The 72,089-nt window shown below is 34.0% G+C and overlaps 4 protein-coding genes, 1 long non-coding RNA gene and 1 pseudogene across 7 annotated transcripts in view; all 6 read left to right on the top strand.

Moving 5' to 3' along the window:
* Window positions 1-1,380, top strand: part of LOC132296183 (probable leucine-rich repeat receptor-like protein kinase At1g35710) — a 4,647-nt gene extending 3,267 nt beyond the window's left edge. Inside the window, exon 4 of the mRNA XM_059794403.1 lies at window positions 486-1,380. Coding sequence (XP_059650386.1) covers window positions 486-1,380 — 895 coding nt within the window. The remainder of the gene's footprint in view (window positions 1-485) is intronic.
* Window positions 1,381-13,910: 12,530 nt separating this feature from the next.
* Window positions 13,911-15,563, top strand: LOC132296184 (receptor kinase-like protein Xa21). Its single transcript, XM_059794404.1, has one exon. The coding sequence runs from the start codon at window positions 13,911-13,913 to the stop codon at window positions 15,561-15,563; it is 1,653 nt and encodes a 550-aa protein (XP_059650387.1).
* A 7,479-nt stretch (window positions 15,564-23,042) lies between these two features.
* On the top strand, window positions 23,043-24,643 carry LOC132296185 (receptor-like protein 11). The gene is made up of 2 exons (XM_059794405.1): window positions 23,043-23,667; window positions 24,340-24,643. Exons 1-2 carry the CDS (start codon window positions 23,072-23,074, stop codon window positions 24,641-24,643), a joined length of 900 nt encoding a protein of 299 aa, XP_059650388.1. The 5' UTR covers window positions 23,043-23,071.
* Window positions 24,644-41,352: 16,709 nt separating this feature from the next.
* LOC132294876 (receptor-like protein 7) lies at window positions 41,353-44,973 on the top strand (annotated as a pseudogene).
* A 5,147-nt stretch (window positions 44,974-50,120) lies between these two features.
* On the top strand, window positions 50,121-51,230 carry LOC132296186 (receptor like protein 27-like). The gene has a single exon (XM_059794407.1). It carries the CDS (start codon window positions 50,121-50,123, stop codon window positions 51,228-51,230), a length of 1,110 nt encoding a protein of 369 aa, XP_059650390.1.
* An 11,209-nt stretch (window positions 51,231-62,439) lies between these two features.
* Window positions 62,440-70,310, top strand: LOC132294877 (uncharacterized). Of its 3 annotated transcripts, none has more exons than XR_009478227.1 (4): window positions 62,440-62,929; window positions 63,074-63,227; window positions 65,152-65,214; window positions 70,063-70,310. It is a non-coding gene; the product is annotated as an uncharacterized LOC132294877 (long non-coding RNA). The 3 variants fall into 3 exon arrangements; XR_009478225.1 differs by having other exon boundaries at window positions 62,441-62,929; window positions 63,069-63,227; XR_009478226.1 differs by lacking the exon at window positions 63,074-63,227 and having other exon boundaries at window positions 62,452-62,929.
* Window positions 70,311-72,089: the final 1,779 nt, after the last annotated feature.

Consider the following 72,089-nt stretch of genomic DNA (forward strand, 5'->3'; position numbering starts at 1 on the left):
GAGACATCCAAGAGTAAGACAATATTCGGATCAAGAGAGTATATTGGTTTTGTGTGTGTGTGAGAAAATCCTTTTGTGTGTACAATCTTCAAGAGAGAGTTGAAGTTTGTATTTGGATGGGTTTTTCTCTTTGTGTAAACCATATACTATTTGGGGTATTTCTTGAGTGTTGAGTGAGTCTTCTTTGTTGATTGAGTGAGTGGTGTGAGAAGAGAGATTATTGTGAGGAAGAACCAAAACGTTCTTCAATTTGTAATCTTTTTCTTTATAGTGATACTAATCATCATCGTCCGTGGACGTAACCCTATTTGTGAGGGTGAACCACATATAAATCCTTGTCTCGTTTGTATGTGCCTATTTATTTTCTTGTCATTATTTTTTCACTTATTCTCATAAACTCCTATTCGATCCTTGTTTCATAGCATAAACCTTGGTAAGAATATGATAACTGATAGGTTTCCGTGCTTTTTGGAAAACATATCTAGGCTACATGTTTTAGTTTTGCGTTCTAATAGGATTCATGGAGACATTAATTGCCAAGGGAAAATTAATGTAAGCTGGTGGAATCTTCATATCATTGACCTAGCTTTCAACAACTTTGGCGGCAATCTACCATCAAGTTATTTCTCAAATTTGAAGGCAATGATGATTGATAACGATAATGCACAACCAAAGTTAATTAATTTGGGTTATCTGTTAAAAGATTCTTTTGGAGATGTTTTTAGGTATTATTCAAATCAAGTGAAGGTCACCTACAAAGGAAAAGAGGTAGAGTGGGTGAAAGTTTTAACTATCTTTACATACATTGATTTTTCAAGCAATGTATTTGAAAGGGAAATACCTGATACTACTAGAAATCTCACATCACTAGTTCCTTTTAACTTATCACACAGCGATCTCAAAGGCTCAATTCTAACATCGTTAGGAAACTTGAAGAAGCTCGAGTCATTAGACCTTTCACAGAACATGCTGACAGGGATGATCCCGACACAACTTACAAGTCTTACATTTCTCTCACTCTTGAATGTGTCATACAATCTTTTGGTTGGAAGAATTTTGACAGGTTCCCAGTTTCAAACATTCTCAAAAACATCATTTCTAGGGAATCCAGGACTATGCGACTTCCCTTTGAACACGAGTTGCAATAATATTGCTGAAGATTCACCACCAATATTCGGAGATGGGCATTCAATCTTGGAGACAGAGGTCTACCTAAGTGCAGCATTGGGATTTATCGTGGGGTTAGGAATCATCATCTGGCCACTTGTGTTCTGTAGAAGATGGAGACAATGGTACTACAAACATGTGGATCAAGTTTTTCTGAGAAGAATAATAGAGAGACGAGCTTACAGAAATCCAATTCGAATGCTTGGTGGGTGAAGAGAAGTGGATAAACTTGAATTCTTAGCTTGAGTCATTCCAATTGAGAGTAAAATCAATGATCAAAGCATATGGTAAGCTTGCAATTAATTGTGTAATAATAGTAAGCTATTTAGTTGAAGTTGTTTTAATATATTTTATTTTGACATTTGTTTTAGTTTGTTTGATATAATCCCTGAATCGTACTGTTGCTTTAAAGGGTTTTGAACTACATGCAGGGCTGTTCAGTTTATTAGGGGTAGTAAATAGAAATATGAAAATGAAATGCTGTTGATTTAAAAATTATTTTCTGTGCATATGTGGTAAGAATTTTTTATTTTTCGTCTACACCGGGTTTGAGCCCCTCCCCTCTTCTTTGAGAATAGATAGGTTATACCATTGGGCTAGATACCCGTTAGTGAGGTAAAAACTTATTCTCCTAAATTGTGATCATAAATTTTCTTCTTGTTATATTGGTTAAACCATAATTTCCTTTCAAATTGAAGCCATTGAGAATATATATATATATATATATATATATATATATATATATATGTATGGGCTAACTATGGACAAAATATTGTGAGCTTGGACTTGATTGTCCAGTAGGGTCGGGGTTAGTGCCTTAGGTAGAGTTTGGAATGCCAGGCTTATACTCTTTGCACCTATTAATCTTAATTCTAACCCTTCTTACATTGGTAATGGAACTCTCATTTTCAATTTCATTGTCATTTTTAAATGTAAGGGTAAATTACATTGACACCCTAGCCATAATGATAGTTTTATACAAGTTAGGTCTATTTTTGAAGAGTAACAGTCTCTCAGGTTTGGTAAACTTAACTATGACCAACTCTATAACCTGACCATAATACCCTTTAACTTATGATTTGACCTATTTAAATCATAAAATTATAATTTGGACTTCCATCTCTACAAATGCACCTCACCCAATTTCACTCTCTATGGATAACTATATATATATATATATAAACATTGATTATAAATATGAACAATCCTAAATTAATATGATTTGGCTCCAAACGAATCGACAGTGCTTCAACTCCGAGAAAGAATAAGAAAGAAAGGGACCTATAACATTAAAAAAAAAAAAAAAAAAAAAAAAAAAAATGGATATCCTGAAACAAGAATTGCAAAAAAAGCGACAGAGATTAGCCCAAGACGTCTACAGAAAAATTTCTTCAAGCGCTCCAAGATTGAACAAAAGCAACCCCAAAGGCTTCATGAAGAAGAGAAGCCCGAATCAGAGGTAAAATTCCACCAAAACCAAAACTCATTTCTCAATTCCTCATTAAACTCTAGCTCCAACAACGAAACCTCCAAATCCAAGAACAAATTGGTCAATGCTTCATTTTTCAAAGCCCTAACCGATGAACAGAAGATGACAAACTCAACCTCCTAAAACACCATCACCAGATGTATATTTCGAATCTCCACTATTCGATGTTCTTCTACCAATTTTTCAGACCAGTTGGTCTCCAATTTGGTTAGCGTCGATGTGTCTGGGTTTCAATCGCTTGTGGAGTCCTTGTTCTTCCTCTCTTGCCTCGATATCTCCAGCAAGACCCTCCATTCCTTACCGCATCATACCACCTTGTCCGCCATCACTGCCACCATCATTGGACCACATTGTCCACCATCACCACAACGCCAAATGGGGGGTCTGATTAGGTGGTGTTAGTTTGATTTTAGGGTTTTGAGTTAGAAATTAGTCATTGTTGATGGTGGTAAGAGGTTGAAAGGTGGTAGCAATTGGGTGAGGTGGGGGGAGGTTGGGTTGAGATAACATACCATCGCGATCTATTAGGGTTTTGGGTTAGAAATTAGTTGTTGTTGTTGTTGATGGTGGTAAGAACTTGAAAGGTGGCAGCAATGGGGTGGGGTGGGATAACATACCATCGCGATATTTATATATATAACCCGTGGTCTATCTTCTTCTCCAGTGGTCTATCTTCTTCTCCAATACTCTCTCATAACCCTTAATCCATCTCTCTCTCTCTCTCTCTATATATATATATATATATATATATATATATATGAGTTTTGGGGAAGAAGATGGATTAAGAGTTTTATATATTACCCTTAGTCCATCCTCTTCCCCAATACTCTTTCATAACTTAATCCATCTATACATATAGGAGTTTTGGGGAAGAAGTTGGGCAAAAATCCTCTCCATGGCACCTCTCATCGGAGAGAGTCCATTGAGGATTCAATGGCTATGATCTAACCCCTTGTTCAAATTGTGCCACATCATCACTTACTTATCGTCAACTCAACACAGAAATAAAAATATTTATTGAGCTACATTAATTTTTACCACAAGCACAAATACCATATACAAATATACTTATACAATACAATTTACAATACAAAAAAATTATACAATACATCTGCCTCCCATCTCTCTCTTCCTTTGTTGCTCTTCTAAACTTCACTTTTCAAAATTAAAGACAAAAAACGAGATCTCAAACCTCTCACACACAGAGGGCCAACCATAACGGATGTAGAGATAGAGTTCATCGTGGATTCAAAGGAGCACAACCTCCTACGATTCGGTGGTGCGTGAGTTTCGCGGCACCAAGGCCAAGACCAATATCGATCTCAACCTTCCTCCTCTCCTGGAATTCACTTGATCTCGCCGGAAACATCGTCGGTGTCGGAAACATCGATCTTGCATCATCTGTTTCCAATTTTGGGATTTCATTCATCTTCTTTTTTTCTTTTTCAAATAAAAAAATTATGAAATAGATAATATATATAATTAGGGAGAAAATCTAGAGAGAGAAAACTATATTTATAGAAATATATATTTATGTAAATAGATAAACAATTTCTCTTTTTTGCAATTGAGAAATAAATGATTTCAGCTATTGGTTATTATTGGTCATCAATGTTGATTTCTGTTAACAAAATTAGTGGGTTTTTTTTTTTTTTTTGGTATCGATAAATATATTTATACATATAGTCATATATATTACGTTTCTAATGGTAATAAATTTGATTTAAGGAACAAATTTGATAACTTATTTCATTAAAGCAAAAACCAAACAAAATTAAATTTCATATATTTTAGAAACATATTTGACTAGTATGTCTTACAACATATTTGTATATAATATATGATTTTATGTTAACATACATTACAGCTTTTATTTAAGATGTTCAATGCAAGTAAACACTTGATAGAACCACTAATGGAACACATCTTTTACAGTAATACATTCAATTCTTTGTACAACATTTGTCTTAATTTAATTCTTAAATTAAAGTGCACATCCACATACATGTTTTAGAAAAAATGAGTTTATATAAGCGTAGTTGAAAAAATGAGTTGTTAAATATATCTATTAGTGGAGTGGAACCTTCATGAAGTAACCAATTCAAAACACCCCATGTACACTTGATTGAGTAAATACATGTATTACGACCAATTTAAATCAAAGGAAGTTGAAGGGACCGTAAAAGGAATCATTAAATACGTATCACAATGTTTGACTAATATGTGTAACAAGATAATTGTATATAATATAAGACTTCTTTCTTAACATACATCACAACTTTTATTTATGAAGTTAAAGGGAAGTGGACGAAATCATTAAATACCCATGATAATATTTGACTAATATGTGTTACAACATAATTGTATATAATATATGAATTATTTGTTAACAAGCATCACAACTTTTATTTATGAAGTTGAAGGGAAGTAGATGAAATCATTAAATACCCATCAGAATGTTTTACTAATATGTGTTACAATATAATTGTATATAAAATATGAATTCTTTGTTAACATGTATCACATCTTTTTTTTACAAAGTTGAAAGTAAGTGTTAAATGCCCATCAGAATTTTTTACTAACATGTGTTACAATATAATTGTATATAATATATGAATTGTTTCTTAACATGCATCACAATTTTTTTTTTTTACAAATTTGAAGGGAAATGGACAAAATTATTAAATACACATCAGAATATTTTACTAATATGTGTTACAATATAATTTTATATAAAATATGAATTATTTCTTAACATGCATCACATCTTTTTTTTTTTTTTAACGAAGTTGAAGGTAAGTGTTAAATACCCATCAGAATGTTTAACTAATATATATTACAACATAATTGTATATAAAATATGAATTCTTTCTTAACATGCATCACATATTTTTTTTACGAAATTAAAAGTAAGTGTTAAATACCCATCAGAATGTTTTACTAATATGTGCTACAATATAATTGTATATAAAATATGGATTCTTTGTTAACATGCATCACATATATATTTTTTTTTTTTACAAAGTTGAAGGTAAGTGTTAAATACCCATCAGATGTTTTACTGATATGTGTTGTAACATAATTGTATATAATATATGAATTGTTTCTTAACATACACCACAACTTTTTTTTTACAAAATTGAAGGGAAGTGGACGAAATCATTAAATACCCATCAAAATATTTTACTAATATGTGTTACAACATAATTGTATATAAAATATAAATATTTTCTTAACATGCATCACATCTTTTTTTTTTTTATGAAGTTGAAGGTAAGTGTTAAATACCCATCAGAATGTTTGACTAATATGTGTTACAACATAACCGTATATATATGAATTCTTTGTTAACATATATCACAATATTTCATTTACACAACAATATCTGAATGAGTAAAATTATTGCCAAGCCAAATAAAATCAGGCTTGCAGGAAAGAAAAAAAAAAAAAAAAAAAAACTTTTACGATCGACAAATGTACAGATATCTCAACTAGAAAACATATTATCTCTCAATTCAATTAACTGATTTTTTAGACAACACTCACTATTTTGTTGGGTCTTAATTTATTGAATAATAATTAATTAAGGGGTTCTTTCACATACAAAATATAAAACAAAATTATTAATATATCACAAATTGAATTACTAAAATCAGATGTAAAAATGAATTATAAATTACTGCAGCAGATTAGTCATTAACTATAATACTCTAAAAATGTCATGTCAAATTTATTTAACATAAAACAATTATTATGACACTTACAACATATAAATAAAAACCACCATGTGGCGCGATGATGAACAATTATAACAGATAAACAATATTATAAAATAGTTATTATAAAGACTTATAACAGATAAATAAAATGACAGACTCTACAAATTTAACAAACCGAAATTATGAAAATGCTGAATAACTAACAAAATTACAAATATTTCTAAATAAAAAATGAACAAATAAATAAAACCATAAACTTTGCAAATTTAACATACCCAAATTATGAAAATGCAAAAAAAACTAACAAAATTACAAATATTTCTAAATCAGAAATAAACACTTATAACTGATAAATAAAATTATAAACTCTGCAAATTTAACATACCAAAATTATAAAAATGCAGAAAAACAAACAAAATTACAAATATTGTATGGTGGACTACTTCTACGGAATGTATGGTAGCCTTCTGCTTCTCACCAGAATGTATGTATATTTTTTTCTTCTTACTGGAATGTATGGTTCTAAACGTCGTATCCAGTTATGCATCCCAATGCATATACGCTCTCTAACCTTCGATCCTGAAACTCAAGCTCATATCGAGGTACCATAACAATATATTTAAAATCCATCCTGAATCCTAGTAGTGCCGCTCAACCAGTCGTTGCCATGACACTACAACCAATAGGACTTAACTTTTAGTTAATCCAATTCTTAATTCAGAGTAGGTAGGTTTTGGTATTTTGAAACCAAACCATTCCTAGTATACCACCGTCCCATACCGGTGTATACTATCCAAATATCTAGCAGTTGATAATATCAACAATTACAGTAAACATCAACCAAATCCATATCTCCATCACTGATACTAACAAGCATATTGTAGGCATCAATAAACAGAATCAGCTATATACATAAACATGTTCAGTTGTATATCCAACACTGATACTAACAGTCATAATGTGAGCATCAAGAAATACAGTCTCCATATATATATACAAACCTACTCAGTTTAGGTTGTTTCATTAAATATGATATACTGATAGAATTATTTCAAATTATCATTCAACACTTAACAGTTGATATTACATACATTTAGAGTAAACATCAACAAAGTCCATTCCCCCAACAGTTAATACTAACAATATTAATGGAAGCATCAAGACAGAATCACAGTATGTATATATACATACTTAGTTTAGATTGTTTTACCAAAATCTCATTAGTGTTAAATTTAACACTTAAGTCCATTCAACACTAACACATCCCACCCATGTATAATTCAAATACATGATCATGGTACACAGTTAAACATGCTACAATTATATTATCCGTCTCAAAAGATTACTAATGCAGAGAGTTAAACTTTACTAGTTTTCCAAATCTAAACACAGTGTAATTATCTGATTAATTCCTCTACTGTCCAAGCAATTCCAGGTAATTAGATTTATTAACACTACATCTGGAACCTTAATTCAACCATATGCTTCAACTAGACCTCCCACATCCAGTCCTAAACACATCTGAAAACTCCAGAAAACATCAATGCATGCAAAAACTAGCAGAAAACGAAAAAAAGAAAAAGAAAACTGGAGCAAGAGCCTGCCCCAAACAAGTGTGGAGCCGGCTCTTTTGCCCTTGGAGCCAGCTGCCACACCCTTGGGAGCCGCCTCCCATCAAAGGGAGCCGGCTCTCTATAAGGGAGAGCCGACTTTCCCCTTTTCTGCCTCGTCTCTTCGCCTTCTGTCTCCGTTTTACACCTCTGCCACCTCACGCCATGACTTCCAGAGGCTGCAACCCAATCCCAGTACACTCCCAATCCATGCTTAAGTCCAGTTAATTACATACATAGCTTTAAACAGGGATTTATGCAAGCAAACATTATGTTTTTAACAGTTTTACAAAGCATAAAACATACTGACAAGTTTCAGTTTAAGCACGAACAGAGAATGTTTTTAATTGATTCAATTGATCCTAAAACTGTTTAAGAATGCAAAGAACACGAAGCCTCAGGGAGAGAGTAAGGATAGAACTTGCCTTTGAGACTTTTGTTCAAAATCTCTAAGCCGTCTTCGAAGGTTCCTGGCAATTCCTACTGAAAAATTCCTCTGTTCCTCCTCTGCCTCCACAGACGTATACAGGTTTATTTTTCTTTTCCTAAAACCCTAAATAGAGGTAACCTATATATTTATAGAGTTGTACCAAACCCTAAATTAATTCCAAGCCCCAAGCTGAATCCTAATCGGCCCAAAGATACTTAATTAAAAACCTACGTCGGCTACAAACGTGGCTTCTAAAAATAAAACTAATTAAATAAAATTAAATTAAGACAATTAACAATTAAATAAAAATAATTAAACTATTATATTCAATTAAATAAATTCAAATAACACAACTAAATTAAGCTGTTTAAACAAAAATAAAGAATTAACTACAACAATTAAATAAAACATGTCATAATTCAAGTAATAAAATTTAAACACGTCACACAATTTAAACAAGTAATAAATATGTCAAACAAACAATTAAATAATTGAAAATTCAATTAAAAGAATAAATTAAATTACAGGACCATCCTTTTGAAATTAGGGGTATTACAAGCACCTAAACAATGGTATGAAAATTTTGACAAAGTGTTGTTGTCAAATGGTTTTAAAATTAATGAGTGTGATAAATGTGTTTATGTAAAAAACACTCAAAATGGATATGTCATTGTGTGCGTAAATGTGGATGATATGCTAATAATGGGTAGTAATGATGTTATAATCAAAACTACTAAAAAGATGTTGACCAAAAATTTCGATATGAAAGATTTAGGCATAGCTGATGTCATACTAGGAATCAAGATTTCTAGAACATCAGATGGTCTAGTGTTATCTCAATCTCACTATATTGAGAAAATATTAGAAATGTTTAATAAGGAAGATAATAGTCTTGTAAAGATTCCTATTGATGTAAATCTTCATTTAGTGAAAAATACTGGTCCAAGCATATCACAACTTGAGTATTCTCGCATTATAGGAAGCTTAATGTATTTGATGAATTGCACACGACTAGACATAACATACTCAGTTAATAAATTGAGTAGGCATACAAGTAATCCAGGAAAGAACCATTGGACTGCAATAATCAGGGTTCTAAGGTATTTAAGATATATCATAAGTTATGGATTACATTATTCTAGATATTCAGTAGTACTTGAATGATACAGTGATGCTAATTGGATATCAAATACGAAGGATTCTAAATCCACAAGTGGCTATGTCTTTATTATTGGAGGAGGTGCCATATCTTGGAAATCTTCAAAACAAACTTGTATTGCCAGATCCATTATGGAATCTGAATTTATTGCTTTGGATAAAGCTGGTGAAGAAGCTAAGGGCTTCGTAATTTCTTAGAAGATATTCCAAATAGGTCTAAACCTGTGCTCGTTATATGTATACATTGCGATAGTCAATCAGCAATTGGAAGGACACAAAGTAATATGTATAACGCTAAGTCTCGACATATACGTCAACGACATAATACCGTTAGACAATTGCTCTCAAGTGGGATATTCTCAATAGATTATATCAGGTTAAAAGATAATTTAGCGGATCCGTTTACAAAATATTTAACAAGAGAGCAAGTGTATAGTTCATCGAGAGGAATGGGACTAAACCCGAAAGCTAACGAGTCATCTTAATGGAAACCCAACCTAGTTAACTGGAGATCCCAAGATCTAGGTTCAAAGGGACAACAGAAATTCTGAATGGCTCACCAGAAGCACTGAGAAGATTTAATTTTTTACCCATTTCTATGATGAGACAGTGCTACCTACAGCAATGAGTAGGATAAGCTATGCTTTTAATGACTCTTATACCTTGAAAATTCAAGTGGGGTATAATAGGATACTTTTAATAAGAAGTTACCTATATGAATGTGAAGTGGGGCCGCTTTTATAAAAGCTTATAAGGCTAAGTTTTCTAAAGCGCTCATGAAATACCAGGAGTTGTTCAGGGCCATATGAATACAACTGTGAGAACCGACTTTGTGCAGGATGGAACTGTGTGTTTGCTATTGTCTTGGTTTACATCAATGGTTGAATAGTTCAAGACATCATGTTCATTGATTAGCTAGTAAATCCGATAGTAATACACTAGGGAAGGTTCAAGGCCAAAAGCTACCTATCCCGATATAGTAACTTTCCAATAATACTCTCTCTAGTGTCTATATCTTTTTCATTTGTATTTTACGCAAATTTCCATTTATGTGGGGGATTGTTGGAAACGGGGCATTAAAAACATAAACTTTGGATGAGATTTGGAATAGATTCCGCTAAGAATTTTTTGCGGATCTCTAGAACGAGCGCGTTTCTCTCCGCAAGGAGATGAATGTGGTATATTTACTTTCTCAAATCCGTTTATGGGTGAATGAGAAATTAGCTCAAAAGTGTGGTGTTTTGATAAGCCTAAATGGGTATGCAAAATGTGGGAAGTGTTTGTCCCACATGGAAAATATGTTGAAACCAATTGAAATTTAAATAAGCCAAATTTGGGATTTGGGCTTGGGCTTGGGCTTGGGCCTGGGCCTAATTGTAAAGTCCGATTATTCTTTTTACTAAATGAAATTTTGGATTGGCCTTTCTTTTTGGGTTGAGCTTATTTAAATAGGTGATTGATTTTTGAATTTAAATTAAAAGTTAGTTTTTTTTTTTTTAAAGGGTTGAATATAGTTTTTTTTTTTAAAAGGGTTGCATCTATTTCCAAAGAGTTACATCTATTTTCCAAAGAGTTGCATCTGTTTCTAAAGGGATGCAACTTGTGATGAACCAACATGACCCATGGTGGCACCCATACCCAAAAAGGCACATTGTTTCCTATAAATACCCCCTTTAGGGTTATTTGCAAACACACCAAAATTCAGAGAATTCTTTTCTTCTTCTGAATTTTCTTCTTCCTCATTCTCTCTTTAGTCTGTTGGTTCGAGCCTTAGTCAGTCACTCCGAGTCCGAGTCCGAGTTCGAGTCAGAAAGTACTACATCGAGCCGGTTTGCCTATTCCTTTGGTCTGTAGTACTACTACCAAAGGTAGACAAGTCGTTATATCTTGGGAGATAAACGCCACTGAGTCCGTTAGCACCATAGCTGGACAAATCTATCTTAAGGATATAGAATAAAATTCTAGCCTCGACTTTTAATCAGGTTCCTTTATTTATAATTTTTATTTTATTTTATTAAACTATATATTATAAGTAATTACTCACCGGATTTGGTGTTTCCGGTGATCTCCAGCCCTTTGATGGAGTCTCACAGCGCCGGACTCCGCCGTGTTCTGGTGCTTGCCTTCTGCATCACCGGCATTTGGTCAACTTATATATACCAAGGAGTTCTTCAAGAGACCGTGTAATTTTCCTTTTCATTAGTTTCAATTATTCAAACCGACACGTCTTCTTCTTTCATATATAAATATTATATTTTTACATAATATTTAAATAAATAGTACTATATATATGGTATACTTGGACCATATTTTGGAAAACAAACCCTTCCTTAGTGAGTAAACATGTTTATGCATTTAATGTTAAAAGTTAGGTCACTACGTAGGCGCTCTCTCTCTCTCAAGCTCTTAATTGAATTGCACAGGGTATTGGTTCCTTTTATACCCCTAATTATACCTCAATATACAGAAAAATCTTATGAACTTTCAGTTTTGCGTTAAACCCCCTTGTATTTTTCTATATTTTACAAATTACCCCTTCTGTTAGATTGTCATTTTAACCTTCTGACCTTTTGCAAAAAACCAACCCATTGAACAGCTTTTGAGTAAAAAACCCTTGTCACCTTTCATAATTGTGCAAAATGCCCCTAAAGTCAGATGGCCTTTTAAGTCTTCATTAATTTATAATATAAATTTACCAGTAAGTCCTACTTTTTTCTATTTTATATGTAGATATACATATTTCTCTATGTGTTGAATTTCATGATCAACCTTTCAATATCTAGAGTGATAAAAAGATGAATAAGAAAAAACAATGCTAACATCCTGAGCCGCTAAATTAAAAAAGATTATTATTATTATTATTATTTTGTCACGTTAGTTATATTGTGATATTATATTTTTGTGACTAAGACAACAACATATAATTTTGTTTTAGTATTTTTTTTCTTTTTGTATTTTTCTTTCTTGTCAACATTTTGAATTCATGAATTAGCAAGGGATGCTCATTCAGTCATCACAAATGCTACATGACAAGTTAGAAAACTCTACCAGCAAACAGACGAACAATGGATTTAGAAGACTCTTCCAATGGTTTGTAGTAATTAAAATAGTAAGAGGCAATACTCAATTTTTAAAGAACAATTTACGTAACTGTAGTTTGATTTCCCAAGAATAAAATAATCTACGCTCTCAAACAATTTACCAAGCAAGCCGAAAATTCCTTGCTTTGATCATGGATATATGAGGGTTATAGAGGATGAAACCAAAAGTACAAACATCAACAAATAAATCATTTTGAAGACAAAACAAGAAGATTCCTCGTTATTCGTCTTATCTTAGATACATTTAAAGAATGTGGAAGTCCATCTTTATGGGAGAAAAATTCCTTGGACCAGTTGTACAGTGCAACGAGCACATCGGACCGTTTATTACTATGCGTGCAATACACGCACGGGCACGTGTTTTCCACGGACGGTTCGGATGCGCCCTTCGGCCGTTGCACTGTGCAATGGGCAGAAGGAGGTTTTTCTCATCCATGGGATCATAGATGACATTTTTTCTTTGTTTTTTTTTTGGTGGTAAGAAATCAATCATATCCCACCAGTGTTAATGACCTTCAAAAACAATTTGCCTTCCTTTAGATATCTAAAACTCACTCAAAATTTTTAAAAGTGAGCTCTAAGGATTTTTACTGTTCACCATAACAATCAAATGGCCCAATAATAAGTGGATGCAATAAATGCTGTTTCAGGACATTGCTTGAAATCAAATCCAGAAATCCATTACCTAATTCTTCTATCTGCTTTTCAGATATATTGCAGCACTCTACCCCTAGACCTGCCACAGTTTCAACATGAGAAACACAGTCATCTTTCATAGGTAAGTGTCGAAATTCCAAGTCATTGCAAAAATTTAAATTCTAAATTTTTTAAACAATAAGCCAAGCACAAGACTCGCTAATACAAAGACTTGGAGTCAAGTATTTGCCAAAAATAAATAAATAAGACGAAGAAGAAGACTTGGAGTCAAGTTCTAACCCAAAAAAATAGACTTGGAATGAAGTTCATATATGCCAGAATACAGTAGTTATGGGTCAACCCCAGCTCTATTTTAAAACCACCACCTGCTACAATAGTTCTTCACTTCGTCTTCCCTTGTTGCCTAAATATGAGGTTTCCTCTATTCCCATGGTTTTTCTTGATCACCACACACTTGATCTTTATCACTCCAGTATACGCCCAATGTTTAGACCATCACAAAACTTTGTTGCTCCAGTTAAAGAATAGCCTCATATTCAACTCTTCATATTCAACCAAGCTGGTGCTCTGGAACCATAAATGGATTGTTGCGAGTGGAGTGGTGTAACATGCGACAATATGGGTCGTGTTATTGGTCTCGACTTAAGCGATGAATCAATCTCTGGCGGAATCCACAACTCAAGTAGCCTTTTCAATCTCAAGTATCTTCAAAGTTTGAATCTTGCTAAAAACAGCTTCGGCTCTTGGCAAATTTCATCTGGGTTTGAGAAGCTAACTAGTTTGACATATATGAATTTGTCATATGCAGACTTGACAGGACAATTTCCTATTGGGATTTCAGGTTTGACAAGGTCGGTCTCTCTGGATTTCTCTGGGAATTACTACTTAAAACTTGGCAACTCAAATCTAAAATTGCTTGTTCAGAATCTCACGGAGCTCACAGAACTCCGTCTTGATGGTGTAAATATATCGTCCAAGGGAGAGGAATGGTGCCAAGCCATATCTTCTTCACTCCCTAATCTGCGAGTCTTGAGCTTTTCTTCCTGTGATCTCTCAGGTCCTCTTTGTTCTTCCCTTGAGAATCTCCGATCCCTTTCGGTGATCGATCTGAGTCAAAACAATTTGTCCGCCCCAGTTCCAAATTTCTTTGCAAACTTCACCAATTTGACAGAATTACTTCTCTGGTATTCTAATTTGCAGGGAACATTTCCGGAAAACATCTTCCATGTGCCAACTCTACATAAACTTGACTTATCAGACAATATATTACTTCAGGGTTCTTTTCCAGAATTTTTCCAGAATGGATCTCTCCAGACCTTAATTCTTAGCCACACAAATTTTTCTGGGATATTACCAAATTCTATTGGTAATCTTCAGATGTTGTCCACGATAGATGTTCAGAATTGCAACTTAACTGGAGCAATCCCAAGTTCAATGGCAAACCTTACTCAACTTGTTTATTTGGATTTGTCATACAATATGTTTATTGGTCCAACCCCATCATTTTCGAAGAACCTCTCCTACATAGACTTATCCCATAATCATTTAACGGGAACAGTTCCTTCCACCCACTTTGAAGGCCTATTGAATCTTGTTATGATTAATTTAAGTCAAAATTCACTCAATGGAAGCATTCCGTCATCTCTTTTAGAACTCCCATCGCTGAAAAAAATTTATCTCGAGTTTAACCAATTTGATGGTCAAGTTGATGAATTTTCTAATGCTTCCTCCTCTCTACTAGAGGTCATCAATCTGAGTAGTAACAATTTACAGGGGGCAACATCATTAGGAAACTTGAAGAAGCTCGAATCACTTGATCTTTCGCGAAACAAGTTGACTGGGATGATCCCAACACAACTTGCAAGTCTTACATTTCTTTCAGTTTTGAATGTGTCATACAATCTTTTGGTTGGAAGAATTCCGACAGGTTCTCAGTTTCAAACATTCTCAGAAGCATCATTTCTAGGGAATCCAGGACTATGCGGCTTCGCTTTGAACACAAGTTGCAGTGATAGTAAAGTTGCACCAAATTTCGAAGATGGGCATTCAACCTCGGAGTCAGAGGTCTACCTAAGTGCAGCATTGGGATTTATTGTGGGCTTAGGAATTATCATCTGGCCACTTGTGTTCTGTAGAAGATGGAGACGATGGTACTACAAACATGTGGATCGAGTGTTTCTAAGAAGAATAATACAGAGAAGAGTGTACAGAAATTCAATTCGACAGCTTTAGTTGGTGAAGAGAAGTGAATAAAGTGAAGTGCTTGTGATAAACTCGAAGTCTTGGCTTGAGTCATTCTAGTGGATGGAGAGTAAGATCAACTATCAAAGCATATGGTAAGCTTTCAATTCATTGTTTAATAATAGAAAGGTATTTAATTGTTGTTGTTTTCATATAGATATATATTGCACTATCTAATAATTGCCGAGATGTTTGAGATGTTAATCCTATAACATATAGTTTATTTTGAAATTTGTTGCAATTTGTTTAATATAATCCCTAAAATGTACTCTTGCTTTATAGCCTTATAGGGTTTGAAGTTTGAACTGCTTGCAGGGCTTTTCAATTCAATGGGAGTAGGAATTTCTTTTTCTTTCTTTCTTTCCTTTTTTGGTGGTTGTTTAGGTAAGCATCAAACACTTATTAATCTGAATTCACAAGGAAGCTATAAAAGGAAAAAGGAAAAGGAATCAAAGATATGAAAATGAAATGCTGATGATCTGAAATCATTTTGAAGCGTGAATTCTCTACTGTATGACGCGAAGTTGTATGGTAGGTGACTCACACAGGTGGTTATATGGTAAAAACCTATGCACCTAAATTTTAATTGTAGATTTTCTTCTTTAATCTCTTGCCATACGGGTTGGGTTTAATTTTATATTTGTGTTTTGAGATTGGGGCGTCTTACAGATGGGTATGTTGCTTTATGGATGTTGGGTCATCAATTACTTTGTAACACACACACACACACACGTGTGTGTGTGTGTGTGTGTATATATATGAACCCAACAACACTCCTGAGCAACAGACTCATTTACCATGTTGCTGGGTTCATTTCTCACAAGCACTTTGTAATTATACAATATACTATAATGATTGTCTTTAAATATGTATTACACTATATATTTTTCTTGGATGTGTAGTGGAACTCTCATTTTCATTTTCATTGTCACTCCTAAATTTAAATATATAGTCTATTTGATGGAAATTGCAACTTTAGCATATAGGTATGAAAAATTGAGGTAAAAAGAATGGACAAATTGGTTCTAAAATTAATAGACAAAACTATTAATTTAAATATAGAGTCTATTTGATGGAAATTGCAACTTTAGCACATATTTAATAGAAATTGAGGTAAAAAGAATGGACAAATTGGTTCTAAAATTAATAGACAAAACTATTAACTGTTACTTTTCCCATTGAAAAACAACTACTGATAGCGATTTGGTGTTGTTCGCGCAAGCTCGCGTGCTCAATTATATTTTTCAAAATTTTAGAATGAAAGGTAGAAATACTTTTAATGGGCAGGAATTGGGTACTTGAAATTATAATGGGCTGAACTGAAATATGGAATGGGCTTGGGTTTTGATTTTAAAGTGAATAAAATTTTGGATTATCTTGGGCTTGATTAAAGATGACTAAATAGTCAACTGGGCTAATCTAATATTTCATGGACTCAAAGGACATTTTATATATATATATATATATATATATATATATATATATATATATTCCCTTAATCAAAGGAGGAGTGGAACATAGAGATGTTTGAACTCGGTTTGTTTAATAAACCGGAGCATACACTAAATTTTTTACTTTTTGTTTTACTTAGTTTGGTACTCTTACACCCATGCTTTTACCGAGGTTTGAATCTCTAACTTTCTTTTAAAAAGTAAGGACTTGGTACCGTTGAGCCACTGACTCATTGATACTAAATCTTGAATCTTTCATATATACCTTTAATTACCCTTGGTACATTAGATATAAAATTTAGACTCAAACTTCATATTTACCCTTACAAAATTCAAAATAAAATTGAATTTAAAAATACATTTATTAATGTTTTTTTATAAAATAATTAATCTTTTGCACTACAATCTTGTATTTTACACGAGAGTTTTTGAATTGAATTTAAATTAAATTAATTATTATTTAAACTCATAATGCAATATTAGTAACTAAAACTTAAAGGAATATATAACAAAATAGATTTACATATCAATTCTTAAATAAATTTATAATTACATATTGTACTTCAATTTACTAAGGGTATACATGGAAAATGTAGTGGTTTAGAACTTAAACAGAAATAGAAAAACTCAAAAGTAGAACTTATTGGTACTAAAGAAATTTTTTTTTGGACAATTTGTCATTAGAAAGGTAGGACTTGATAGTAATTATTTCAAATTACTATAGTAAAAATCAATTTCACCACCAGGGATACTTCGGTAATTTTACATTACAAGTTAAGGGAAACCGGATTGCCATTTAATAGGAGAAGATTTTTATAATTTCTACGGAGGTTATTTGGGTCAACAATAGGGGGTTATTTGTGTCATCTCTCAGGTCCTCTTTGTTCTTCCCTTGGGAATCTCTGATCCCATTCGGTGATCAATCCGAGTGAGAACAATTTGTCTTCCCCAATTTCAAATTTCTTTGCAAACTTCACCAAATTGACAGAACTACATCTCATTGATTCTAATTTGCAAGAACATTTCCGGAAAACATCTTCCACGTACCAATCTTACGTACACTTGCCGTAGGGGTCAATGAATTACTTCCAAGATGGATCTCTTCAGATCTGATTCTTCGGTACACAAATTTTTCCGGTGATAGTGATGATGAAGAAGAAAGAAAAATTACACTTTAGTCTTTTTAACATTGACGCAAGTAAAAGTGTTCGATAAACACGTTACCTTGAGTTTTTTGAATTCACAAAAAATATAATTCAGCGAAATCTAATATATTATTTGATAATTAAACCGATTCTGATTTCTGTATTATACATATTTATAATGAAAGAAAACTCTAGTCCACTAACTGCAACTTGAATCCTTATAACATAAAGAAACCTAATCCAGGAATGATACTAATATCCGAAAATAAGTCTAAAAAATAAAATTTCTTATAAAAATTCTAAAAAAGTAGAGAAAGAAACCTAATAAAATAAAATTACTAAATATAAAATATGAATGCAATTCAAGTTCGTTTAGATATCGAACAAAAATTCTGAAATATTTGAGAGGCTTCTTTTGGACCAAAAATGCCCCGTTTTAAGGCCATGAAAGATGGTATTTCGCCGAAAAGTATATTACGTCACAGCATAGTAGTGAGTCTTGTTTATTGGGTCGTTTTCAGTAAAAAAAAAAACTCTCATGTCGTGTTAAAAATGCACACTTTGGGATCAGCCCAAAAAATTTGTCAACATATCCATTTCGCCCCCTGGCGGTCCAAACAGGTGATAAAAGCTTCAGCCATCAATTTTACATCAAACATTCAAGTCCCTATTTGCTCCGAAATTGAATGTTCGATAATTTTTAGAATGTATAGAGTTATACACTCTATATACATATCGATGACAGGAGTATTTTTTCCTCGTGACCAATGGACAAAATATTGTGAGCTTGAACTCGATTTTTCTTAGGCGATGCAAGAAAGAAAAAACAGTTGTAATGGAACTCTTATTTTCAATTCTATTGTCATTCTTAAATTTAAGAGTAAATTATAATGACACCTGTGAGCTTTTTTGCATTGTCAATATATATAGTTTATGTTTAGAGTAATATTTGCCGCGCCCTAACTATTTTCTTTTTATCACTTCAGTCAAAAATAAAAATGAGTTTTTTCAAATCATTAATTTTTCTTTGACAACTTTTTTTTTTTTGACAAAGTTTTTTAAAAAAAATTATAAAAGTTTCATTGATTTGTATACATGGTCCGACTGTTTTGACCCATTTGTACTTTATTGTCCGAATCCATTTGGCTACCTAGGTTCCTCTTCGTTCTTTCTCTCTCCTCATCTAGTTCATCCATTTTTCTCTCTCCGGTTCTCTGTTTCTCTCTTCGATTTGGCAAATTCTAATGGGATTCTCTCATGCTTGATGTTTATGGGAAGATATATGGGTCTTTTTTAACTAAAATTTTAAGCCTTTTGGATGAGATGAGGAGAAAAGACTAGGGTTTGATGAGTTTAATTGCAGCACCGTGCATGATATCTGCTTGCTTGTGTTAGGGTTTTTTACTGAATTCCATACTATGATTTGTAAGGTTTTTTTATTTTAATTTTAATTTTAATTTTAATTTTAATTTTTTTAATAAAGTTCCAATAAATTCAATTATAATAAAATAATTGAATTTTGATTGGAATAATTTATGAATTTCCCAAAACTCTTGGCAATTTCTATGATTATTTGGATTTGATTCATTCTGCCTTATCCATAACAACCACCCTCTGAATACCACCAAGCAACCTGTATATATAACTAAGAGAGAACCCGGAAAATTGCTATTGCCGCAATTCCATGCTTAGGTGATATATACAACAACCACCCTTTGGAGTGCAGAAGAGATTACAATCAGGATGAATAAACAACTCCAAATAAAACATAATGTTGAATGGAGTTAATTAATTTCTGTCCTTGTTAGAAAAAGTTGGACAAATTTACTACTAAGTCCTACTATATATATTATACTGAATTTCGTGACCAAGCTTTCACTATCTAGAGTGACAAAGATGAATAAGAAAAAGTAATGCTACATCCTGGGAGGCTTAATTGAAAAAGATATATATATATATATATATATATATATATATATATATATATATATTTTTTTTTTTTTTGTCGCATTTGTTATATTGTGATATTATATTATTGTGTCTGAGACAACAACATACATCTTATTTTAGTTTTTTTTCTTTTTGTCATTTAGTTCTTTCCTGTCAACATTTTGAACTCTTGAATTAGAAGGGATACTCATTAAGTTATCACAAATGCTAAATGACAAGTTAGAAAACTCTACCAGCAAATAGACGAACAATGGATTTAGAAGACTCTTCCAATGGTTTGTAGTAATTAAAATTGTTAAGAGGCAATACTCAATTTTTAAAGAACAATTTACTTAACTGTAGTTTGATTTCCTAATAATAAAATCATCTACGCTCTCAAACAATTTAGCAAGTAAGCCCAAAGTTCGTTACTTTGATCATGGACATATGAGGGTTATATTTCTTCTGCTGAGGATGGAACGAAAAGTACAAACATAAACAAATAAATGATTTTAAAGACAAAACAAGAAACTTCCTTGTTATTCGTCTTATCTTAGATGAAGTGTTCGAAAATGATTGCAATAGATCTAAACTTTAACACTGTTTAGCATAGAATGATTGATTTATCACTATCAATTTGATAAGTCCAATTTCTTACACCAGTTATACAAGAAAGAAATGTAGTTTCTGAAGAGTTTGATGGCAAAAATTATATCGACAAACTGTAGTTATCCAAAGTTTAATTTGGAGTCAAGCTATTGTTTTATGCCAGAAGTCAAATTAATATGTCACCCCAGCTCCATCTTAAAGTCACTGCCCATAACAGTAACTCTTTCACTTCAACTTCACTTGTTGCCTAAAAATGAGGTTTCCGATCTTTCCATGGTTTTTTCTTGATCACCACATTCTCAATCTTCTGTATTACTATCATTCCAGCTGACAGCCAATGTTTAGACCATCAGAAAACTTTGTTGCTCCTGTTAAAGGACAACCTCGAATTCAATTCTCCTTTTTCAACCAAGCTGCGGCTCTGGGATCCTAGTACGGATTGTTGTGAGTGGGGTGGCGTAACGTGCGATGATATGGGTCATGTTGTTGGTCTAGACTTGAGCAATGAATCAATCTCTGGATGAATCCGCAATTCAAGTACTCTTTTCAGTCTCAACTATCTTCAAAGTCTGAATCTTGCTAATAACACCTTCAGCTCTTGGCAAATTTCTTCTGGGTTTGACATATTTGAATTTGTAATATGTGGGCTTGAGAGGGCGTGTCACGCCCCCGAATTTTTTTAATAAAATCTTCAAATACATCAAAATACACCTAGGATTAAAAAAAAAAAAAATACCCTCTTTTATACCAATCAATTTCCTCAAATACACAAAAAAATCTTCAAATAATAACAACAAAACTCGCAACGACGACTATTCAGCCTAAGTCCGAATCTAGCAATCCCCGTTCATCTTCGGTACTTAAAATTAGAGGGTGGTGAGACAAAAAATCCCAATAAAAAAAACCATAACAAGAATTTTATGGAGATTTAATAAAACAGCTTCACAAAACATACATAATCGTATATTGACAAAATAAATATGTATTTAATCAAAATATTTAATCAAAATATTTGATAAAATCATTTGAGGCAAAACCGTCTCATGCCATTCAAGGTATAGAGAACCCTACACTGAAAAAAAGTTATTTCTCAACACTTCAAGCACCAGCCTACTCTGCAACTCAACTCACTCTGTATTTTTCCTCAAACTCTCGACCCTCACTACTCACTCTATCTTTCTCGGCTCACTCTCTGTATACACTCTTTGATTCTCTAATTTATCTGTCTTTCAACTGACTTAGTGGCACACAACACACATTAAATAAGCAAATTACACCGACCCAATTCCACCATCAGCTCAAAACCCACGTGCACAATTTAAGTCCACGTAATCTTTGCCGAAAAACAAATCAACTATCACTTACTACTCCACGTTTATGGGTTAGAGTCAAAAAAAGTGAGTCTGCCAAGATCTCATCTCATCAACCTGCTCCTTCTGCTTCTTATCCCTCTTTCTCTTCAACCTCAGCCCACCACACAAAACAATTACACGCTGCAATAAAATAATTGAGCCCATTTCTCTCTCCTTCTCATCACCATACAATGTACTCCATTCCTAAAAACCAGACCAAACCCACGTGAAGCCCACAAACTCTTTGCCAAACAAATCAGTTGGTGGGTCCCGCCACTACTTTTCTTTCTTCTTTTCCCCTCCAAATCTCGTGTATCAGCTCATTGCTTCTTAACAGACAAAATAAATATATATATAATATAATACATAAACATAAAACAAAAATCAAAACCCATGGCAAATGGGACCCGCCAAAAATCTCACCTTATCAATTTCTCATTTCTCTAATTTCGTCCCAAGTGCATTCCTTTGCATCAGGTGCAATATGTACATGTATCTTTTATATATATACCATCGCAATAAAACAATTCAAAACCCCTCATTAATGAAACCCACATAACAACACGGTCTCATTATTTTCCTATTTAAATTTCGGCAACTACCTTGCGTCCTTAAAATGCTACACACAAAAATATATACAATGTAACAAAAATCCAAATTCACTAAACTGAGTCTTCAATTTAAAATTAAATAAAATCACTAAAAATTATAAAATAAATTAAAATTTAAAAAAATTCGAATTATCACTGGGCGATTTCCTATTGGAATTTCGCACTTGACAATGCAAGAACAAAGATGCTATGACATCATTGTCAGAAAACCAAGGTAAGAGCTTGGACTGTGCCATATTTATATATATATATATATATATATATATATAACCACCGCGAAGGCTCTCATTGGATTTCTCTCAGAACTACTACTTGGAACTTGAGAACTCAGATCTAAAATTGCTTGTTCAGAATCTCACGAAGATCACAGAACTCCATCTTGATGGTGTATATATATCATCCATGGGAGAGGAATGGTGCAAAATCATATCTTCTTCACTACCTTGTCTTCAAGTCTTGAGCTTGTCACGGTGTCATCTCTCAGGTCCTCTTTGCTCTTCTCTTGAGAATCTCCAGTCAATTTCGGTGATTAATTTGAGTGAGAACTATTTGTCTGCCCCAGTTCCAAATTTCTTTGCAAACTTCACCAATTTGACAGAATTATATCTCACGGATTCTAATTTGCAAGGAACATTTCCAGAAAACATCTTCCACGTACCAACTCTACGTAAGCTTGACTTAGGGGTCAATGACTTATTTCATGGTTATTTTCCAGAATTTTCCCAGAATGGAGCTCTCCAGACCTTGATTCTTCGCTACACAAATTTTTCCGGGGGATTACCAAGTTCTATTGGTAACCTTCGGATGTTGTCCGTGATATATGTTTTTAATTGTAGCTTCACTGGACCAATCCCAGGTTCATTTGCAAACCTTACTCAACTTGTTCTTTTGGATTTGGCTTACAACATGTTTACTGGTCCAATTCCATCATTTTCGAAGAATCTCTCCATCATATACTTGGACCATAATTCACTCAGTGGAACCATTCCATCATCTCTTTTGAATATTCCATCGCTGACACAAATTGATCTTTCATTTAACAAATTTGATGGTCAAGTTGATGAAATTTCTAATGCTTCCTCCTCTCTACTAGAGTTCATCTATTTGGGAAGTAACCATTTACAAGGGTCGGTTCCCATGTCTTTCTTTGAACTCAGAAGGCTTACTGTCCTTGTACTCAATTTCAACAACTTCAGTGGTTCAATACAACTGGAAAATTTTTATAGGCTGCGCAATCTTTCCCTCATTGACCTTTCATACAACAGCTTGTCAATCCATACAAGTAGTGGCAGTGGTTCAAGCTTGTCTTCGATCCCCCAGTTTGAAGCATTATATTTGGCTTCTGGCAAGTTGGAAAGTTTTCCCGATCTAAAGAACCAATCAGTACTGGCTGAGTTGGACCTTTCTGACAACCAAATTTGGGAAGTTGGTAATGGAATATTCTATCACTTGAATCTCTCTCACAATCTCCTGTCTTATTTTCAAGTACCCTATTTTGTTCAAGCTTTCCTTGGTCTCCTTGACCTACACTCTGACCAGTTCCATGGGAAAATCCCAATACCAGGAATATTTGCTGAATACATGGACTTCTCAAGCAATAGTTTCAGCTCTTCTATCCCTCCTACTATTGGTAATTTCCTCACCAATGCTTATTTCTTCTCTCTTTCAAATAATAGCATCATCGGAAACATTCCTCACTCAATATGCAATACAAAATACCTTCAAGTTCTAGATTTATCTAATAATGTTTTGAATGGCACAATACCATCATGTTTGATCAAAAGGAGTACTAGTACTCTTGGAGTACTGAATCTGCAAAATAACATATTTAGTGGAAAAGTTCTGAGTTTGTTTCCCAACAACTGTAGTCTACAGACATTGGATCTCAGTGGTAATCTTTTGGAAAGGCGGGTTCCGAAATCATTGTCAAACTGCAGAAGGATGGAAGTTTTAAACGGTAAGAAATTTGTCTAAAATTCATTTATGACATAGCAAAAATCTATTCGTTACAGAAATGTGGTAGTTAAGCTTCCAAATTAGCTTCCAAAGGAAGCTTTGAAATTCTTGGGCAGCAAGAATTATTCTTGGGCAACAAGTGCTATTTGGCTTCCAAATGAAGCTTTGTAATATACTTGGACACCAAGTATACTTGGACACCAAGTATATTCTTGGCTATAAATAGCCTTGCACTCATTTGATGAAAGGCATTCGAGAGGCATTTAAGAGTAAGACAATATTCGGATCAAGAGAGTATATTGGTGTTATGTGTGTGAGAAAATCCTTTTGTGTGTACAATCTTCAAGAGAGAGTTGAAGTTTGTATTTTGGTGTGTTTTTCTCTTTGTGTAAACCATATACTATTTTGGGTATTTCTTGAGTGTTGAGTGAGTCTTCTTTGTTGATTGAGTGAGTGGTGTGAGAAGAAAGATTATTGTGAGGAAGAACCAAAACGTTCTTTAGTTTGTAATCTTTTTCTTTATAGTGATACGAATCATCATCGTCCATGAACGTAACCCTATTTGTGAGGGTGAACCACGTATAAATCATTGTCTCGTTTGTGTGTGTCTATTTATTTTCTTGTCATTATTTTTTCTATTATTCTCATAAACTCCTATTCGATCCTTATTTCATAACAAATTAGTATCAGCGTTTTTGGGGAGTTTTTTGAGATGTCGACAAAATACATGATTGAGAAATTTGATGGCAAGATTAGTTTCAGTCTTTGGCACATTAAGATGCAGGCCCTGCTCACTCAATAAGGTTTTGGCAAAAGAAGAGTTAGAAAGAGGAGTTACGATCCTAATTCTCAAAAGGGTTGTGAGGGGACTACACAACGTGGTAGGATAATGAAATCCGTTTTCAGATGGCAACCGAAATTGCAGCAGTCCTTACAGGGAGGCAGACCCATGAGGACAGGTGTGATATTGACTTGCAATAATCTTGGTGGCAATGATAGTCCATTCAAGTGCTATTAAGATGTGTGGGAGGCAAGTAGTTGGTCACAACAGAGATGTGAGGAAAAGTCAAGGTCGTCCTAATCTCCACAAGGGTGAGAAGATGACTTTCCATTACCAACCGGTGGTTTGTGGGCGGTTGCTAAAGGTTGCTGAAGGAGATGTCAAATTTCGAATTTTTTAGGTTGCTTTTGGTAAGCATTTAGAGCTTGACACAAATACTAGAGGTATGCTTATAGCTGCACAGGTATGCATGGGTTGAAGAATTAGAGCCCGAGGGTTAAGTTTGAGTATGACTCAAACTTAACTAAAATTCTTTATTAATTTGTTTTGTGTTGGAGATGATGATGACGTTATTTTTATTACTCACATTGCGTTGAAGAAAGACTCTTTATGATGTTGTCTTATCATTTCTGCTAAGGCGGAGAAATTTTGCCAAGGATGGAATTTTATGGTTCATTCAAAAATTTTGCCAAGGTGGAGAATTTTAGTCAAGGTGGAGATTTGTTATAAATTTGTCTAAAATTCATTTATGATATGGCAAAAATCTATTGGCTACAGAAATATGATAGTGAAGCTTCCAAATTAGCTTCCAAAGGAAGCTTTGAAATTCTTGGGCAGCAAGAATTATTCTTAGGCAACAAGTGCTATTTGGCTTCCAAAGGAAGCTTTGTAATATACTTGGATACCAAGTATATTCTTGGCTATAAATAGCCTTGTACTCATTTGATGAAAGGCATCCGAGAGACATCCAAGAGTAAGACAATATTCGGATCAAGAGAGTATATTGGTTTTGTGTGTGTATGAGAAAATCCTTTTGTGTGTACAATCTTCAAGAGAGAGTTGAAGTTTGTATTTGGGTGGGTTTTTCTCTTTGTGTAAACCATATACTATTTGGGGTATTTCTTGAGTGTTGAGTGAGTCTTCTTTGTTGATTGAGTGAGTAGTGTGAGAAGAGAGATTATTGTGAGGAAGAACCAAAACGTTCTTCAATTTGTAATCTTTTTCTTTATAGTGATACTAATCATCATCGTCCGTGGACGTAACCCTATTTGTGAGGGTGAATCACATATAAATCCTTGTCTCGTTTGTATGTGCCTATTTATTTTCTTGTCATTATTTTTTCTCTTATTCTCATAAACTCCTATTCGATCCTTGTTTCATAACATAAACCTTGGTAAGAATATGATAACTGATAGGTTTCCATGCTTTTTGGAAAACATATCTAGTCTACATGTTTTAGTTTTGCGTTCTAATAGGATTCATGGAGACATTAATTGCCAAGGGAAAATTAATGTAAGCTGGTGGAATCTTCATATCATTGACCTAGCTTTCAACAACTTTGGCGGCAATCTACCATCAAGTTATTTCTCAAATTTAAAGGCAATGATGATTGATAATGATAATGCACAACCAAAGTTAATTAATTTGGGTTATCTGTTAAAAGATTCTTTTAGAAATGTTTTTAGGTATTATTCAAATCAAGTGAAGGTCACCTACAAAGGAAAAGAGGTAGAGTGGGTGAAAGTTTTAACTATCTTTACATACATTGATTTTTCAAGCAATGTATTTGAAAGGGAAATACCAGATACTATTGGAAATCTCACATCACTAGTTCTTTTTAACTTATCACACAGCGATCTCAAAGGCTCAATTCTAACATCATTAGGAAACTTGAAGAAGCTCGAGTCATTAGACCTTTCACAGAACATGCTGACAGGGATGATCCCGACACAACTTGCAAGTCTTACATTTCTCTCACTCTTGAATGTGTCATACAATCTTTTGGTTGGAAGAATTCTGACAGGTTCCCAGTTTCAAACATTCTCAGAAACATCATTTCTAGGGAATCCAGGACTATGCGACTTCCCTTTGAACACGAGTTGCAATAATATTGCTGAAGATTCACCACCAATATTCGGAGATGGGCATTCAATCTTGGAGACAGAGGTCTACCTAAGTGCAGCATTGGGATTTATCGTGGGGTTAGGAATCATCATCTGGCCACTTGTGTTCTGTAGAAGATGGAGACAATGGTACTACAAACATGTGGATCAAGTTTTTCTGAGAAGAATAATAGAGAGACGAGCTTACAGAAATCCAATTCGAATGCTTGGTGGGTGAAGAGAAGTGGATAAACTTGAATTCTTAGCTTGAGTCATTCCAATTGAGAGTAAAATCAATGATCAAAGCATATGGTAAGCTTGCAATTAATTGTGTAATAATAGTAAGCTATTTAGTTGAAGTTGTTTTAATATATTTTATTTTGACATTTGTTTTAGTTTGTTTGATATAATCCCTGAATCGTACTGTTGCTTTAAAGGGTTTGAACTACATGCAGGGCTATTCAGTTTATTAGGGGTAGTAAATAGAAATATGAAAATGAAATGCTGTTGATCTAAAAATTATCTTCTGTGCATATGTGGTAAGAATTTTTTATTTTTCGTCCACACCGGGTTTGAGCCCCTCCCCTCTTCTTTAAGAATAGATAGGTTATACCGTTGGGCTAGATACCCGTTAGTGAGGTAAAAACTTATTCTCCTAAATTGTGATCATAAATTTTCTTCTTGTTATATTGGTTAAACCATAATTTCCTTTCAAATTGAAGCCATTGAGAAAATATATATATATATATATATATATATATATATATATATATATATATATGGGCTAACTATGGACAAAATATTGTGAGCTTGGACTTGATTGTCCAGTGGGGTTGGGGTTAGTGCCTTAGGTAGAATTTGGAATGCCAGGCTTATACTCTTTGCACCTATTAATCTAAATTCTAACCCTTCTTACCTTGGTAATGGAACTTTCATTTTCAATTTCATTGTCATTCTTAAATGTAAGGGTAAATTACATTGACACCCTAGCCATACTGATAGTTTTATACAAGTTAGGTCTATTTTTGAAGAGTAACAGTCTCTCAGGTTTGGTAAACTTAACTATGACCAACTCTATAACCTGACCATAATACCCTTTAACTTATGATTTGACCTATTTAAATCATAAAATTATAATTTTGACTTCCATCTCTACAAATGCACCTCACCCAATTTCACTCTCTATGGATAACTATATATATATAAACATTGATTATAAATATGAACAATCCTAAATTAATATGATTTGGCTCCAAACGAATCGACAGTGCTTCAACTCCGAGAAAGAATAAGAAAGAAAGGGACCTATAACATTAAAAAAAAAAAAAAAAAAAAAAAAAAAAAAAAAATGGATATCCTAAAACAAGAATTGCAAAAAAAGCGACAGAGATTAGCCCAAGACGTCTGCAGAAAAATTTCTTCAAGCGCTCCAAGATTGAACAAAAGCAACCCCAAAGGCTTCATGAAGAAGAGAAGCCCGAATCAGAGGTAAAATTCCACCAAAACCAAAACTCATTTCTCAATTCCTCATTAAACTCTAGCTCCAACAACGAAACCTCCAAATCCAAGAACAAATTGGTCAATGCTTCATTTTTCAAAGCCCTAACCGATGAACAGAAGATGACAAACTCAACCTCCTAAAACACCATCACCAGATGTATATTTCGAATCTCCACTATTCGATGTTCTTCTACCAATTTTTCAGACCAGTTGGTCTCCAATTCGGTTAGCGTCGATGTGTCTGGGTTTCAATCGCTTGTGGAGTCCTTGTCCTTCCTCTCTTGCCTCGATATCTCCAGCAAGACCCTCCATTCCTTACCGCATCATAACACCTCGTCCGCCATCACTGCCACCATCATTGGACCACATTGTCCACCATCACCACAACGCCAAATGGGGGGTCTGATTAGGTGGTGTTAGTTTGACTTTAGGGTTTTGAGTTAGAAATTAGTCGTTGTTGATGGTGGTAAGAGGTTGAAAGGTGGTAGCAATTAGGTGGGGTGGGGGGAGGTTGGGTTGAGATAACATACCATCGCGATCTATTAGAGTTTTGGGTTAGAAATTGGTTGTTGTTGTTGTTTTGGGGAAGAAGATGGATTAAGAGTTTTATATATTACCCTTAGTCCATCCTCTTCCCCAATACTCTTTCATAACTTAATCCATCTATACATATAGGAGTTTTGGGGAAGAAGATGGGCAAAAATCCTCTCCATGGCACCTCTCATCGAAGAGAGTCCATTGAGGATTCAATGGCTGTGATCTAGCCCCTTATTCAAATTGTGCGACATCATCACTTACTTATTGTCAACTCAACACAGAAATAAAAATATTTATTGAGCTAAATTAATTTTTACCACAAGCACAAATACCATATACAAATATACTTATACAATACAATTTACAATACAAAAAATTATACAATACATCTGCCTCCCATCTCTCTCTTCCTTTGTTGCTCTTCTAAACTTCACTTTTCAAAATTAAAGACAAAAAACGAGATCTCAAACCTCTCACACATAGAGGGCCAACCATAACGGATGTAGAGATAGAGTTCATTGTGGATTCAAAGGAGCACAACCTCCTACGATTCGGTGGTGCGTGAGTTTCGCGGCACCAAGGCCAAGACCAATATCGATCTCAACCTTCCTCCTCTCCTGGAATTCACTTGATCTCGCCGGAAACATCGTCGGTGTCGGAAACATCGATCTTGTATCATCTGTTTCCAATTTTGGGATTTCATTCATCTTCTTTTTTTCTTTTTCAAATAAAAAAATTATGAAATAGATAATATATATAATTAGGGAGAAAATCTAGAGAGAGAAAACTATATTTATAGAAATATATATTTATGTAAATAGATAAACAATTTCTCTTTTTTGCAATTGAGAAATAAATGATTTCAGATATTGGTTATTATTGGTCATCAATGTTGATTTCTGTTAACAAAATTAGTGGGTTTTTTTTTTTTTTTGGTATCGATAAATATATTTATACATATAGTCATATATATTACGTTTCTAATGGTAATAAATTTGATTTAAGGAACAAATTTGATAACTTATTTCATTAAAGCAAAAACCAAACAAAATTAAATTTCATATATTTTAGAAACATATTTGACTAGTATGTCTTACAACATATTTGTATATAATATATGATTTTATGTTAACATACATTACAGCTTTTATTTAAGATGTTCAATGCAAGTAAACACTTGATAGAACCACTAATGAAACACATCTTTTACAGTAATACATTCAATTCTTTGTACAACATTTGTCTTAATTTAATTCTTAAATTAAAGTGCACATCCACATACATGTTTTAGAAAAAATGAGTTTATATAAGCGTAGTTGAAAAAATGAGTTGTTAAATATATCTATTAGTGGAGTGGAACCTTCATGAAGTAACCAATTCAAAACACCCCATGTACACTTGATTAAGTAAATACATGTATTATGACCAATTTAAATCAAAGGAAGTTGAAGGGACCGTAAAAGGAATCATTAAATACGTATCACAATGTTTGACTAATATGTGTAACAAGATAATTGTATATAATATAAGACTTCTTTCTTAGCACACATCACAACTTTTATTTATGAAGTTGAAGGGAAGTGGACGAAATCATTAAATACCCATGATAATATTTGACTAATATGTGTTACAACATAATTGTATATAATATATGAATTATTTGTTAACAAGATAATTGTGTAACAAGATAATTGTATATAATATAAGACTTCTTTCTTAGCACACATCACAACTTTTATTTATGAAGTTGAAGGGAAGTGGACGAAATCATTAAATACCCATGATAATATTTGACTAATATGTGTTACAACATAATTGTATATAATATATGAATTATTTGTTAACAAGCATCACAACTTTTATTTACGAAGTTGAAGGGAAGTAGATGAAATCCTTAAATACCCATCAGAATGTTTTACTAATATGTGTTACAATATAATTGTATATAAAATATGGATTCTTTGTTAACATGCATCACATCTTTTTTTTACAAAGTTGAAAGTAAGTGTTAAATGCCCATCAGAATTTTTTACTAACATGTGTTACAATTTAATTGTATATAATATATGAATTGTTTCTTAACATGCATCACAATTTTATCAGAATATTTTACTAATATGTGTTACAATATAATTTTATATAAAATATGAATTATTTCTTAACATGCATCACATCTTTTTTTTTTTTACGAAGTTGAAGGTAAGTGTTAAATACCCATCAGAATGTTTAACTAATATATATTACAACATAATTGTATATAAAATATGAATTCTTTCTTAACATGCATCACATATTTTTTTTACGAAATTGAAAGTAAGTGTTAAATACCCATCAGAATGTTTTACTAATATGTGCTACAATATAATTGTATATAAAATATGGATTCTTTGTTAACATGCATCACATTTTTTTTTTTTTTTACAAAGTTGAAGGTAAGTGTTAAATACCCATCAGATGTTTTACTAATATGTGTTGTAACATAATTGTATATAATATATGAATTGTTTCTTAACATACACCACAACTTTTTTTTTACAAAATTGAAGGGAAGTGGACGAAATCATTAAATACCCATCAAAATATTTTACTAATATGTGTTACAACATAATTGTATATAAAATATAAATATTTTCTTAACATGCATCACATCTTCTTTTTTTTTTACGAAGTTGAAGGTAAGTGTTAAATACCCATCAGAATGTTTGACTAATATGTGTTACAACATAACCGTATATATATGAATTCTTTGTTAACATGCATCACAATATTTCATTTACACAACAATATCTGAATGAGTAAAATTATTGCCAAGCCAAATAAAATCAGGCTTGCAGGAAAGAAAAAAAAAACAAAACTTTTACGATCGACAAATGTACAGATATCTCCACTAGAAAACATATTATCTCTCAATTCAATTAACTGATTTTTTAAACAACACTCACTATTTTGTTGGGTCTTAATTTATTGAATAATAATTAATTAAGGGGTTCTTTCACATACAAAATATAAAACAAAATTATTAATATATCACAAATTGAATTACTAAAATCAGATGTAAAAATGAATTATAAATTACTGCAACAGATTAGTCATTAACTATAATACTCTAAAAATGTCATGTCAAATTTATTTAACATAAAACAATTATTATGACACTTACAACATATAAATAAAAACCACCATGTGGCGCGATGATGAGCAATTATAACAGATAAACAATATTATAAAGGATAAAGTACATTGACACCCCCTGAGGTTTGAGGAAAGGACAAGCAGATGAAAGTTAGCCTATTTTTGGACAATGACACCCCTTCAAGTTTGAAAAATGGACAAAGAGACCCTGAAGATGGTGAATTGACCTTATTACCCTTTCAAATAAAATTAACATTTTAATTGACTTAAATACCCTTTGATTGAACCCAAACCCAAACCCGAACCCGCCTTATACAGTTCACCAGAGGAAAGAGAAGGGAGATCAGATGGATGGTGGTTGTGGCTGCGGTTGTAGTGGTGGGTGTAGAGAGAGGGGGAAGAGAGGGGCGGCCTTAGTTGAAGAGATGAGGTGAAGAGGAGAGAGAGGAAGAAGATAGGAGAGAGATTGTGGTAATGGCTGCGACAGTGGGGGTGGCGGCGGTGATGACTGCGACAGTGGCGGCGAAACCCAGAAGCATCGGCGAAAGAAATTGCCGGCGAAACCCGAGAGCATATGTATGTGTATATACACATACTATATATACTGCCACTGCCATCAACATCACCCCTCCGCTGTCGCCAACATCACACCTCAAACTCTGCCACCGTCGCCACATCATCACACCTCAGCCGTCGGGGTTCACCCTTCACGCTCATCATCATCACACCTTCACGCGCTCCTTCTTCAGCGATGTTTTTTCGAAGCTCACCATCTGTCGCTGGGGTTCACCACCTCCTTCATGAAACCCTTGTAAGTTACAGACGAGGTTGTGGTGCTCACCATCTGCCGCCGGTGCTAACCACCTCAATTTCTCGGCCTTAGAAACCGACCGAAGCCACCTTTGCTAACCCTTGGTCCGGCTTCACCTCCTACCAACAACGGCCACATCTACAAGCTTTCTCTCACATACAGAGCTCACAACAACCCTTATCGGCGGCGAAACCACCGATTTCATCCTCAACTGTCCACATCATCCAGATCTAAAGATGACGGAACCAATTGTAGAGTCAAGCCAAACGCCCCTCCTTCAGCAATCACTCCATACTCAAAGCTTCGCTTTAAACTCAAACATCAACTCTCTGCCGCCGTCAAGAATCAAAGACGCCGGCGTAGGGAATATGTCTCTGTCAATCCTTGATCTGTCCGCTTCATGCCAAAAACTTGCGGCGGCGGCTGAGGAGTTATTTGAGGGGTTCTTGGAGGATGAAGGTGTCGGTGAAAATAGTAACCAACATGTTAACGAAGGAGATGGTGAACCACTCGTCGGCCGGTGGTTGGAAGGTGTAGAAGTGGTGTCATGGCCGGGTCTGGGTTTGATAGGTTTACAATATACATATAGATATATATATATATATATATATATATATATATGTATGTATTGGTGTAATAAATGTATAAGGGTAAAAGAGTCATTTAAAAGTTTTGATATTTTATAATTTAAATTAATAAAATATTAAAGGGCAATCTTGACTTTTTACAAAATTTAAGGGGCTGTTTGGATCAAGTTTTTGACCAGGGGGTGTGATTGTCCAAAAATAGGCTAACTTGTATCTACTTGTCGTTATGCCAAACCTCAGGGGGTGTTTGTGTACCTTACCTTATTATAAAATAGTTATTATAAAGACTTATAACAGATAAATAAAATGACAGACTCTACAAATTTAACATACCGAAATTATGAAAATGCTGAATAACTAACAAAATTACAAATATGTCTAAATAAAAAATGAACAAATAAATAAAACCATAGACTTTGCAAATTTAACATACCCAAATTGTGAAAATGCAAAATAAACTAAAAAATTACAAATATTTCTAAATCAGAAATGAACACTTATAACTGATAAATAAAATTATAAACTCTGCAAATTTAACATACCAAAATTATAAAAATGCAGAAAAACAAACAAAATTACAAATATTGTATGGTGGACTACTTCTACGGAATGTATGGTAGCCTTCTGCTTCTCACCAGAATGTATGTATATTTTCTTCTTCTTATCGAAATGTATGGTTCTAAACGTCGTATCCAGCTATGCATTCCAATGTATATACATTCCCTAACCGTCGATCCTGAAACTCAAGTTCATATCGAGGTACCATAACAATATATTTAAAATCCATCCTGAATCCTAGTAGTGCCGCTCAACCAGTCGTTGCCATGACACTACAACCAATAGGACTTAACTTTTAGTTAATCCAATTCTTAATCCAGAGTAGGTAGGTTTTGGTATTTTGAAACCAAACCATCCCTAGTATACCACTGTCCCATACCGGTGTATACTATCCAAATATCCAGCAGTTGATAATATCAACAATTACAGTAAACATCAACCAAATCCATATCTCCATCACTGATACTAACAAGCATAGTGTAGGCATCAATAAACAGAATCAGCTATATACATAAACATGTTCAGTTGTATATCCAACACTGATACTAACAGTCATAATGTGAGCATCAAGAAATACAGTCTCCATATATATATACAAACCTACTCAGTTTAGGTTGTTTCATTAAATATGATATACTGATAGAATTATTTCAAATTATCATTCAACACTTAACAGTTGATATTACATACATTTAGAGTAAACATCAACAAAGTCCATTCCCCCAACAGTTGATACTAACAGTATTCATGCAAGCATCAAGACAGAATCACAGTATGTATATATACATACTTAGTTTAGATTGTTTTACCAAAATCTCATTAGTGTTAAATTTAACACTTAAGTCCATTCAACACTAACACATCCCACCCATGTATAATTCAAATACATGATCATGGTACACAGTTAAACATGCTACAATTATATTATCCGTCTCAAAAGATTACTAATGCAGAGAGTTAAACTTTACCAGTTTTCCAAATCTAAACACAGTGTAATTATCTGATTAATTCCTCTACTATCCAAGCAATTCCAGGTAATTAGATTTATTAACACTACATCTGGAGCAAGAGCCTGCCCCAAACAAGTGTGGAGCCGGCTCTTTTGCCCTTGGAGCCGGCTCCCACACCCTTGGGAGCCACCTCCCATCTAAGGGAGCCGGCCCTCTATAAGGGAGAGCCGACTCTCCCCTTCTCTGCCTCGTCTCTTCGCCTTCTGTCTCCGTTTTACACCTCTGCCACCTCACGCCATAACTTCCAGAGGCTGCAACCCAATCATAGTACACTCCCAATCCATGCTTAAGTCCAGTTAATTACATACATAGCTTTAAACAGGGATTTATGCAAGCAAACATTATGTTTTTAACAGTTTTACAAAGCATAAAACATACTGACAAGTTTCAGTTTAAGCACGAACAGAGAATGTTTTTAATTGATTCAATTGATCCTAAAACTGTTTAAGAATGCAAAGAACACGAAGCCTAAGGGAGAGAGTAAGGATAGAACTTGCCTTTGAGACTTTTGTTCAAAATCTCTAAGCCGTCTTCGAAGGTTCCTGGCAATTCCTACTGAAAAATTCCTCTGTTCCTCCTCTGCCTCCACAGACGTATACAGGTTTATTTTTCTTTTCCTAAAACCCTAAACAGAGGTAACCTATATATTTATAGAGTTGTACCAAACCCTAAATTAATTCCAAGCCCCAAGCTGAATCCTAATCAGCCCAAAGATACTTAATTAAAAACCTACGTCGGTTACAAACGTGACTTCTTAAAATAAAACTAATTAAATAAAATTAAATTAAGACAATTAAAAATTAAATAAAAATAATTAAACTATTATATTCAATTAAATTAATTCAAATAACACAACTAAATTAAGCTGCTTAAACAAAAATAAAGAATTAACTACAACAATTAAATAAAACATGTCATAATTCAAGTAATAAAATTTAAACACGTCACACAATTTAAATAAGTAACAAATATGTCAAATAAACAATTAAATAATTGAAAATTCAATTAAAAGAATAAATTAAATAACAGGACTATCCTTTTGAAATTAGGGGTATTACAAGCACCTAAACAATGGTATGAAAAATTTGACAAAGTGCTGTTGTCAAATGGTTTTAAAATTAATGAGTGTGATAAATGTGTTTATGTGAAAAACACTCAAAATGGATATGTCATTATATACGTATATGTGGATGATATGCTAATAATGGGTAGTAATGATGTTATAATCAAAACTACTAAAAAGATGTTGACCAAAAATTTCGATATGAAAGATTTAGGCATAGCTGATGTCATACTAGGAATTAAGATTTCTAGAACATCAGATGGTCTAGTGTTATCTCAATCTCACTATATTGAGAAAATATTAGAAATGTTTAATAAGGAAGATAATAGTCTTGTAAAGATTCATATTGATGTAAATCTTCATTTATTGAAAAATATTGGTCCAAGCATATCATAACTTGAGTATTCTCGCATTATAGGAAGCTTAATGTATTTGATGAATTGCACACGACTAGACATAACATACTCAGTTAATAAATTGAGTAGGCATACAAGTAATCTAGGAAAGAACCATTGGACTGCAATAATCAGGGTTCTAAGGTATTTAAGATATATCATAAGTTATGGATTACATTATTCTAGATATCCAGTAGTACTTGAATGATACAGTGATGCTAATTGGATATCAAATACGAAGGATTCTAAATCCACAAGTGGCTATGTCTTTACTATTGGAGGAGGTGCCATATCTTGGAAATCTTCAAAACAAACTTGTATTGCCAGATCCATTATGGAATCTGAATTTATTGCTTTGGATAAAGCTGGTGAAGAAGCTAAGGGCTTCGTAATTTCTTAGAAGATATTCCAAATAGGCCTAAACCTGGGCTCGTTATATGTATACATTGCGATAGTCAATCAGCAATTAGAAGGACACAAAGTAATATGTATAACGCTAAGTCTCAACATATACGTCAACGACATAATACCGTTAGACAATTGCTCTCAAGTGGGATATTCTCAATAGATTATATCAGGTCAAAAGATAATTTAACGGATCCGTTTACAAAATATTTAACAAGAGAGCAAGTGTATAGTTCATTGAGAGGAATGGGACTAAACCCGAAAGCTAACGAGTCATCTTAATGGAAACCCAACCTAGTTAACTGGAGATCCCAAGATCTAGGTTCAAAGGGACAACAGAAATTCTGAATGGCTCACCAGAAGCACTGAGAAGATTTAATTTTCTACCCATTTCTATGATGAGATAGTGCTACCTACAGCAATGAGTAGGATAAGCTATACTTTTAATGACTCTTATACCTTGAAAATTCAAGTGGGGTATAGTAGGATACTTTTAATAAGAAGTTACCTATTTGAATGTGAAGTGGGGCCGCTTCTATAAAAGCTTATAAGGCTAAGTTTTCTAAAGCGCTCATGAAATACCAAAAGTTGTTCAGGGCCATATGAATACAACCGTGAGAACCGACTTTGTGCAGGATGGAACTGTGTGTTTGCTATTGTCTTGGTTTACATCAATGGTTGAATAGTTCAAGACATCATGTTCATTGATTAGCTAGTAAATCCGATAGTAATACACTAGGGAAGGTTCAAGGCCAAAAGCTACCTATCCCGATATAGTAACTTTCCAATAATACTCTCTCTAGTGTCTGTATCTTTTTCATTTGTATGTTACGCAAATTTCCATTTATGTGGGGGATTGTTGGAAACGGGGGCATTAAAAACATAAACTTTGGATGAGATTTGGAATAGATTCTGCTAAGAATTTTTTGCGGATCTCTAGAACGAGCGCGTTTCTCTCCGCAAGGAGATGAATGTGGTATATTTACTTTTTCAAATCCGTTTATGGGTGAATGAGAAAGTAGCTCAAAAGTGTGGTGTTTTGATAAGCCTAAATGGGTATGCAAAATGTGGGAAGTGTTTGTCCCACATGGAAAATATGTTGAAACCAATTGAAATTTAAATAAGCCAAATTTGGGATTTGGGCTTGGGCTTGGGCTTGGGCTTGGGCTTAGGCCTAATTGTAAAGTCCGATTATTCTTTTTACTAAATGAAATTTTGGATTGGCCTTTCTTTTTGGGTTGAGCTTATTTAAATAGGTGATTGATTTTTGAATTTAAATTAAAAGTTAGTTTTTTTTTTAAAAGGGTTGAATATAGTTTTTTTTTTTTTTTAAAGGGTTGCATCTATTTCCAAAGAGTTACATCTATTTTCCAAAGAGTTGCATCTGTTTCTAAAGGGATGCAACTTGTGATGAACCAACATGACCCATGGTTGCACCCATACCCAAAAAGGCACATTGTTTCCTATAAATACCCCCCTTTAGGGTTATTTGCAAACACACCAAAATTCAGAGAATTATTTTCTTCTTCTAAATTTTCTTCTTCCTCCTTCTCTCTTTAGTCTGTGGGTTCGAGCCTTAGTCAGTCACTCCGAGTCCGAGTTCGAGTCAGAGAGTACTACACCGAGCCGGTTTGCCTATTCCTTTGGTCTGTAGTATAACTACCAAAGGTAGACAAGTCATTGTATCTTGGGAGATGAACGCCACTGAGTCCGTTAGCACCATAGCGGGACAAATCTATCTTAAGGATATAGAATAAAATTCTAGCCTCGACTTTTAATCAGGTTCCTTTATTTAAAATTTTTATTTTATTTTATTAAACTATATATTATAAGTAATTACTCACCGGATCTGGTGTTTCCGGTGATCTCTAGCCCTTTGATGGAGTCTCACAGCACCGGAGTCCGCCGTGTTCTGGTGCTTGCCTTCTGCATCACCGGCATTTGGTCAACTTATATATACCAAGGAGTTCTTCAAGAGACCGTGTAATTTTCCTTTTCCATTAGTTTCAATTGTTCAAACCGACACGTCTTCTTCTTTCATATATAAACATTATATTTTTACATAATATTTAAATAAATAGTACTATATAGTATATGGTATACTTGGACCATATTTTGGAAAACAAACCCTTCCTTAGTGAGTAAACATGTTTATGCATTTAATGTTAAAAGTTAGGTCACTACGTAGGCGCTCTCTCTCTCTCTCAAGCTCTTAATTGAATTGCACAGGGTATTGGTTCCTTTTATACCCCTAATTATACCTCAAGATACAGAAAAATCTTATGAACTTTCAGTTTTGCGTTAAACCCCCTTGTATTTTTCTATATTTTACAAATTACCCCTTCTGTTAGATTGTCATTTTAACCTTCTAACCTTTTGCAAAAAACCAACCCATTGAACAGCTTTTGAGTAAAAAACCCTTGTCACCTTTCATAATTGTGCAAAATGCCCCTAAAGTCAGATGGCCTTTTAAGTCTTCATTAATTTATAATATAAATTTACCAGTAAGTCCTACTTTTTTCTATTTTATATGTAGATATACATATTTCTCTATGTGTTGAATTTCATGATCAACCTTTCAATATCTAGGGTGAAAAAAAGATGAATAAGAAAAAACAATGCTAACATCCTGGGCCGCTAAATTAAAAAAGATTATTATTATTATTATTATTATTTTGTCGCATTAGTTATATTGTGATATTATATTTTTGTGACTAAGACAACAACATATAATTTTGTTTTAGTATTTTTTTTCTTTTTGTATTTTTCTTTCTTGTCAACATTTTGAATTCATGAATTAGCAAGGGACGCTCATTCAGTCATCACAAATGCTACATGACAAGTTAGAAAACTCTACCAGCAAACAGACGAACAATGGATTTAGAAGACTCTTCCAATGGTTTGTAGTAATTAAAATAGTAAGAGGCAATACTCAATTTTTAAAGAACAATTTACGTAACTGTAGTTTGATTTCCCAAGAATAAAATTATCTATGCTCTCAAACAATTTACCAAGCAAGCCGAAAATTCCTTGCTTTGATCATGGATATATGAGGGTTATATTTCTTCTGCTGAGGATGAAACCAAAAGTACAAACATCAACAAATAAATCATTTTGAAGACAAAACAAGAAGATTCCTTGTTATTCGTCTTATCTTAGATACATTTAAAGAATGTGGACGTCCATCTTTATGGGAGAAAAATTCCTTGGACCAGTTGTACAGTGCAACGAGCACATCGGACCGTTTATTACTATGCGTGCAATACACGCACGGGCACATGTTTTCCACGGACGGTTCGGATGCGCCCTTCGGCCGTTGCACTGTGCAATAGGCACAAGGAGGTTTTTCTCATCCATGGGATAATAGATGACTTTTTTTTTTTTTTTTTTTTGATGGTAAGAAATCAATCATATCCCACCAGTGTTAATGACCTTCAAAAACAATTTGCCTTCCTTTAGATATCTAAAACTCACTCAAGATTTTTAAAAGTGAGCTCTAAGGATTTTTACTGTTCACCATAACAATCAAATGGCCCAATAATAAGTGGATGCAATAAATGCTGTTTCAGGACATTGCTTGAAATCAAATCCAGAAATCCATTACCTAATTCTTCTATCTGCTTTTCAGATATATTTCAGATATCTGCTTTTCAACATGAGAAACACAGTCATCTTTCATAGGTAAGTGTCGAAATTCCAAGTCATTGCAAAAATTTAAATTCTAAATTTTTTAAACAATAAGCCAAGCACAAGACTCGCTAATACAAAGACTTGGAGTCAAGTATTTGCCAAAAATAAATAAATAAGACGAAGAAGAAGACTTGGAGTCAAGTTCTAACCCAAAAAAATAGACTTGGAATGAAGTTCATATATGCCAGAATACAATAGTTATGGGTCAACCCCAGCTCTATTTTAAAACCACCACCTGCTACAATAGTTCTTCACTTCGTCTTCCCTTGTTGCCTAAATATGAGGTTTCCTCTATTCCCATGGTTTTTCTTGATCACCACACACTCGATCTTTATCACTCCAGTATACACCCAATGTTTAGACCATCACAAAACTTTGTTGCTCCAGTTAAAGAATAGCCTCATATTCAACTCTTCATATTCAACCAAGCTGGTGCTCTGGAACCATAAAATGGATTGTTGCGAGTGGAGTGGTGTAACGTGCGACAATATGGGTCGTGTTATTGGTCTCGACTTAAGCGATGAATCAATCTCTGGCGGAATCCACAACTCAAGTAGCCTTTTCAATCTCAAGTATCTTCAAAGTCTGAATCTTGCTAAAAACAGCTTCGGCTCTTGGCAAATTTCATCTGGGTTTGAGAAGCTAACTAGTTTGACATATATGAATTTGTCATATGCAGACTTGACAGGACAATTTCCTATTGGGATTTCACGTTTGACAAGGTTGGTCTCTCTGGATTTCTCTGGGAATTACTACTTAAAACTTGGCAACTCAAATCTAAAATTGCTTGTTCAGAATCTCACGGAGCTCACAGTACTCCGTCTTGATGGTGTAAATATATCGTCCAAGGGAGAGGAATGGTGCCAAGCCATATCTTCTTCACTCCCTAATCTGCGAGTCTTGAGCTTGTCTTCCTGTGATCTCTCAGGTCCTCGTTGTTCTTCCCTTGAGAATCTCCGATCCCTTTCGGTGATCGATCTGAGTCAAAACAATTTGTCCGCCCCAGTTCCTAATTTCTTTGCAAACTTCACCAATTTGACAGAATTACTTCTCTGGTATTCTAATTTGTAGGGAACATTTCCGGAAAACATCTTCCATGTGCCAACTCTACATAAACTTGACTTATCAGACAATAAATTACTTCAGGGTTCTTTTCCAGAATTTTTCCAGAATGGATCTCTCCAGACCTTAATTCTTAGCCACACAAATTTTTCTGGGATATTACCAAATTCTATTGGTAATCTTCAGATGTTGTCCACGATAGATGTTCAGAATTGCAACTTAACTGGAGCAATCCCAAGTTCAATGGCAAACCTTACTCAACTTGTTTATTTGGATTTGTCATACAATATGTTTATTGGTCCAACCCCATCATTTTCGAAGAACCTCTCCTACATAGACTTATCCCATAATCATTTAACGGGAACAGTTCCTTCCACCCACTTTGAAGGCCTATTGAATCTTGTTATGATTAATTTAAGTCAAAATTCACTCAATGGAAGCATTCCGTCATCTCTTTTAGAACTCCCATCGCTGAAAAAAATTTATCTCGAGTTTAACCAATTTGATGGTCAAGTTGATGAATTTTCTAATGCTTCCTCCTCTCTACTAGAGGTCATCAATCTGAGTAGTAACAATTTACAGGGGGCAATACCCATGTCTTTCTTTGAGCTCAGAAGGCTTATTGGTCTTATGATCAATTCCAACAACTTTAGTGGCCCAATACAACTGGAAAAGTTTTATAGACCACTGTCTCTCTCTATCCTTGACCTTTCAGACAACCAAATTGAAGGGAAAATACCAAACTGGATTTGGGAAGTTGGGAATGGAAGTCTCCTTTACTTGAATCTCTCTCACAATCTCTTGGTTGATTTGCAAGAACCGCATGTTTTACACCCCAACCTTCTTTTCCTTGACCTACACTCTAACCTGCTCTGTGGAAAAATCCCAATACCAGGAGAATCAGCTCAATACATTGACTTCTCAAGTAATAATTTCAGCTCTTCTATCCCTCCTACTATTGGTAGTCTCCTCACCTATGCCTCTTTCTTCTCTCTTTCAAATAATAGCGTCATTGGAAACATTCCTCAATCGGTATGCAATATGAGATACCTTCAAGTTCTAGATTTGTCTAATAATCGTTTGAGTGGCACAATACCATCATGTTTGATCCAAAGGAGTACTAGTACTCTTGGAGTACTGAATCTGCGAAATAACAGACTTAGTGGAAATGTTTCAAGTATATTTCCAAGCAATTGTAATCTACAAACTCTGGATCTCAGTGGCAATCGTTTGGAAGGGCAGATTCCAAAATCATTGTCAAATTGTAGAAGGTTGGAGGTTTTAAACCTTGGCAATAACATGGTAAGTGATAGATTTCCGTGCTTTTTGGAGAACATATCAAGCCTACATGTTTTAGTTTTGCGCTCTAATAGGTTCCAAGGTGACATTAATTGCCAAGGGGAAAATAATCAAAGCTGGTGGAATCTTCAGATCATGGACCTAGCTTCAAACAACTTTGGCGGCACTCTATCGTCAGGCTTCTTCTCAAATTGGAAGGCAATGATGATTGACAATGATAATGCACAACCAAAGTTTAATAATCTGGGTTATCTCTACTTTTCTGAATATACTGCTGGACACTACTATTCAGATCGACTGAATGTCATCTACAAAGGGATAGAGGTGGAGCTGGTGAAAGTTTTAACTATTTTTACCTCCATTGATTTTTCAAACAATAGATTTGAAGGGAAAATACCAGATACTGTTGGGAATCTCAAATCGCTTGTTCTTCTCAACTTATCGTACAATGACCTCCAAGACTCAATTCCAACATCATTAGGAAACTTGAAGAAGCTCGAATCACTTGATCTTTCGCGAAACAAGTTGACTGGGATGATCCCAACACAACTTGCAAGTCTTACATTTCTTTCGGTTTTGAATGTGTCATACAATCTTTTGGTTGGAAGAATTCCGACAGGTTCTCAGTTTCAAACATTCTCAGAAGCATCATTTCTAGGGAATCCAGGACTATGCGGCTTCGCTTTGAACACGAGTTGCAGTGATAGTAAAGTTGCACCAAATTTCGAAGATGGGCATTCAACCTCGGAGTCAGAGGTCTACCTAAGTGCAGCATTGGGATTTATTGTGGGCTTAGGAATTATCATCTGGCCACTTGTGTTCTGTAGAAGATGGAGACGATGGTACTACAAACATGTGGATCGAGTGTTTCTAAGAAGAATAATACAGAGAAGAGTGTACAGAAATTCAATTCGACAGCTTTAGTTGGTGAAGAGAAGTGAATAAAGTGAAGTGCTTGTGATAAAGTTGAAGTCTTGGCTTGAGTCATTCCAGTGGATGGAGAGTAAGATCAACTATCAAAGCATATGGTAAGCTTTCAATTCATTGTTTAATAACATAAAGGTATTTAATTGTTGTTGTTTTCATATAGATATATATTGCGCTATCTAATAATTGCCGAGATGTTAATCCTATTACATATAGTTTATTTTGAGATTTGTTGCAATTTGTTTAATATAATCCCTAAAATGTACTCTTGCTTTATAGCCTTGTAGGGTTTGAAGTTTGAACTGCATGCAGCGCTGTTCAATTCAATGGGAGTAGGAATTTCTTTTTCTTTTTCTCTTTCCTTTTTTGGTTGTTGTTTAGGTAAGCATCAAACAATTATAAATCTGAATTCACAAGGTAGCTATAAAAGGAAAAAGGAAAAGGAATCAAAGATATGAAAATGAAATGCTGATGATCTCAAATCATTTTGAAACGTGAATTCTCTATTGTATGACACGAAGTTGTATGGTAGGTGACTCACATTGGTGGTTATATGGTAAAAACCTATGCTCCTAAATTTTAAATGTAGATTTTCTTCTTTAATCTCTTGCCAGATGGGTTGCGTTTAATTTTGTATTTGTGTTTTGAGATTGGGGCGTCTTACAGATGGGTATGTTGTTTTATGGTTGTTGGGTCATCAATTGCTTTGTAACACACTCACACACACACACACACACACATATATATATATAGATACCCAACAACACTCCTGAGCAACAGACTCATTTACTATGTTGCTGGGTTCATTTCTCACAAACACTTTGTAATTATACAATATACTGTAATGATAGTCTTTAAATATGTATTACACAATATATTTTTCTTGGATGTGTAGTGGAACTCTCATTTTCAATTTCATTGTCACTCCTAAATTTAAATATATAGTCTATTTGATGGAAATTGCAACTTTAGCATATAGGTATGAGAAATTGAGGTAAAAAGAATGGACAAATTGGTTCTAAAATTAATAGACAAAACTATTAATTTAAATATAGAGTCTATTTGATGGAAATTGCGACTTTAGCATATAGGTATGAGAAATTGAGGTAAAAAGAATGGACAAATTGGTTCTAAAATTAATAGACAAAACTATTAAGTGTTACTTTTCCCATTGAATAGACTAAGAAAATAATTGACTTTTGATTGGAATAGTTTATGAATTTCCCAAATCTCTTGGCAATTTCTATGATTATTTGGTTTTGATTGAATTCTGCCTTATCCACAACCACCACCCTCTGAATACCACCAAGCAAACTGTATCTATAACTAAGAGAGAACCCGGAAAATTGCTATTGTCGCAATTCCATGCTTAGGTGGTATATATAACTAAGAGACTGCTGTTACATTGTGTGCGGCTGAGAGAGAGAGTGTTCGATCTTGTTCTTCATAAGCTTCACGCCTATGAGTGCACCACAACTTCAACAAAACAAACCAAAAAAAATTTATAACTTTGGAGTGCAGAAGAGATTACAATCAGGATGAATAAACAACTCCAAATAAAACAATATGTTGAATGGAGTTAATTAATTTGTGTCCTCGTTAGAAAAAGTAGGACAAATTGACTACTAAGTCCTACTATATATATTATACTGAATTTCATGACCAAGCTTTCACTATCTAGAGTGACAAAGATGAATAAGAAAAAACGTAATGATACATACTGGGCGGCTAAATTGAAAAAGAATTTTTTTTTTTTTTTTTTTTTTGTCGCATTTGTTATATTGTGATATTATATTTTTGTGTCTGAGACAACAACATATATCTTATTTTAGTTTTTTCCTTTTTGTCATTTAGTTCTTTCCTGCCAACATTTTGAACTCTTGAATTAGAAGGGATGCTCATTAAGTCATCACAAATGCTACATGACAAGTTAGAAAACTCTACCTGCAAACAGATGAACAATGGATTTAGAAGACTCTTCCAATGATTTGTAGTAATTAAAATAGTTAAGAGGCAATACTCAAATTTTAAAGAACAATTTACTTAACTGTAGTTTGATTTCCTAAGAATAAAATAATCTACTCTCTCAAACAATTTACCAAAGTAAGCCCAAAATTCTTTGCTTTGATCATGGACATATGAGGGTTATATTTCATCTGCTGGGATGAAATGAAAAGTTCAAACATAAACAAATAAATGATTTTGAAGACAAAACAAGAAGCTTCCTTGTTATTCGTCTTATCTTAGACGAAGTGTTCGAAAATGATTGCAGATAGATCTAAACTTTGACACTGTTTAACATAGAATGGGTGATTTATCACTATCAATTTGATAAGTTCAATTTCTTACACCAGTTATACAAGAAAGAAATGTAGGCCATGCTTGGAATGGATTTATGAAAACTATTCACAAGAACAATTCTCAAAAATAATTTTCAGAGAATAGTTTTTAGTTTTTTCAGATTTCAAACCTGCTTGGTTAAGAGAATTTACAAAACAATTTCATGAAAATAAAAACTCATAAAACTGTTTGTTTGTATTTATTGAAAATAGTTTTTTGAACTAAGAAAATAAATAAAAATATTATTGTACCTCACTCTTTTATTTCTTTAATTTATGATATTAACTATTAATATAATTAATTTTTTAAAGAAATAAGTGTTAGAGGTGAATTCATTTTAGCTATAATATATCAAGTTTAATTAAAACTTGACTAAATGTAAATATAATAAAAGTTTTAGATAAATCACTTCAAGTGTCATGTGCACTTTTAGTTGTACAAACATAAGTTTAGTGATACATAACCAAAACAAAACATTAAAAAATTACAGAATTAGCTAATCAAGACAAAAAATAAAAATTATAAAATAAATTAAATCCAACATCCACATTTCCAAATAAGATGTATTTATATAAATTACATTAATCATTGCTACATACATTTAAAATTTGCATTTATTTCTAGAAAAAAAAAAAAAAATGAAAATATATTACATAGTCGTTGCTTGGTAATCTTAGTCACTCCTCTATGTAAAGCTTGCAAAAAAGAAGAAAAAAAAATTATGCCAAAAATATTAATGGCATATACAATTGCTTGCAACTTGCTTTTCTCTTCTTGTTGCAACTACATCAATAAATCAGCCCTTCGTAGGCCAAAAACTATGGCTGCCTTCAATCTAGGTGCATTTTGTTACACCTACAAACAATAGTAAATCAATCAATTGCATATGATATGAGCAAAACTAGTATAAATTAGCAATTTAATAGACAGTCCAAATTAAAGTAAATTTATTTAATATTCAATCTAAATTAGCTATTTGAAAACAAAATAGCGCAGCAATGCTCATATATCATAAATTAGCTATTATACAAGAACATAATAAACTCTCCACGGTTTGATTCTCATTCTGCCCTCCTCACAATTCAATCTCCAAACTCAACTTCGCGAATACTAGGATCCTCAGGAGACAATTAAATATGCAATCCACTCATCAATGGTCTTACGTTTTTTTTCCTCATCAATGTTCTTACAGTCCAAATCGGCAGATAGGTTGTGAAGGGGATGGTGTATGGCCCAATGTAGCATGAACCTCTTGCAAGCAAATATCACATATACATTTAACACATGTATATATATATATATATATATATATATATATATATATATATATGTATGTATGTATGTAGTCTTAGGCTCATAGAATTCTCCAACAGTTCTTTATAATTCACAAGTTCTCTGTTCACAAGAAAAAAAAATTCATAGTTATCTGTTTATGGGTTTTCCAAGCAGGGAACAAAAAAATAAAATAAAATAAAATAAAAGACAAATCCCTAATTCGTTTTTTGAATGGACTGCATTAATTTTACAAGACAAAGGCCAAGGCATATACAATATATATATATATATATATATATATATATATATATATATATATATAAAAAGAGAAACCCCATCAATAACAAAATGGAAAACAAGAAAACCCAAATCCAGCCACAACCAAAGCAAATTCAGCCAACAAAATCGACAATAAAACTTGAGGAAAAAAAAAGAAGAAGCAAATCGAAGTTATTTTACCAGATCGATAACAAGAGTAGAGTGAATCTTAGAGATGGTGTATTTTTTAGGGCTTTGTTTGAGAAACAGCGATTGAAGATTATGTGAAGGCTAAAGGGCTTCTTGATCTACTGATGGGGCGAGAGAGATGTTGAGGAATGATGATGAGTCTGGATCCTCAGGTCTAGAGAGTAGAGAGAGGGGGTTGAGAAAGAGGAGTCGCCAGGTCTATCAGAGAGGAGAGAGAGTGTTTTAAACAAGCGTGAAGGTACGTCATTTTTTTAAGTTGGGGGCGTTCTCCGTGTTTTCTAAAAAATGAGAACTGAGTTTCAAAACTCTCAAAACACCTAAAAGGTGTTCTCTAAAAACTGATACTATCAGTTCCCAGTTTTTTAAAAACTGTTCTGTGAAAATAGGCTCCAAGCAGACCAAAAAACTAAAGAACTGTTTTTTATAACTCCCAAAACAGAAAACTGTTTTGGGAGTTCCATTCCAAGCAGGGCCTTAGTTTCTGAAGAGTTTGACGGCAAAAATTATATCGACAAACTATAGTTATCCAAAGATTTGGAGTCAAGCTATTGTTTTATGCTAGAAGTCAAATTAATTTGTCTTCCCAGGCTCCATCTTAAAGTCACTGCCCATAACAGTAACTCTTTCACTTCAACTTCACTTGTTGCCTAAAAATGAGGTTTCCGATCTTTCCATGGTTTTTCTTGATCACCACATTCTCAATCTTTGTATTACTAGCATTCCAGCTGATAGCCAATGTTTTAGACCATCAGAAAACTTTGTTGCTCCAGTTAAAGGACAACCTCAAATTCAATTCTCCTTTTTCAACCAGGCTGCGGCACTGGAATCATAATACAGATTGTTGTGAATGAGGTGGTGTAACGTACGACGATATGGGTCATGTTGTTGGTCTAGACTTGAGCAATGAATCAATCTCTCGAGGAATCAACAATTCAAGTACTCTTTTCAGTCTCAAGTATCTTCGAAGTCTGAATCTTGCTAATAACACCTTCAGCTCTTGGCAAATTTCTTCTGGGTTTGAGAAGCTAACTAGTTTGACATATTTGAATTTGTCATATGCCGGCTTGAGAGGGCGATTTCCTATTGGAATTTCGCACTTGACAAGGTTGGTCTCATTGGATTTCTCTCAGAACTACTACTTGGAGCTTGAGAACTCATATCTAAATTGCTTGTTCAGATTCTCACAAAGATCACAGAACTCCGTCTTGATGGTGTAAATATATCATCCATGGGTGAGGAATGGTGCCAAGCCATATCTTCTTCACTACCTAATCTTCAAGTCTTGAGCTTGTCACTCTGTCATCTCTCAGGGCCTCTTTGTTCTTCTCTTGAGAATCTTCAGTCCCTTTCGGTGATTAATTTGAGTGAGAACAATTTGTCTGCCCCAGTTTCAAATTTCTTTGCAAACTTCACCAATTTGACAGAATTATATGTCGTGGATTCTAATTTGCAAGGAACATTTCCGGAAAACATCTTCCACGTACCAACTCTACATACGGTTGACTAAGGGGTCAATGAATTACTTCAGGGTTATTTTCCAGAATTTTCCCAGAATGGAGCTCTCCGGGGGATTACCAAGTTCTATTGGTAACCTTCGGATGTTGTCTACGACAGATTTTTTTAATTACAGCTTCACTGGACCAATCCCAAGTTCATTGGCAAACCTTACTCAACTTGTTCTTTTGGATTTGGCTAACTACATGTTTACTGGTCCAATTCCATCATTTTCGAAGAATCTCTCCATCATATACTTGGCCCATAATTCACTCAGTGGAACCATTCCATCATCTCTTTTGAATCTTCCATCGTTGACAAAAATTGATCTTTCATTTAACAAATTTGATGGTCAAGTTGATGAAATTTCTAATGCTTCCTCCTCTCTACTAGAGTTCATCAATTTGGGAAGTAACCATTTACAAGGGTCGGTTCCCATGTCTTTCTTTGAACTCAAAAGGCTTACCGTCCTTGTACTCAATTTCGACAACTTCAGTGGTTCAATACAACTGGAAAATTTTTATAGGCTGCACAATCTTTCTTTCATTGACCTTTCATACAACGGCTTGTCAATCCATACAAATAGTGGCAGTGGTTCAAGCTTGTCTTCGATCCCCCAGTTTGAAGGATTATATTTGGCTTTTTGCAAGTTGGAAAGTTTTCCCGATCTAAAGAACCAATCGGTACTGGCCGAGTTGGACCTTTCTGACAACCAAATTGAAGGGGAAATACAAAATTGGATTTGGGAAGTTGGTAATGGAATGCTCTATCACTTGAATCTCTCTCACAATCTCCTGTCGGGTTTTCAAGTACCCTACGTTGTTCAAGCTATCCTTGGTGTCCTTGAACTACACTCTAACCAGTTCCATGGGAAAATCCCAAAACCAGGAATATTTGCTGAATACATGGACTTCTCAAGCAATAGTTTCAGCTCTTTTATCCCTCCTACTATTGGTAATTTCCTCACCAATGCTTATTTCTTCTCTCTTTCAAATAATAGCATCATTGGAAACATTCCTCAATCAACATGCAATACAAAATACCTTCAAGTTCTAGATTTATCTAATAATGGTTTGAATGGCACAATACCATCATGTTTGATCAAAAGGAGTACTAGTACTCTTGGAGTCCTGATATGCAAAATAACAGCTTTAGTGGAAAAGTTCTGAGTTTGTTTCCCAACAACTGTAGTCTACAGACATTGGATCCCAGTGGTAATCTTTTGTAATGACTCGAACCAGAGGGTCCGAGTCGCTAACTGGGTCCTTACCCAAACTCGATGTCAACAAAAGACGTTACCATTTTTTCCTATGGTAATACATAATTACGTGTCATCCCAAGGTTTATAAATAATAATAATAGTAATAATAATAATAATATGAGATCATGGTTACAAAATAGGTCAAACAGTCCACTAACCCATCAAAACCTGTAGAGGAACAACGTCCGCCACTTCCTTTCCCAAACCTGAAAAATGTTAAAATAATGGAGTGAGCATAAGTTCAGTAGGAGGTATCTAAGACACACCTCTTATGACCCCGTGAATCCACGTATAGAATAGAGATCAAGAGAACGGAATCATACTATACCAGGGATACAATCCATAACCACAACGTCAAATATAACCACAATTGTCATCAAAGTCACAAGTATACCATGTATGATAATGAAGTGTAATGCATGCCCATGTCGCTCCCCTTATCCGAAACATCTCCGTTTCAAATTCTAAACCGTTAGTGTAATCTAACCCAAGGCACCTCCAAGGCAACACGAAAGGAGGATTGGCTAACTATCCACGACCACAAGGCACCTCCAAGGCGTCGCATCCGACCTAGTTAACTCAACCACACTCTCTTCTAGACTACACTAACACCACGGACAACTAGACATTTCCTAGGCGTCCGATTTTTTTTTTGCAAACACATTTCAAAAAAATTTCCCCAAAAAAGATTTTCATTTGTTTTCTAAAAACACTTTTCCCTTTCTCTTTTATTCCCAATGGATGCATGAATACTTCATGTTTCTAAGCACAATTTAATAATAAAATTCTACATGCTCTTCTACATCATTATCATTTTATTATTATTATTATTATTTATTTTTTTCTTGATAGGAAATTCCAAACAATTATTTCATAACCACAACATCAATTTCCATAGCAATTGAGAATTCACATGTTACACCATATACCAAAATTAATCATGCTTCTTCACAATAATGGAAATAGCCATGTATATAATCTAATTAACATGTAAAACACATTTGTCATTTTGAGCACATACAACTACAATAGCAATGGACAAAATAATTAAAATTAAGCATGCTTATGGTTAAATTAAAAAGGAAAATTCACAAAAATCCAAGAAGTCATGGATTAGAACATCCCTACCTCAAATTTGTAGAAAAATCCTCAAAATGGGTCTCAAATTCGAAATCCCATAGGACGCCAAAAGCTGAAATTGTTTGTACTCACACGTAGATCTCACCGTGCTCTCCGTTTTGTCGCAAACAGCACCCAAAAACTCCAAGTGGTTGAAGATTAATCAAACTTGAAAGCTAGAGAACAAAGAAAAAGAAAAAAGAAAAAATAGAGGGGAAGAGGATCTGGTGCTGAGAGAGAAAGTGAGGAAGAGAAAATAAGAGGCCAAAGTTGGCCTCTTGGCCACAAAACCAAAAATTGGTGGGTCCCACCACATTTTTTTTTTTTTTTCCATTTAATAGATATATATATACATATACAAATAAGTAATAACATTACATTCTCCCTAACTTTAAAAGATTTCGTCCCCGAAATCCACCTTCCTTAAAGAAGGAGACCTACAGCCACACACCTTTCCGAGAAATACCTCATCAAACTACATGACTAAGAACTCAACAACCTTATTGCCTTTGACCTAACGCCAATCGGCAATCACACATTGCCGCCAGAAGGACCCAATGCTCACCACCCCATAAGGGTACTCACCGCTCACAACATCATACACAAAACCCGCTGGATTCAACACTCGACTTAAAACCAACACTGGTCCCCTCTACACCGCTACACAAGGCTTCGGAGCCCGAAACAAGAATGGTCACAAGACCCCTGAACATGACAACATCCTAACTCAACTCATCCTTTAAAGGATACACAAAATCCCAGACAAGGAACCCTATCCATCTCACAATCAAACTCAAACTCAAACTCAAATCTACGTGTCACTGTCAAACCAATACTCGCCATCTAACACACATCTACACCATCACATAATCTTACCAACGACCACTACCCCTGTTGACAATCATTACACCTATAACCTTAAGATTGTTAAATAATGAATCCCAAACGGCTGCATAGACATTAGTCACCAAAACAGTACAGCGCACTATCTCGTACTTAGGACACAATCCTCAAAACAGATCCTCGATAATCAAGTGGTCACACCACAAACCTTTATTGGATACTTGGTCCCACCTAACACACCTCGACACCTAAGACTAACCACCCGAATCTACACCGTCATACCGATATAACACACGATACCATGCTCTCATTGCCCCTAACAAATCGAAACAATCATTGACTTTTAACCCGACATCGTGCTACAGAGGGACTGATTTAGAAGAAATGGTTGGCCAGGCCATTCTTGTGATACCCCTCAATTCTAGAGTCACGGGTGATCAAGTCCGAGCACAGATTCGAGGGATACCAAACAATTAATATGTAAACAAGCAAGAATACAAAAGAATTTAAAATAAAATAGTAAGCTGAAAAGAATTCTAATATGAAAAAATCCTCAAACGAATAAAAACATTAATATAACTTAATCTTTCCAATCCGTACAACTCGGGAATCCATCAAGTGGACCCCTAATAATCCCCAACTGTAAATGAAATACAGAACCAAAATCCAAAACTAAAATAATAAAGGAACTCCTATGTAGTCGGAAGAGTGACTGTCTGTATCTGCTTCATCATAATCAAGCTCTAAGCCTGGTATCGACGAATACCTGAAAAATAAGAGTGGGTCAGGCCCACATGCAAGTTCCATCCTACTATAATCCATACATAAATCCGATACGCAGATACATCCTAAATAGCTCGGCAATAGCTAAAATAGTCCATATAGATATAGATACATACTATAGGACGCTCACTAACCTATAGTCATCACACCTGAGTAGAAGGTAACACACAAAATGCACGTAGCGTAGTCATGCACACCTATACCTACCAGGGAACGTCATTAGGTCCAGTTATCCATCCAAGGCGATATACGCACCCTAACCGTGATCAGGAGACTTAAGCTCATATAGCGGTACCATAATGATATATATTTAAAGTTCTCTCATATCCATCCCTAAGAAAACCAGTTAGTTGTTCAGCTTATTCAACTGCACAGACTAAACATCCGTAAGAAATCCAGTTAGTCGTTCAGCTTGTTCAACTGCACAGACTAAAAATAAATAGGATTTTATATTCAAAATCCATTTCCTTCCTAATACAGAAAAGTAAAACAACCATCCGTTATGTCGTTCAACGGTTTTAGTTGACAGGACATGCATCCATGTAGGATTTAACTGTTTTAGTTAATCCATTCTATATGTATGAAGAAGTAGGACTTAGCTTTCTTATTTAATCTATCTCCAATATGCCACCGTCCCATACCGGTGCATATAATGCAAATGATCCATAAATGATTCACACTCAATTGAACATCAAATACATCCCCAATATCCATATAATTGATAACGCCAGTATTTAATGGTTCATCAATTAAAATCCAGCACAATATCCATATAATTGACAGACATATTTTAATAATCCAACAATTAAAGTCCAAATCAATAATCCAAGTAATTGTAGAATCAAGTTTAATATTTCAGCAATTAAATTCCAAAACCGTAATCCATGTAATTGTAGATTAAAGTTTAATATTTCAGCAATTATAACCCAAAGTAAGTGTGACACTCCTCGAGTCTGAGACATGACATAATGCTAATCAAAAATATAAACCGAGCACATTAATCTAATCCATGATGTACAAATATAAAACGGTACATCAAATAGTCCAGAATATCATGAATAATATCATATATATATAATTATTGCATTTAATCTAAACAATAAAATAGCTCTAAGTAGTACGCATTTAATTACAGAATAAGAAATTAACATGCATCTCAAATAGACTGTAAAACATCCACAGCATGATTAAACTATTTCAATTCAGTTGATTGATTTAAAATAGTTTAAAACAATATCCATAAATTAACCATTATGTTAATTTTATCCCAAACCTAGCATACTATTTTTTATTATGCATTCCAGTTAATTGTCGAGTCCCAGAAATTCATTAAAATTATTTAACCAGGCCCAATCATTCCTAGATACCAACTCCCGTGCCAAAATCCAACACTGGACAACCCATATGATGATTCCAGGAACCAGTTGATGTAAAATCCCAAGTGTTGATCGGTTCGCCTAAACCGGTTGATGCAAAATTCTAGATATTGACTGGTTCGCCTAAACCGGTTGATGTAAAATCCCTAGATATCAACTGTTTTGCAAAAATCCACTGAATCTAAAAGATATCAACTGATTCATCATAGATGTTGATTGGTTTAATAACCAGTTGAGGTTTTTCCCCAAGGTGTCAACCGGTTTCAACCAACCGGTCGACTGAATTACCAAGGTGTCGACCGGTTCATACAAACCGGTCGACGTGTACACTAAACCGGTCGACCGAACTGTGACAGTTCGTCTTCCACGGCTCCGGCGACTACGTCTTCCTTCGTTAAGGTCCTAAGACTAGTGTTTTAAGTCCATAACAACCCTAAACATTATGTAAACCTCTTATGCACAATTTAAACAAGTTAAAATCACAACTTATGCGATAAACTTTAAACAAAATTCAAACATATACACATACAATTAACATATTGTAATTCAAGTTTTAGCATACATATATGGTTGATTTTTAATAACTTAGAGTTCCTGGAGTTTCCCTAGGCATGCCCAGAACATAGGTTTAAGGGAAGGAGATAGAAATAGAATATGCCTTTAGGTTTCGGTTTGAAACATTTCAACGTCGTTTCTAAGTTCCGGCAACCCCAAGTAATTCTCCTCCTCTGATCACTGTTCCATTCCTCTGTTACTTCTTGGTTCAATCCACGAGTAACTCCCTTCAATAATTCCTTGAGCCTCTATATGTTTCACTCAAGCCTCTCTCTGTTCTCTCTCTAGAACCCTTACATGAATATGATTTGTTTTCCAACCGTAGCCGACGTATACCATTCAATATATATAGGCATTTACTTAAAACCTAATTTTAATTCCCATCCTAATTATAAGACGGCTAAACTAATTACATAAAATAAAACCCTAAACTATATATGACACCTACAAAATATAAACTAAGTCACACAAGTTATTAAATAAAATACGTCACTTAAACACCAATTAAATTAAACAATAAATTTAAACTAAATAAACAATTACAATTAAACATATAGCCAGATATTAAACATTTAACTGCACATAAACCAAATAATCAAATAAAATGCACATAAAATAAATAATCAATTAAAATGCACATAGAACAATAATTAAATTCCAATAATATCCTTTTGAGAAATAGGGGTATTACATTCTTCCCCCCTAACAAAAGGAATTCCGTCCTCAGAATTCACAAAATTCTGAATTTTTTTATTGTAAATTCATTTCCATTCCGTTGTGGACTTTGCCTCTTTTTATGGGCTCCACTAAATTCCAAATCCTCAATGAAAACTTATTGTTTCGTTATTTAAGAAACACCAACAATTGCACATAGGTTGCATTGCACAACAATTTATTCGTACCCAATCTCTATACCAGTGTACCAATCCATAGTCCTCCAAGTGCGATAGAAAATACGCACAAAATTCCTATGCATGCAGCGCTTAACAAGTTGGTGACGCTGAACTTTAGGCTACTGCCTAAATTGATAAACAAAATTCGTGAAAAGTCAATTTAATACGTAAAGCTAACCTTCCTCCAAAAAGCACATTGCTTCCTATTTGAAAGACATCCTAAACAACCCATTCTGAATAGAAACTCTAATGTACGAGTTCAACGATCTACAAAATTCGACTGGCAATCCTTTACAAAAGAGAGTATTTCTCTCCGATGTATATTTAAATAAAGTCAAAGTCTTATGATGTAACCTCGCTTCCATGCCAGACCAACCAATGAGAGATTTGCATGCCTTTATAGCCAAAACCCCAAACGTTGTCACACTAACCTCCTTGTGCCAACACTAGCATCGATAATAACTGAAAAGCGAAGTAACACTTTCAATTACCTATGTGAACCTAGGATATATCGCCTAAGCATATCCTCCATGATCAAGTATAATGTCTCGATCAAATCTCCTGTCTAGAGATGCGAAGCAAAGCTATTGCTCGAACATCTTCAGAAAATTCCTGTGACATAGCACCCTTTTATTTACTATACTGAATAACCACATGTTATAACTCCGTTATCAGTACAATGTAGAACTGACATGAAATGCCAAAATAAACACTACCAAAAGTAATGTCCACAAGCAAACTTGCTTTATCCATCACTCTTAATCCATATAAAATTAAAATTTCAACTAATGTTGGTAATTTCTACCAACCATCCACTCTGGATTAATCCGACTCCCATTTTGATATAGGAAGTGAAGACAAACTACTAATCCTCCTTTAGTACCCTAAGCTCATCTGAGTAAGGTACTACCTCCTCTAAGGCCAGCTCCAATACTCTAAGTTGACCGTTTCAATTTCCTTAGTAATAGCAAGTGTTATTTTTACACATGCTAAAACCCAACTAATTTCGCAATAATCACCGAAGGTTCATTTACCATCTCGGTTGATAAGATTATCCTCCTCCCAATAACTTCCACTAGAAGAAACTTAATGCAAAGTGTGAATCACCACATCCATCCATCTAAGCCGTCTCGTGATCCGTGCTATTGAACTGATATCTTACCAGTTCCAAATAGATAAAAAGAAACTGATGTAATTTTATCTGTCAAGCAAAATCCCAACCAGAATCCTGACCCTTGTGTCGAATCAACAATCTCTCGACTAAATCTGTGGAAACTACTCTGTCATTCCCACTCTAGTATGAGAAATAGCTATAAGGATCTAACGATCTCTGATGGTCCATCCGAATTATCTAATGGATAATAGACCTTAGGATCACTGTGTCCCTCTTCCTGTCTGTCCTCAAAACATCTGCTTCACTTAGTGAAGCATCATATTCCTACAAGGATAAATAAAGAACTAAGAGTTATAAACCTCAGTCCTTACATCCTCCTCCCAACTTGACAACTTATCGATATAGAAAGTCAATCAATAATTCTATTTATCACAAGTCAACTAACTATAACTTTTCCACATACACCGTGCACCTCTTCTTTATTTAGGTGTTCGGTCTCACCTCTATGTCTTTGACATCCCACTTCTCTAACACAAGTAAGTGTCCATTAAACTTCCTGTCTAACTTCCAAAAGAATATGTTATCCTTCCATCCTCCAAATGGTCAGCAATTTCCTAGCAACAACTATTTGTTGTGAACTATGACCTAAAAAAAAAAAATTCCATATTATTTGTGCAAATGAAGAGACTTCGCTTCCTCCTCGATATGCAACCCCAGCAACTCCTCTGAATGACACGCCCTCTTGAATACAATTCTTGATTACGAATAGATTGATGAATAGTTATTCTGTCTACTATCTTCAGTCTGTGTCATTCCGATAAGTACTTAAACCAGTACTAGATCCTCCTGCTGACTTGGGAACAACTTTTGAAATTTTCAAGAAGATGTTCAACAAAGTCAGTACCTCTGCTAAATCATCGTGGCGTTAAAGCACATCAAACCAATCGTATTAGATTATTTGACTCGTACTATTGATTTAATTATCCCATCTTGAAAACATATCATAATTATGCATGTCTAAGTTCAATAGATTGGCTAGAATTTTGTACATCTACCAAATCCTATAACCACATGCTCACAATCCTAGCGTAAATAACGCTATTCCTCCAAAACCGTAGTTGGCTGATCACACCTGTGTCCCTAACTAAACCACGTTCCCAATCCTGAATATTTAACGAAAATGAAACACATAAGATACACACAATAAAGTAAACTATAATCCTACCTAAAACATCGTTCTTTCCTGAAAAAGAAGTCTATTTTGGCTTCAACCTTACCAGACCGGTTCACAATTTCCTTTGCTAATTTCGTAGGTAGTCATCCAACCTCGAAACATAACCTTTAAACATAGCTTAAAACAAAATCCATTTGCCTAAGCAAATTCCAAAGGCTCAACCCTCTTCCTCCTTATACACGGAATATACAACGTCTAACGTAACTCTATAAAGTAACTTAGAACGTCACAACCTAATCCCCATACTCTCCAGAATGTGATATAAAATCATTACTTCATTCTGATAAGAACTCCCTCCGATCCTAGACTCCTGAAGAGTACTTTATATCTACCTTTTTTAAAGGTAGTACGCAAGTTTAACTATATGAAGATTGATCCACACCAACTCTACTAGTAACATTCACTATACCACTAGTGAATAAGATCACCCTCGCGCGATCCTTCATCTTCAAGAGTTAGTACCCTTTCTTGGATACGTTACAACCCCTCTATTAGGATCCTCTTCAGATTCCTATACCTTGTTTGTCTCCTTTATGAGAACAACTAAAGTCGTGTTAGTCCTATTATACGGTGACCTAAAACATACTCCTAAATCCTTCCTTGGCTTTTACTTTTAAAAGTAACGCCCACCGGAACTAATCCTTCGATCCTAAGTTCTGTTTCTAACAAAGAACTCAATAACGTACTCCTTTACTCCTTTGGGTCTGCAGCGCTTTCGCCTTGGACCCCATCCTCCTCCAAGTGTCAACCATTCCATACTATGGAATATAATTGACATCAACTCCTCCTAACAAACCGTAAAAGAGTACAACGAATCCTAACATGGCTCTAAGTTTTAAGAGACGCAACGCGGAAGTCATACAATGAAAAACACTCCTAAGGACACTAGAACCTGGAGTGCTCTGATAGCAACTGTGATACCCCTCAATTCTAGAGCCACGGGTGATCAAGTCCGAGCACAGATCCGAGGGATACCAAACAATTAATATGTAAACAAGTAAGAATACAAAAGAATTTAAAATAAAATAATAAGCTGAAAAGAATTCTAATATGAAAAAATCCTCAAACGAATAAAAACATTAATATAACTTAATCTTTCCAATCCGTATAACTCGGGAATCCATTAAGTGGACCCCTAATAATCCCCAACTGTAAATGAAATACAGAACCAAAATCCAAAACTAAAATAATAAAGGAACTCCTATGTAGTCGGAAGAGTAAGTGTCTGTATCTGCTTCATCGCGATCAAGCTCTAAGCCTGGTACTGACGAATAACTGAAAAATAAGAGTGGGTCAGGCCCACATGCAAGTTCCATCCTACTACAATCCATACATAAACCCGATACGCAAATACATCCTAGATAGCTCGGCAATAGCTAAAATAGTCCATATAGATATAGATACACACTATAAGATGCTCATTAACCTGTAGTCATCATACCTGAGTAGAAGGTAACACACAAAACGCACGTAGCGTATTCATGCACACCTATACCTACCAGGGAACGCCATTAGGTCCAGTTATCCATCCAAGGCGATATACGCATCCTAACAGTGATCAGGAGACTCAAGCTCATATCACGGTACCATAATGATATATATTTAAAGTTCTCTCCTATCCATCCCTAAGAAAACTAGTTAGTCGTTCAGCTTATTCAACTGCACAGACTAAACATCCGTAAGAAATCCAGTTAGTCATTCAGCTTGTTCAACTGCACAGACTAAAAATAAATAGGATTTTATATTCATAATCCATTTCCTTCCTAATACAGAAAAGTAAAACAACCATCGGTTATGTCGTTCAACTGTTTTAGTTGACAGGACATGCATCCATGTAGGATTTAACTGTTTTAGTTAATTCATTCCGTATGCATGAAGAAGTAGGACTTAGCTTTTTGATCTAATCCATCTCCAATATGCCACCGTTCCATACCGGTGCATGTAATGCAAATGATCCATAAATGATACACACTCAATTGAACCTCAAATACATCCCCACTATCCATATAATTGATAACGTCAGTATTTAATGGTTCATCAATTAAAATCCAGCACAATATCCATGTAATTGACAGACATATTTTAATAGTCCAGCAATTAAAGTCCAAATCAATAATTTAAGTAATTATAGAATCAAGTTTAATATTTCAGCAATCAAATTCCAAAACCGTAATCCATGTAATTGCAGATTAAAGTTTAATATTTCAGCAATTATAACCCAAAGTAAGTGTGAAACTCCTCGAGTCCGAGACATGACATAATGCTAATCAGAAATATAAACTGAGCATATTAATCTAATTCATGACGTACAAATATAAAACGGTACATCAAATAGTCCAGAATATCATGAATAATATCATATATTCAATTATTGCATTTAATCTAAACAATAAAACAGCTCTAAGTAGTACGCATTTAATTACAGAATAAGAAATTAACATGCATATCAAATAAACTGTAAAACATTCACAGCAAGATTAAACTATTTCAATTCAGTTGATTGATTTAAAATAGTTTAAAACAATATCTATAAATTAACCATTATGTTAATTTTATCCCAAACCTAGCATACTATTTTATATTATGCATTCCAGTTAATTGTCGGGTCCCAGAAATTCATTAAAATTATTTAACCAGGCTCAACCATCCCTAGATAGTAACTCCCGTGCCAAAATCCAACACTGGACAACCCATATGACGATTCCAGGAACTAGTTGATGTAAAATCCCAAGTGTTGACTAGTTCGCCTAAACTGGTTGATGTAAAATTCTAGATGTTGACTGGTTCGCCTAAACCGGTTGATGTAAAATCCCTAGATGTCAACTGGCACTATAACAAAAGTGGGTTTTTACGATAGAGTATTTACGAGGATCTCTTATTTTGCCTCGTTGAAGCTACTTTTTACGAGGCTTATAAGATGCTACTTGTAATTGTGACCTTTTAGGTCACACTTTCACAGGTGTTAATTAGAATCCTCGTAAAAAATGTTTTTATAGGAGGTTAAAGATCTCTTTATTGTTTACATATATTAACAAGGGAATTTTCCAACTTTAACGGGAGAAAAATTTCTTTGTCTATAATAGAACTTTTAAGGCACACTTTTTGTCCCGTGATAAGCAAAAATATGTCCTGCTTGCCATCTCCCAAAATTTCCCACTCCCGCGCCACTCACACTCAATTAGAGCCACTTAATATATATATATATATAAATAATAAATAAATAACTAAAAATAAATTCACTCTTTCTCATTTCCGGACAAAACCCCTCTTTCTCTCATGCCCAGGAAACCACCGCTCAAATTTGTGAAATTGGCTTCGCTCAAACATTCCAACCTACTTGGTTTCTCAATTTTTACTGATTTCTTTTGTCTCCACCAAAGCCCTAATTTCATTGCCCTAGTTCTTAATCTTTGAGGGTGCATTCATCAAACAAATCAAAGCCCTAGTTCTTAATCTTTGAGGGTTCATTCATCAAACAAATCAAAGCCATATTCCTTAAACTTTGGTTGATTATTTCATTTCAGATTAAAGGTGCGAAAGAGGATTTCATTGCCCTAACTCTAGGCAATTTCAGATCAAAGGTGCGAAAGAGGATTTCGTTGCCCTAATCCCATCCTTCCTTCCTGTAGCAGTATCCGGTCGTTTCTCGCCGCCGTCGACCTCTCGGGGGAGATAACCGTTCACTTTCGGGTAAGTACTATTGTTTTTTGTCTACTCTCAATTGTTGATCAGTTGCCAGTTAATTAATTTAGGACATGTTTATAATTTTCTGATGCGAATTGCTTTATTTTGAGTGTTTATTGTTTGATTTGGAGAGTTTTGTGGTTAGCTAAGATTTATTGGGTATGTGGGTTTCTCCTGCCCGGCGAGCTTCCCTGCAAATTCCGGCAGCCCATATTCATCTTTTACGGCTGCGGTTGGCCAGAATTTCTTACAGTCCATCTCAATCTCTCTCTTCGTTCCTCTTCTCTCACTGTTGTGATCTCGTGTATGTACCCAATTTGTTTTCAATTTTTAAATTTTCATTTTATTTTATTTTATTTATTTATTTTATTTTATTTATTATTATTATTTTTCTCATTTTATGTATATATCTCTGCCTCTTATTTAATCAAAAATGGAAAATAAAAAGTAGAGCATAATGAAATGAAATGAAATTAGGACTTGATTTTGGGACTTAGTTGTTGTATGAACTGTGATATGGAATGGAGGATGGACATTATTGTGGAGTTGTGGGCTGTGTCCCTGTTGATTTTGTTGATAGAGGAGTATGGGCTAGCTTTGGTTTTGTTGGGGCAGTTGTTGTGCTATTGCAAGGAGTATGGGCAAAAATCTGAACTGGAGTTTATTGAGAATTGTTGTGATTAATTTGGGACTGTGATTATATATATGTGTATTGCCTTGTGGTTTCAGATTCTGATAGTTAAACTTTAAATTGTGATGCATGTATATAAGTTTTAAGTTTGAAATTGAAAAATGAACTGTAATGCATAATATTGAAATGTGATGATAAAATTCTTTTAAACTCTTTTCAATATGTGCATGTGTTGTTAGAAGTTGGAATTTGTGAAAAACAAACTTGTTAAAATCTATGCAGAAGTGGCTCAAATGTTTGGTTGTTAGGTTTGGAGGGACTGTGGTTTACATTCAACCCTCCCTCCCCACAGGTGTCCCAATATGTGTAGAATGGGTTACCCATCTCTTTCCTTACTTTCCTATTTTTATATATGATATTTCTTAATAATTTTATGCAATTTTTTTTTAATTTAATTTTTCTTGTACTTGTCAAGAAAAAAAAAATTCTGGTTTATTATTGTGTATAAAATTGTGTTGGCATATAAATACTTTTTAATTAATTCGATTATGTATATATTTTGATTAAATTTGTAGTTTTTACATAATTACATTGGATTGTTATTGTGTGTATTAATGGGTGCTTGTAATAAGACTAAATGGCTCAATTGATTTACTTTTAAAATTCAAGACTTGTGTTTCTTAAAGGACTTTTTATCTTGAAGTGTTAACTTTGCTGTGAGTATATTTGGTACAAATGTACAGATCAAACCTTTGGCATTGTTTGTACAAAAGGGTTGCCTGCTTTGCACATGATCATTCACAGCACCGGCCTTTAAATCGCACCAAGCACTGGCCCTTTTGTAGTGAACATTATTAATATATTTTCTTAATTCAGAGTCAACTGTTCATAAACTAGGAAAGGAAGTCTACAACATTAATTCTGAGCGAAAAAGTTTACAACATTGTATACTAATATTCTGGTTGTTGTTTTTGTTATCTAGATGAGTTTAATTGATTTCAATAGATTATTTTCATAAAATTGATATTTCACACCTAGATAAGTGTTTACATTGCTCCGCTCCCATACACTCTCTCCTATCCCTTGTATTATCCAAAAAGTTCGCTACTCCATTTAAACAGATTCAGATTAGTAGTCACAGGAAGCACATTGCCATTATCGTATTGAAATTATTATCTAATCCGCATCCTATCCAAAGAGTTGTGGCTTTTAGTTGGCCAATTGAAAAGATGAAATGGACTTTTACCCTAAGAAATCACACCTTCCAGAATTTGGGAGGATTAGATCTCTTTACTACTTGTTCAATGGGAGAAGGCATTCTATCCAAGGTTCAGCTAAATATAATGAATAATGATAATTCTAAGAGATGCTCAGAATGATTGATTAAGGTTGTCTTTTCCCATTGGGACATGCATTAATTTGAAATCTGGTAGCCAAAAATATTGAAGATGTAAATATTTGCAAAATTAATGGTCATTTTAAATTCTTTTGTTGTTATTTGAGACCAGAATATCCTGGTTGTCTCTCAGTACCTGCAGACTGCTTTAATTTGAGTTTTTGTTTCTTTTATTTTGAACTAAAATTGACTTTTGTGCAGGCTTATATGTATGGATTTTTCAAGAACAAGCGCATTGTCCTTTATGACGCATTGATTCAGCAGGTGTGGATGCATATTGTATTTGAAAAAAAATTATGCTCATTTCCCTATACTTTGTTCATTAAGCTTGAATTGTTGAACTACTCGTGCATATTCTACAAGTAAAGCATGTTTTTCACCTACTTTACCATCAATGCATTGATTTAATTTTGATGTGTGTTTAAGCCAAAAAAGGAAAATGAAAAACCATGTCCCCGCCCCCCCCCCCCTCTTACACACTCACGCGCGCGCGCGCATACACACACAAAAAGAAAACCATTTTTTGCATCTTGTCTTGAATTTATGTAGTGGTTGATTTGTATATTAAAATGACACAACTACTTCAACTGGCACTCCTGTTGTAGCATCAATATTAAGTTTTTGTATCAGCCCTGTAGTGCAATGAACATGCACAATTCCTCACCTGTTAGTTTTTCCATAAATAAATGTAAATTGAAACCCTTGTTTGGCCATTATATATGTCTGATTTTTCTTCTTGATTTGCTTCCGGAATATATAAGAGCCACATTTCTAAACAAGTTCTACAGCTTTTTAAGACTGGGACAAGTTTGGTGTCTTTAAACATGGAGTAACATCATTTGAGTTCAAGAGTTTCTTGTAAATTTTTAGGTTAATTCCCCATTTTTGTTTTGTTTGGATTAGGACTGGTTGAGTTTTTTTTTTTTAAATGTATTATAAAGATATGTTCCTCTTCTTCTTTTCTATTTTTCTACTTCCATTAGCAATGCCATGTGCTTATTGAACATAATTTAATTCGTATATACGGTATACCTTGTTCGCTAGTAAGAAAATAACTTCCATGTATAATTAAACATGACAAAATGGCTTGGATATGTGGTTTCCATGTAGTTGATTTTGTTGGGAATATTTTGTTTAATGAGGTTTAGTTCTGATGACCATATAAATCTTAAAATGATTATATTTTAATACGTGCTCAACATGATTATTTCAGTCAAATAATTTTGTTCAACTTTGCTTGCTAAATTTTGCAACAAGATTTCTCTTTTCAAATTTATATATTGTAAACAGTTTTTAGGGAATGAAGTAATTTGAGTTTTTTGGTAACCTGCACTTGTCTTAAGCTAGTGTGATGTAACCCAAAAAACTAAAGTATTCTTACTAGAGAGCACAGTTCTTGTAATGTTCCTTTGCTATGTAGCAGTAGCTTCATCATTTGATATTGAAGATCCCGACAAATTAGGCATCTATATCTTCAGTCAAATTTCTTGGGCAGTGCATGAATTTTGGGCATCATGGGAGTTGTTGGATGTTCTTTTATAGGAAATTAGATTGCATACACTGATGCTGTCATTTATTGGTTGAAATAGTGTTATACTTCACAATGCTATAGTTTGGGATATTACAAATTGGTGCCTTAAGTGGTAATTCCTCCACTCCCCCCAACAGCCCCACCACCACCACAATGGGAGTATGTGTGCAAGTTTTAATGTTAAGCAGAATCCCCACCCAAAAAGGGAAAGAAAAAAAGAATAAAGAAAAAAAAAAAGAACGAATTCATATGTGAAGTCATGTAGATACAGATTTTTTAGGCCTTGCAGCCACATTTCTTGAAGTGTCTTGTCTTTTCTTTTTTCCTCTTCTGTTTTCTCAATTATTCTTCTTTCAGTTGACAAAGTGATTTAATGTAGTGCAAAAATGAGGAGGAAGTAGTTACTGTTATTGCACATGAACTGGGTCATTGGAAGCTTAATCATACAATGTACTCTTTCATTGTTTATGCTTTAATTATTCTCTTTGAATGTCCCATGATACCCTGCTAGTTATATATATCATCGTTACATATGTATGGGTACTGGTGTCAGATGTCATTAGTTTATAAGTTTTTTTGTAATTGGAGCCAGTGTTTTTAAAGGCATTGGAAATTGTGAAGTCACGCCTGGTTTCTTGTCTTGAGAAGAGGGTCAATGAAAATTTGAGGCATGGCATCGTGACTCCATTAACATGGTTTCAAATTTGTGATTCATGAAGTTTTCTCTGAGACTAATTAAATTTAGTAAATATAAGATAAAAATGTTGGGAATGTGTTGGGTGGAGGAAAATTAATTATGTTGTCTAGTGTAGAGGATTTTGTTGTCATTTTGCAATTATTATAAAACATTTTTCCTTAATAATATATTGAATCAGAGAAAACTCTCGGAAGTCTTTTTTTTTCTTTTCTTTTTCTGGTAAGTAGAAAACTCTAACCATGTAATTACCTTAAAAATTCACCCTAACTAATATTCTAGAACTTAAATTTGATTACTAGAAGCTTTGAAATTTAACTAAAAAATCGAAAAAGAAAATATATCAAATAACTTTAACTAATTTATATATATTTTCATATTCAGTCACTTCTAATTGGAAGAGACTTATCCTCTAGTTTAATCCTTTCTTTACAATGAAAAAAGTGTTTGGAATATTTTTAAGTTCTAACGACATCAACTTTTACCCAAATTTGGTCTCCATGAATTGGAATTTCCTTGTCTTCCGTTGACTAAATCATTATGAAATAATATTAAAATTTTCAACATAAAACAGTTTTGTTACTGGTTCTTTAATGCAATATTAGTCAAGGAATCATTTACTTGATCCTAGGATTTGGAAAGTATTGACTTGGATTAATTTTTAAGGACTTTTGATGAATCTGGGTGATCGATTTTAATGACTTTGACTTGAATAATCTTCGCGGTATTCTTGTTGGTCAACTTTGTTTATAAAATTTTTAACAAAAAAAAAAAAAAAAACTTTGTTTATAAAATATACTAGAGATAATAGGATGTCTAGTTTTGAAAAAATGACATGAAAAACCAATCTATAAGAAGTCATTGACATAAAAGTTAAGTAATACTCAGTTGAGAAAAATAACTAAACAGAGATATAAAATGCATATTTCTCTTCTACCGTTCACAAACCATATTTAACAACCTACTTTAAACATAAGTCTTAAATAAGTACTTAACAAGACTTGTTTTTCTTGTATGTCGTTAATTACAAGTCGTAAAAAATCAACTTTCTTGTAGTGTAATAGTAGTTCTTCAGTCATTATATTATTACATACTAACGGTGGAGTGCATGCATGTTTGGAATTTAGGATAGATGTATTTTGTGTGTGTGTGTAGAGAGAGAGAGAGCATTTTTTTTAGATAAGATTAGTAGATGTGGTAACCAGCTTCAAAACTTTTCATTCAAATTTTTCAGTTTTTGTTTCGAGAAGTAGAGAGAGATTCTATCTTGAATATGTAATGCGATGGTTGAACATCATGCATTGTTCTTCTAACTTTTACTACAAATTGAAGACAAACAAACATTTAAAATTACTAGAACACTTTTATATAAAATCTTGTAAAGGGAAATTAAAAATAAAAATTAACTTACCACCTACGGCAATCATGTTAGATGACATTTCTTCTGCTGAATCTAAAATAAAGGAATTAATAAAAAAAAAAAAAAAAAAACATGGTTTATAACTATTCAGTTTCTATTGTTGAATTGGTTAGATTTGTTAACGGTCAATAACATCATCCTTGCCTTTGTTCCAAAATGACGTACAAGTAAATAATTCCAAATATTTAGCTCCTCAAGGTGTATAACTACTGCTACATACAACTCTTAAATCTTTCCATCCTGAATTGCTCTCTTTTTCTGTTTTCCAATTAGCACGGTCATAAGGGGCATGCAGATTCCATTCCCTATAGCTGCGATTGTGCCCACAAACATTAGTACATGATGAGTGGAGTTAGCAAAGGAAAACAGTTTGAAATATGGAACAATTTCATTGACTTCATTTTTCTTTTGGGTATTATTCGAATTATCCTGGCTGTAACAATTCTCCAGCTGTTTTCTGCGAATGGCTTATTGATGTTGCAGCCTGCTCTGTGTTCGTATCTCCACTCAAATTGCTCTCCCCAGCTATCTTTCCAAATGCAAAACTTAATTTACTAACCGTGAACTATGACTGCATTTGTGAACTTGGATCAAAGCTGCAAAAGAAGAACATACATTTGAATCACTAACCTATGACTAAGCCAGAAAGGCATAATAGTGGAAAGTTGTTGGTAATGTCGAGGAAATTTTCCTTATCTTAAATTTTTCCTCATCACAAAAATGCTAATATTGTCATCCTTGTCTACTTTCCATACCCATGCTTCGTATATTTATTATTCATATTTAAGTTTAATATTAATAATTTATTAAAGAAAACATTATTATATTGAAGCCAATAAGTTCTCCAATATGTTCTCTAGAACTAATTAGTAGCATTATTTTAGCTTTGTGGTTGTTTTACAACTATTAACTATATTTGTGTCTAGCATCTTTAGGTTCCATGTTGAACTTGTTATTTTTTCTTTGATGTTTTATATCAATGTGCCTGAGAGAAGAGTATAGTAGTTATGTTTTTTACATTTTATGTCTAAACCTTTATTGGCAGTTGGCATTCCTGGTAATGAAGTTGTTAAGACACAGAACTTGCACTTACGGGGTTTTTGCCCTTTTTTTGACCTTTTTGTTCTATTTGGAATTGGAGGATTACATGACAGAGTTGAGTCCCTGGCAAAGCATGGGCATGTGGATTACATGTTTCTTTTTGGGGTTTTGATTGTTGGCTTCTCAAAGTGTGGGACTCTATTTTTGATGTCCATATCTTGGTAAATATTTTAGAGAATATGAAATAGAAAACTACCATTTTATTGTGTATATGTACTTGGGATATAATGGGGACACAACAACAGTCGTTTTGCACATCTACCCTGCCTCTAATTCTACTATAAGCCTTCGTATATATTCTTTATTAGCAGTTCATAACTTCATATACATTATTATCATACTAAAATTAAGACTTGTGTGATGCAGGTACGAGCTTGGATCTTGTACCATGGACAACGAGGTGAAAGAAGTGTGAAAAATTGGAAGTCAGCTTGTGCCAGGAATTAATGAACAATGTGAAGATTTACATATTGATCTATTTTTGGGAAATACTGGATTTTCTTTTTTAATTTTGGCATATTGAATAATGCTGAATTGTAAATTAATGCCTTACTCTTTTGATATGTACGTTTAATGGTGAATTTAAATATAAATTATTTTGTATATTGGTATTATATTATTGTTTAGTTGAAATTGTGGCCAGATTATATATGTGAATGATTGGATAGCAAGGTGTAATTATTATATCAATATATATATATATATATATATATATATATATATAGCTATCTACGGGAGGCTTTAGATCTAGTAAATAAAATATATAGATGTATTGACGAGAGGCCAAATATGTCGTGCATTAATTATTAATGAGGGGATAAACAACTCGTTAATTAAGTATTAACGAGAGGCCAATAATCTCGTAAATTAATTATTAACAAAAGGTTAGAAATCTCGTGAGAGTTTTATTTATGAGATGTTAGAATCATCGTGCTTTAATCTTTTACGAGTGTTATTATTTCCCGTAACAAGTGAAGAGTATTTATAGGACCATAATAGACGAGGCGCTCCGAAGTCCCGTGAAAAAGTTCCACAGAGGTCCAGACACTTGTAAAAGACCTTTAACGAGTGGCTAGTAGTGTCGTAAATTAATTATTAAAGAGAGGCTAGAAATCTCGTGACAGTTTTATTTACGGGAGGTCCAGACATTCGTAAAAGTCCTTTTTTCTTGTAATGTGGTTTGCAAAAATCTACTGAATCTAAAAGATGTCAACTGATTCATCATAGATGCCGACTGGTTTAGTAACCAGTTGAGGTTTTCCCCCAAGGTGTCAACCGGTCGACCGAATTACCAAGGTGTCGACCGGTTCATGCAAACCGGTCGACGTGTGCACTAAACCGGTCGACTGAACTGTGATAGTTCGTCTTCCATGGTTCCGGCGACTACGTCTTCCTCCGTTAAGGTCCTAAGACTACTGTTTTAAGTCCAAAACAACCCTAAACATTATGTACACCTCTTATGCATAATTTAAACAAGTTAAAATCACAACTTATGTGATAAACTTTAAATAAAATTCAAACATATACACATACAATTAACATATTGTAATTCAAGTTTTAGCATGCATATATGGTTGATTTTTAATAACTTAAAGTTCCTGGAGTTTCTCTAGGCATGCACAAAACACAGGTTTAAGGGAAGGAGATAGAAATAGAACTTGCCTTTAGGTTTCGGTTTGAAACCTTTCAACATCGTCTCTAAGTTCCGGCAACCCCAAGTAATTCTCCTCCTCTGATCACTGTTTTATTCCTCTGTTACTTCTTAGTTCAACCCACGAGTAACTCCCTTCAATAATTCCTTGAGCCTTTATATGTTTCACTCAAGCCTCTCTCTGTTCTTTCCCAAGAACCCTTACATAAATAGGGTTTATTTTCCAACCCTAGCCGACGTATACCATTCAATATATATAGGCATTTATTTAAAACCTAATTTTAATTCCCAACCTAATTATAAGACGGCTAAACTAATTACATAAAATAAAACCCTAAACTATATATGACACCTATAAAATATAAACTAACTAAGTCACACAAGCCATTAAATAAAACACGTCACTTAAACACCAATTAAATTAAACAATAAATTTAAACTAAATAAACATTTACAATTAAATGTATAGCCAGATATTAAACATTTAAATGCACATAAACCAAATAATCAAATAAAATGTGCATAAAACAAATAATCAATTAAAATGCACATAGAACAATAATTAAATTTCAATAATATCCTTTTGAGAAATAGGGGTATTACAATTCTCGTCATTAATCCGGTCTCAACACAGACGTCGTTCCTGTCCTTAGGTCCAACCTCAAACACACTCTTACACAGTCCACTTAACAACCATGAGATCCACTCATTATTAATCCATCATCCTACGCAACCTTAACAA

Source organism: Cornus florida, unplaced genomic scaffold (genome assembly GCF_030987335.1).
Source record: "Cornus florida cultivar Cherokee Brave unplaced genomic scaffold, ASM3098733v1 CherokeeBrave_3.0.0_Hap2_Chr02, whole genome shotgun sequence".
NCBI lineage: Eukaryota > Viridiplantae > Streptophyta > Magnoliopsida > Cornales > Cornaceae > Cornus > Cornus florida.

Coding starts and splice junctions, on each gene's coding strand:
- LOC132296184 (XM_059794404.1), top strand. CDS start 13,911: ATGGATTGTTGCGAGTGGAGTGGTGTAACATGCGACAATATGGGTCGT.
- LOC132296185 (XM_059794405.1), top strand. CDS start 23,072: ATGGGAGAGGAATGGTGCAAAATCATATCTTCTTCACTACCTTGTCTT. Junction 23,668..24,339: donor GGAACCATTCCATCATCTCT/TTTGAATATTCC, acceptor CTCTCTTTCAAA/TAATAGCATCATCGGAAACA.
- LOC132296186 (XM_059794407.1), top strand. CDS start 50,121: ATGGAGCTCTCCGGGGGATTACCAAGTTCTATTGGTAACCTTCGGATG.